This window comes from Oncorhynchus mykiss, chromosome 1 (assembly GCF_013265735.2).
Source record: "Oncorhynchus mykiss isolate Arlee chromosome 1, USDA_OmykA_1.1, whole genome shotgun sequence".
NCBI lineage: Eukaryota > Metazoa > Chordata > Actinopteri > Salmoniformes > Salmonidae > Oncorhynchus > Oncorhynchus mykiss.
Window position 1 is genome coordinate 37,146,879 of NC_048565.1, and position 64,631 is coordinate 37,211,509.

The 64,631-nt window shown below is 43.3% G+C and overlaps 1 protein-coding gene across 2 annotated transcripts; it reads left to right on the forward strand.

Moving 5' to 3' along the window:
* The first annotated feature begins 6,594 nt into the window (after positions 1-6,594).
* On the forward strand, positions 6,595-49,770 carry LOC110522323 (excitatory amino acid transporter 2). 2 transcript variants are annotated; one of them, XM_021600639.2, is made up of 11 exons: positions 6,595-6,861; positions 32,239-32,378; positions 39,507-39,659; positions 39,939-40,189; positions 40,385-40,535; positions 40,847-40,973; positions 41,160-41,393; positions 41,583-41,777; positions 42,156-42,290; positions 43,043-43,280; positions 45,207-49,770. In XM_021600639.2, exons 2-11 carry the CDS (start codon positions 32,249-32,251, stop codon positions 45,291-45,293), a joined length of 1,701 nt encoding a protein of 566 aa, XP_021456314.1. In that variant the 5' UTR covers positions 6,595-6,861; positions 32,239-32,248; the 3' UTR covers positions 45,294-49,770. The 2 variants fall into 2 exon arrangements, with proteins under 2 accessions (XP_021456314.1, XP_021456321.1); XM_021600646.2 differs by having other exon boundaries at positions 6,596-6,861; positions 43,043-43,231.
* Positions 49,771-64,631: the final 14,861 nt, after the last annotated feature.

The window sequence follows — 64,631 nt, forward strand, 5'->3', positions numbered from 1 at the left end:
AGTTTTTTCAGGCTGCGCCATTTATGCCACTCCACAGAGGTCCATCTAGAAAAAGCAGTGGAGATGCGCAATAGGTTTCTAATAAGAGGCTACCGTACAAAATGCTGGATGAAGCTCTTAATATGGCACTAGGGAAAACACGAGATGAACTGATACAAAAGATACCCACTAGAGCTAAAGAATACTCTGTAATGTTCAACATCACATATATTTTGAACTCGAGCAAAGTGGGAGGGAGATGCTGTCAAGAATCACTGGTGTGTTTTATCATCTGATGCAGCTTTGCCAGCTAAATTTAAGAACCCACAATTTACAGTATATAGGAGAGGTCGCAATTTACACGTCGTTGGCCCAAGCTAACCGCCAGCCACAAAATAAAATGTATGCCCTCTTTCGAACAGTAGCTATAAATGCAGAGGCATAGTGCAACAATATGAAGTGTGAACATTTCTGCCACCCACATACAGGAAAACGGTTCCAAATAAATGGCAGTATTACGTCCAACCATGTTATCGACATGATTAAATGTTCATGTGTGCTGTGTTATAAAGGAAAAACCTCTCGTTCTCTCAAACAGAGAATTAGTGAACATAAAAGTTAAATTAGGATAAATGACAGGGATTGTCATGTCGCAGTAGATTTTAATGACCTAAAACATGGCATTTCTACCTTTAGATTTTGTGACATAGAGAAAGTTAAGATATCAGACAGGGGAGGTGATATAAATAGTACACTGAGCAAAAGAGATTATTTTGGGATTTTCACCCTCCAGGCATTATTCCCAAAAGGTCTTAATGATGATGCCCATGCATGTACTGTTCTAAATGTGAACATGAACTAATGTCTTGTCATTAATCATTTCAGCCTACTCTATACCAAATGATTTGATAGGGTGAAGTCCTCATTGTGGTTTTACAAACGTGTTTGATACGTTTTATGTACACACTTTATTAGAATATTTATGAAATGCACATTGTTATAGTTGGTAACACATGTTCATTTTTCCTTGATTGTGGGTGGAGCAATGTCTACATAACGGCGCAAATTAAAAATACCCACAAAAGCTCTGACAACGGCCTTGAGGCCAGTACATGAAGCTTAATAAAGAACAGGGATACATTGCGCCTGCAACAAAGTAAGTTCAGATGTGCAAGTGCAGTTTGAATTCAGTTGCAAATACAGTGATTTTACTGCAAATACAGTGATTTTACTGCAAATACAGTGATTTTAGAAAGTATTCAGACCCCTCAACCAAATGTGGAAAAAGTTATGTTACAGCCTTATTCTAACATTGATTTGTCACGCCCTGACCTGAGATATCTCTGTTTTCTTTATATTTTGGCTAGGTCAGGGTGTGACAAGGGTGGGTACGCTAGTTTTTGTATTGTCTAGGGTTTTTTGAATGTCTAGGGTTTTTGTAGGTCTAAGTGATTTGTATGTCTCTGGTGGCCTGATATGGTTCCCAATCAGATGCAGCTGTTTATCGTTGTCTCTGATTGGGGATCATATTTAGTTAGCCATTTCCCTTTGGTGTTTGTGGGATCTTGTCTATGTGTAGTTGCCTGTCAGCACTTGTTTGTATAGCTTCACGTTTCGTTTTGTTATTTTGTTTGTTCAGTGTTCATTCTTTAAATAAATTAGAATGTACGCATACAACGCTGTGCCTTGGTCCGACCCTTATTACGAATGTGACAGAAGATCCCACCAACAAAGGACCAAGCAGCGTGTTCAGGAGGAATGGACCTGGGAGGAGATTCTGGATGGAGCAGGACCCTGGACGCAGGCTGGGGAGTATCGCCGTCCTAAGGAGGAGATAGAGGCAGCGAAAGCGGAACAGCGATATTACGAGGAGTTGTACCAACGATACAAGCACGAGATTCAGCCCCCAAAAAGTTTTGGGGGGCGGCACACGGAGTGGTCGGCGGAGCCGAGGGCTGAACCAGAGCCAGTCAGGGAGTCGTGTGAGGAGCTCGACGCAAGGTTCCGGAGAGAAGTGCTAGCATTGAGAGGTTATGCAGTGATGCGCACCCGGTGCGCTCTATTCCAGCTCCCCGCATTGGCCGGGCTAGAATGGGCATCCAGCCAGGAAGGATGGTGCCGGGTCAGGGCTCCTGGTCTCCAGTACACCTCCTTGGACCAGGATATCCTACGCCGGTTCTATGCACTGTGTCTCCGGTGCGTCTGCACAGCCCAGTGCGTCCTGTGCCAGCGCCCCGCATTTGCAGGACGAAAATAAACATCCAGCCAGGGCGGGTGGTTCCAGCTCTACGCTCCAGACCTCCAGTGCGCCTCCACAGTCCAGTACATCCTATGCCTCCTCTCCGCACTCGCCCTGAGGTGCGTGTCATCAGCCCGGTATCATCTGTACCGGTCCCACGCATCAGACCTCCAGGGCGCCTCCACAGTCCAGTACGTTCTGTGCCTCCTCTCCGCACTCGCCCTGAGGTGCGTTTCATCAGCCCGGCACCACCAGTACCGGTCCAACGCATCAGGCCTCTAGTGCGCCTCCACAGGCCAGTACGTCCTGTTCGTGCTCCTCGCACTCGCCCTGAGGTGCGTGTCATCAGCCCGGTACCACCAGTGCCGGCACCACGCATCAGACCTCCAGTGCGTCTCCGCAGTCCAGTACGTCCTGTGCCTCCTCCCCGCACTCACCCTGAGGTGCGTGTCATCAGCCCGGTACCACCGGTACCGGTCCCACGCATAAGGCATCCAGTGCGCGTCCACAATCCAGAGTTTCCGGCGACAGTTCCCAGTCCAGACCTTCCAACGACGGTCCACAGTCCGGAACCTCCAACGACCGTCCACAGTCCGGCACCTCCAGCGACGGTTCCCAGTCCAGAGCCTCCGGCGATGATCCACGGTCCGGTTCTACAAAGGCGGAGGGATCAGTGTAAAGAGGGGGGGCTGCGTCCAGAGCCGGAGCCGCCACTGAGGGTAGATGCCCACCCGAACCCTCCCTTATAGGTTCAGGTTTGCGGCCGGAAGTACGCACCTTTGGGGGGGGGGTACTGTCAAGCCCTGACCTGGTTAGGTAAGGGTGTGACTAGGGTGTGTACGCTAGTTTTGTATTGTCTAGGGTTTTTTGTATGTCTAGGTGATTTGTATGTCTATGGTTGCCTGATATGGTTCCCAATCAGAGGCAGCTGTTTATTGTTGTCTCTAATTGGGGATCAAATTTAGGTAGCCATTTCCCTTTGGTGTTTGTGGGATCTTGTCTATGTATAGCTTCACAGTTCGTTTTGTTATTTTGTTAGTTTGTTCAGTGTTCATTCTTTAAATAAATAAGAATGTACGCATACCAGGCTGCACCTTGGTCCGATCCTTATAACGAACGTGACATGATTAAATCGTTTTTTTTCATCAATCTACACACAATACCCCATAATGACAAAACAAAAACAGTTTTTTAAAAACATTTTTAAAAATGTACATAAAAATAAAACTGATATCACATTTACATAAGTATTCAGACCCTTTACTCAGTACTTTGTTGAAGCATATTTTGCAGCGATTTCAGCCTTGACTCTTGGGTGTGACGCTACAAGCTTGTCACACCTGTATTTGGGGAGTTTCTCCCATTCTTCTCTGCAGATCCTCTCAAGCTCTGTCAGAAAAGAAATCTGTCAATGTGCCCTTGAGCAAGGCTGTTAACCCTAATTGCTTCTGGGTTGTGGTTGATAATGGCAGATCCTTAATGTGACCCCATTCTCCAAGGGTATCTCAGGGAGAGTGGGATATGCAAAAATCTCATGTCCAATTAATTAATACACACCTAATTATGATAACTGTCTTTTCATGCTAGGCAAGGATCATATATTCGAACTGTATTTCCAGGTGCACCATTGAAGCCATGTGTAGACTGTTAGACCATAAAACTTCTTATAGCACAAGCGTGTTTATGGTACGCTGTAGTATGCAATTTTGGCTGCTGTCCAGGTGTATTTAGCACATGTCCTTTAGTCCATAGGCACCTGAGCAATGAGAAAACGGAGCAGCTGCATCCCCCTTTCAAAATAGGGGAGCAAACATATGTTTTTGCACCCCCCACTTTTTACCAGAAAATGATCATGAGCCGTTGGGTCATCTGTCATTTTCAATGGTTAGTAATGTTTTGAGCTAGTCTGCATTAAAATATATATGTCCATTTTATTGATGATATAATAATTAACAGATTGCATCAAGATGAATGGTTTTGCTTTGCTCCTGCGCACTGCTGTTATTGTTCCTTGCAGTCAGAATGCACTAGTTGTACCACTGGTGTTTCAAATGAAAAGGCACCTGCAACAGAAAATGGTCTTTTGTCTTTAAGAACCATGATAAGCACGGTTCTAATTACCCTTTGCTGTAGTGCAGACTACAGCCTACCAAAGGATGCACCTTAGCAGAAAACTGCATGTTCCGTAGCTGGCAGGCTGTCAATGAGTAGCTCACAAGTAGATAGTGAGAAATAATCAGTAGGCCACAGGAGGCTGCTGGGGGGAGGATGGCTTGTAATAATGCTGGAACGGCGCGAATGGAATGGCACCAAACATACAGTACCAGTCAAAAGTTTGGACACACCTAGTTATTCAAGGGTTTTTATTTATTTTTACTATTTTCTTCCAGCTACGACCTTTCGGTTACTGGCCCAACGCTCTAACCTCTAGGCTACCTGCCAACCTATAACCTAGGGGCGATCAAACACCCCATTGGGCCCCTAGCACTCACTCTCACATCAATTGATCATGTTTCCTTCATCATACTCCACATTGCTAAAACGACTTTGATAAAGTTTCTTCTGCACTCAACATGTCTGTGCCTATCCCTTTGTCATCAACCCTTTCTTTCTTTCTGTCCATATTCATTACCACCAAACATCACTGTCTCCCCAGAGTCCTTGTAGCACCTATGAGTTATCACATAATCTACATGAGGCCACATTGTGTGTGTCTGGTAAATATGTTGTGGTTCCTGCACTCATGTTTTCCTCTATGGTCATGGGTCAGAGACGGAGGATGTGCCAGAACAATGTCGCAATAGACCATGTGGATGTTGTTGTGCTACAACTGTAATTGAATCCACATGGTAAAATACCAATGAAATCCACCTGTCAGGAATCAGTACTGTGTGTCTGTGTGAGGAACCACCAAACTGTCGTACTATTTATTTATTTATTTTGTCAGTTACGAAAACAAATTCTTATTTTCAAAGACGGCCTAGGATCAGTGGGTTAACTGCCTTGTTCAGGGGCAGAACGGCAGATTTTTACCTTGTCAGCTCAGGGATTCAATCTTGCAACCTTTCGGTTACTAGCCATACTATATGGCTATGATAATGACAAGTGTGACACAGTGAATCCACTGAGCTAAAGCTTTCAGGCAGTAACAAGGTAAGCTAACACGAGTCATCAGGTTTCAGGCAAGGTTACACATCGCATGTGGTTCATCCAACCACCTCTGCTACACGGCAGTCACCTTTGACCTTCTCCATCGCTCCACAATGACCGCAGCTGCTAATACATTAACTGACCGAGTCCCGATAAAGCCACCAATGTGACCGACTGAAATTAGTGACCAGCTGAATTTGAACGCTCAGTCGAATTAGCCTGCAGAGTTAATCTTATTGGCCACCAGTGAGAGCAAATGTAATCCCTGTTCATCATGTTAAATTTCAATTCTGCATTATTTTATGACACATTCTTCTATAATATTAAGATTACCTAGTCAGTTGCACAACTGAATGCATTCAACCGAAATGTGTCTTTAGCATTTAACTCAACCCCTCTGAATCAGATAGTTGTGCGGGCTGCCTTAATCAATGTCATCTGCACCCGGTGAACAGTTGTTGTTGGGGGTTAACTGCCTTGCTCAAGGGAAAAAGGGCAGATTTCAACCACAAAGCTACCTACCACCCCCAAATACATATTGTAATAATGTACACCGCCTTATTGCCTAATAAGGTATACCAACTTATTGTATCCCAACAATGGGATTTACACAGGGTTTTAGGAAACTCATATACTTCTGTAATCATCATTGAAGGTACAAAAATGTAAATAAACAGGAATGACATTTAATCTCATGGGTGGCCAAAAATAACTACCTGAAAGCCACGCCCCTACTAAACTACACCTCCAGTCTTCTGATCTGAACAGCTGGGTCATATCTCGATAACCCAGCCCCAATAACCCATCACCAATAACCCAGCACCAATAACCCAGCATCAATAACCCAGCAGTTTCTAAAGAAAACAAATTAACTAAGTGACCCAACGCCTGCAACTCAGTAGTTGAGTCAACCAAACAACCCAGCATTTTTTAGAGTGCAACTGCCAGTTCATTCCATACCCCCAATATAGCCATTAGTGCTTGCAATAGAGAATAGTGAACTTGTTGTTAACCTGACAACGCTACACCTGACCTCATACTGACACCCCTAGAACAAACACACACGCACACACACACAGAGAGATACACACAGACACAGAGGAGCAAAAGCATGTGTTTTAAGAAGGTAAAAGTGTTTAAACATGAATAAAGATGGGTGGGGGCATCAAGATTGTACCGTCAACCAACGAGGATCGGTATTCAGAGAAGAAAAGGGGTGAACAGGAGGAGGGGAGGTGGGGAAGTGAAAGCGCAAAGGAGCGAAGTAAGGCAGAGCTCATTCAGTGGGATTGTTGAGCACAGAGCTCCACGGATTACTGTGATAGAAATCTGTCTGTTTGATTTCTGGTGCTGCTCTCGCTCATGCCCTGGACGCACTGAAGGCTTGCATTTCAGCAGTCGAACATCTCTGAAGCGGATGCACAAGACTCGGAGAAGGGAGAAGAAGAGAGACTGAAACTTATTTTCCAATAACTCTAAGATTGAATACAAAGGTGAGAGGCAATTATTATTATGTATGCACATTACATGTTTACAGGACATACGCTTTTGGCAAAATAGGGGAGGATAATAAAAATAAAAATAATAATAATTCTTGCAGTAGGCCTAATATTACATGATAAATTATAATCATGATGATCAGCACACGGTAATTAATTATATAGGCTACCTAATTATTCTAATTCTAATTGTTATAATTTTTACAATTATTGTCACTATCATCATTATTAATATTATTATCCATGCTTCTTTACACCAACTTAAAGTGAAGTCGCAATGTGGTTAGCTATCAAAAGGTCAAAATGTTCATATACTGCAATTCTAAGAGCATGGTTAGGATCAAAGTGTTGGAGCTCGCTCCTCCTGAAAACGATAGGCTGCGCTTCACATTACCGGCGTGGGCAAAACAGGTGCATGTGGACACAATTTTAGGCAGCACAGCAATCTGCACTCCCTATAGGCTCCAAAAAACACTTCACAATTGCTACATTGTCTTCATATTGTTTTATATCATAAATTGTTGACCTGCAACTAGTAAAAGGAACAGTAGGGTAACAAAGCCCGCCCCACACCTGTAATTGTCACAAAAATCACATTATGTCACAAAACTACATTTGAACACTTTCCCTGCAGCCACTGCTCTTGCACAACTAAACATGTTCTGCCTCACCTACATTTAAGTCATTAACAAAACAATTCTAAGGTGAATTCTAAGGAAAAAGTTACATGTATAATCTAATTAAATTAGATCTATAAATGTTATATATATATATATATATATATATATATATATATATATATATATATATATATATATATATATATATATATATATACAGTATATACCATTAGGGGAGCAAAAGATAAAGAACCCACTTGTTTAGCGATAAACATTGAATTACATTTTTAATAAAGCAGTACAAATTTAAGGTGAGTAGAAGTCAATAGTACTTAAATTAGCATTGTCCAAATCATTACCCTGGTACTTGGAAAACACACCCCTTTTCCAAAAACAGCATTAGAACAAAAACTTTAGCCACTTATTTCCCTTTATAGTTTGTTTGCCTATGCATGACCATCATCCACATACCACATTTTTACCAAACTTTGCTTGTGTCAGTAACTGGACATTGGTTTTACGGTGAGCTGGTTACCCCACGTTACCCTAAGGGTGAGATTCAAGGTGTACTTCTGTCATGAAACACTTATCTAGTCTACTACTGAGGAGGCAATGTTTGCAAACAGACAATGTGTGGTAATTACATACCGACATATCTTGCATCTGGGTTACTAATGCCGTTAATATAATTTCTCTACCAAACGGCTCCGTGCCTGTGTGCCAAAGCGCACATCTTTCGCGAGCTGCATCATATCTGCTTTGCCGCAAGGCATTCCCACACGCGTGACTCTAGGTATCCTGCCAGGTCTTCTCAACGCAAGCCAGAGAGGACTACGATGAAGAGAGATCATTGTTGTTTTTGTGTTTTAGGTGTTAGCTCTTCTATTGTTCATTCAGTATCTTATCAATAGTTTACAACACAGCCATCCATATCCGTTGCGTAAATCGTAAAAAGAAACGTGTTCGGTAACATAGTTATCTTGTGGTGTCGTGTTATCAAAAGTGGTTTGTTGTGAGCGATGAAGTCATTTTTCTAGTCCCAGGTCTGTTTTTATTTTAGATAGGTGCATGCTCATCAAACCATCATTTGAGTTAAATGTTCACTGTTTTCACTATTGTCAACTTCCTCTAGGAGAGTTTAAAATATTTGTTTTGGAGATATTCTCCAGATATCTAAATTCGCGGTTTGTATTTAACTGATAATCTACTTTCGATAAGGACCCTTATCAGTACTTACCATACTTAATCAAGCAAAAATATATATCAACTACAGTACATGATCAAAAGTATATGGACACCTGCTCATCGAACATCTCATTCCAAAATCATGGGCATTAATATGGAGTTGGTTCCCCCTTTGCTGCTATAACAGCCTCCACTCTTCTGGGAAGGCTTTCCACTTGATGTTGGAACATTGCTGAGGGGACTTGCTCCCATTCAGCCACAAGAGCATTAGTGAGGCCGGGCACTGATTTTGGGCAATTAGGACTGGCTCACGGTGTGGCCTACCACTTCGCAGCTGAGTGGTTGTTGCTCCTAGATTTTTCCACTTGACAATAACAGCACTTAGAGTTGACCGGGGCAGAAATTTGATGAACTGACTTGTTGGAAAGGTGACATCAAATGACAGTGCCACGTTGAAAGTCACTGAGCTCTTCTACTGCCAATGTTTGTCTATGGAGATTGCATGGCTGTGTGCTCGATTTTATACACCTGTCAGCAATGGGTGTGGCTGAAATATGTCCACACCCACATACGTTTGAATATATAGTGTCATTTATTTGCATTCTTCCTTCTACATGTCCTCTTTTTTGGTTATTTTTATTTATTTTATAAGTTAAGGCATGTGCCTTGTTATTTCACTGATGATGTTAGATTGCTCATTCTGTAGCTGACCCTGTCAATATATGTAAAGATAAAGTCACTTTTTGTCTTGACCTATACACTTCATGAATGTTTACCCTAATATTTAGTGGGAATAACATGTGCATTTTCCTTTTGTGCAATTTGCCAAATGTATACATTTTGTGTAGTTGGAAGTGGTATATATTCACCACCCCTTCCTTAAACCAATTACTTCACACCCCATACTCCCCTGCCCCCACTTCCCGTCAATTACGCACGCACAAACACACACACTATCGTCACCATGGAAACACACTGTCTTGGCACTTGATTGCATTCACATTATTTTCACAGCCTGTCATTTGAACAAAACCAGAGGACATGTTTCCAGATGTAACGTCAATCGCTGCTTGATTGATGGTGGTGATCGTCAAAACCGGCAGAGGGGGTTTGTCTGTCAGGACTACAGGGGCTTTGATAAGAAGACTATTAATGAATATTTCATCCTCCAGTGGGAGTCAGTCTGTAAGGACTGTGGGTGTCTGGAGATGTATGTGATAAATGTCCTCAGGCCAGGATCTGGTGAAATGTGGCCTTGTGTAATTGGAAGGAGAATTTGGAGTGGAAAGTGTCCATGCAACTAATATGTTCTGTCCTGAGCCCGGAGGCTGCTCTCCTATACTACAGCACTCGCTGGCTGCTGCCTTACATGAATGAATAAACAGCAGACATTCGGGGAGAGCTTAATGTACTGTCTGCTCAAGTGCACAATGTGCCATTTCATGTGTGTACCTGGACAGGGATTGGTTTGTCAACAGCCATTTACAATAATCTACATGAATGTGTTTCTGTGAGAATGTCTAAAGAAGAGACTCACATTATTGTCATCATGGGAAATAGATTTGATGGAATTCCAAAATCCATGTCTTATATCCTTGTTGTTTAGTATTGACCAACATCGACCCCAAGCCAGGTTGCTAGTGTCATGCACAGACACACACACACACACTAGACACAAAGTTAAACCCTGGAGGGGTGCTGATCTACATATGTCTAAAGCCATATTTATCAGAATCTATTATCTGAAACATCTGCGAAGACATGTTAGTTTAATTATGGTACATGTCACTCAAGGTACAAGGTCTATGTATGTACCCTATGTGTGTGTACAGTATGTGTGTAGAGATGTGTTAACCAAGGCCAGAATAGGGAGTAGCTGCTCAAAATAAACAAAACATACAATCTTATATACTTTGTTTGCCCTAATTGATAGATACACTATATATATACAAAAGTATGTGGACACACACATTTGTGCATTCGGCTATTTCAGCCATACCTGTTGCTGACAGGTGTATAAAATCAAGCACACAGCCATTCAATCTCTATAGACAAACATTGTCAGTGGAATGGCCTTACTGAAGAGCTCAGTGACTTTCAACGTGACACCGCCATAGGATGCCACCTTTCCAACAAGTTAGTTTGTCTGCCCTGCTAGAGCTGCCCTGGTCAACTGTAAGTGCTGCTATTCTGAAGCGGAAACGTCTAGAAGCAACAACGGATCAGCCGCAAAGTGGTAGGCCACACAAGTTTACTGAACAGGACCGCTGAGTGCTGAAGCATGTAGCATGTAAAAACCCTCTGTTCCAAACTGCCTCTGGAAGCAACGTCTGCACAAGAACTGTTCGCCAAGAGCTTCATGAAATGGGTTTCCATGGCCGAGCTGGCAAACACAAGCCTAAGATCACCATGCGCAATGCCAGCCCTCGGCTGGAGGGGTGTAAAGCTCGCCGCCATTGGACTCCGGAGCAGTGGAAACGCGTTCTCTGGAGTGATGAATCACACTTCACCATCTGGCAGTCCGACAGACGAATCTGGGTTTGGCGGATGCCAGGAGAACACTACCTGCCCCAATGCATAGTGCCAACTGTAAAGTTTAGTTCCAGTGAAGTGAAATCTTAACGCTACAGCATACAATGTCATTCTAGACAATCATGTGCTTCCAACTGTGTGGCAACAGTTTGGGGAAGGCCCTTCCTAAACATGAAACAAATCAAATAATTGAAACTGCCTTCACGCTGGTGCAGATGTTTTACTAGAAAGACTGGTAAACATTTACATCAATAATAGGTTATCCACATGGGGTAGACCACAAATAGTATTTCATATATTATTATAACAGCCAGGCTTGATTGCACGGCAAAAATTACTCACATTTGAGTGTGTGTGTGTTTGTGTGTGTGCATGAATGCGTGTGAGGGCTTGAGAGTGAGAAATGATCCTCACAGCATCATTGTTCTGAAATATGATTTGTTCTGACACCTTGCTCTATATTGTCATCCAGATGCTTTACAGTGTAACACAATCCTCACCGGAGAATGGAGTTGAGTTAGAATGGAGGGAAGGGAAACACTTTCATTTTCCGGCAGCGGAGGAGAGAACTTTTCATTTGAGAGAGAGAAAGAGAGTGAGAGAAAGGCCGGGAGAGAGGGAACAGAGAGTGATCTATCAGGTCTTTTCTTTGGAGGAGATAAATGGGTAGAGGGGTAATAGTAGTGGTAATGGTGGTGGGTAGATAGACAGTGGGGCACTGTGTGCTGCTGAGAGGATGAGAGACTGAGCCTATGAGGGGGTCACAGGGCAGTGCCAGCCTCCTGGACATCAGGCATCTGTTATTTGTCACCAGGCAGCCAGGCTAGAGGTAGTCAACCTCTATCTGCTGCTTCTCTGAGACCCAGCCAGCACTGGAGGAGACTGCTACTGAGAAAGAAAGGGAGACGAGAGAGACAGAGAAAAAGAGATAGAGGGTGTAGGGGGCAGGGGTCTGGGAAGAATATAAAAAAAGAGACAGTTAAATATGCAGAATAGGGTCAGAGGAGCGAAGGACGGAAAGTGAAGATGAGAGTGTGTGTGTGTGTGTGTGTGTGTGTGTGTGTGTGTGTGTGTGTGTGTGTGTGTGTGTGTGTGTGTGTGTGTGTGTGCATGCGTGTGTGTTTTTGTGTGGCTCCATTCATAGGGCTTCACTGTGGGCTCGCTGCCATTCTGTAGCATCTAGCACTTGAGTAATCCCCCTGGGAACATACAGAAGCTGCCAAAGTACCATCCAGATCCTTCTCAAACTGTTCACAACCCTCTTCTATCCATCTCTCCCTCTACTATCCCCTGTCTATCTTACTGTCTCTTCCTCTACTTTCCCCTGTCTATTTCTCTGTTTCTTCCAATCCTCTCCCCTGCCTTACTCTCTGTGTCTCCCTTTTCTAGCGCCTGTCTATTGGTCTGTCTTTTCCTCTACTCTCACCTGTTTCTTGTCTCCTGTCTTTTTGCTTCATCTACCCATCTGTTTATGCTCCTCTCGCTCCCTCTCTTCTCATCTCCTTCCATCTCTTTCTCACTCTTTCTCCTGGTCCTTCAATTTCATCAATCAATTGCTTTTTCCTTTTTCTCCCTCCATTTTACTCTCTCTTCCTTTTCCCCTCACTACCACTTTCCTTATCCTTATTTCTAGAACTCTATGCTACTACAGATGTAGGATCTTAATTTGGTCCACCCTGTTGCAAGATACATTTCCAATGCAGGAAATGTAAAACGTGTAGTGTATTTGAGATTTAAAAAGGTTTTGAAATTTGACATTTCAGACTTGATTTTCCCTTTACAAAAAATGTATCACCCCCTACACAAATGTACATTAATTATAATTCACATAATAATTCACATTTCCTGTTGCTGCAGGATAATTTTCCTTCAGAAGCAAACTGGCTCAAATTAAGATCCTACATCTGTATTCCTATCTGCTTCATATGACTCTCCCTTTTCTAAAGGATACTTCCTCTTTTCGCCACTGTAGTCCTCCCTGTAACTCCAGTGTTACAGTCGTCAGTGAGCTGAGAGAGAATGAGAGCCTATTCCCATGAATAGGACAAACAAAAGCCTCCTTCCTTGCTCCCTTCCTTTCTGTTTGACTGCACCAGAACAGACACACAGGCATTCACCAGCCTGCCTACCCGCCTGCCTACCCGCCTGCCTGCCCGCCTGCCTGCCCGCCTGCCTACTCGCCTGCCTGCCCGCTTGCCTACCCGCCTGCCTACCCGCCTGCCTACCCGCCTGCCTGCATTTTTCTCTCATTTAGAATAACCTTTGGGTTCCTGTGTAGTGTAGTTAGTTGCAGTTGCAAGGGAAAATAATATAGTCCTGAGTGTGTTTTCATGACTGTTTGCTGTTTGCCTTTCCTCGCCTTCTCTCGGCAGTTGGAGGCTGCCTTGAATAATCAATTTCCTGAGGCTTGCCATCAAGTGTTTGCTAGATTATTATAAACTGCGCTTCTAGGAAAGATGAATGGCATTACAGCACACAACTCTAAATATATTCTGATAACGTGATCTATCGCATTAACAAGCTATTTGGGTTGTATCTTCCCTGGTCTGGTGCTCAGGAGAGGGCAAAGTACACAGGTGGACAGCTGTCACATGGACATGGTGTATTTCCTTTACTTCGACAGAAAAATACACACATTTTCCTTGGGCATGTACACCGAGAGCACCCCCCCCCCCCCCCCCCCGCCCTCAGATCAGCCTCAATTTGTCGAGGCATGGACTCCACAAGCATTCCACAGCGATGCTGACCTATGTTGACTCCAATGCTTACTACGGTTGTGTCAAGTTGGCTGGATGTCCTTTGGGTGGTGGACCATTCTTGATACACACTGGAAACTGTTGAGCGTGAAAAACTCAGCAGCTTTGCAGACACAAAATGGATGCGTCTGGAACCTACTACCATACCCGTTCAAAGGCACTTATATCTTTTGTCTTACCCATTCACCCTCTGAATGGCACACTAACACAATCCATGCAATTGCGTCAAGGCTTAAAATACCTTCTTTAACCTGTCTCCTCCCCTTCATCTACACTAATTGAAGTGGATTTAACAAATAGCATCAATAAGGGATCATAGCTTTCACCTGGATTCACTTGGTCAGTCTATGTAATGGAAAGAGCAGGTGTTCTTAATGTTTATACACTCAGTGTATTTTACGATAGTCTGCCTTAGCTGAACATGATAGTAATGTTTAGTCAAATTGAAAGGCTGCCCCTTGAATTCAGTCCAACATGCTTTCCTATTTACAGTTTGTAGGATAGCTGATAACGGCCAAAGCCAAACTAAGAGTTCAGTGTCAGTCTGTCATGTCCCGGACAAAAACTGAGATAGCTAGCTAAATTAATCTGTTTATGGAGTTCCAACAAACTCTTTCAGATCAAGCTGTACAAGATGGACAAAATTGATACATTTTCCTTACGTAGATTATTTGCGTCAGACCCAACTTTGTACTGTACCTGTGTATTGGTCAATATTTCTGTTTTAGAGGAATCTCACTGCACTCTAAATGTTTTCAAGATTTCAAGTGTGCTTCTTTTGAAAGGCATCCTGTCGTCTGACTTAGATAACCATCATCTCAACGACGGAAGTCCAAGATTAGTATTTGTATGGAGGGGTGGCGGGGGTGTGCTGGGGGCTAGTACAGGCCAGGGAAGTGTTATGGTGGTCAGCATTCCCCCCACTTTCTCAAGCGCTCTCTCCAAACCCTAAACCACCCACAATCCCCTTGGCACCCGCTCCAGCGGAATTCAGGTCAGCGGGGGGGGGGGGGGAGTCACGAAAGGGCCCACGGAGGGGTTGGTGAAGTGGGGGTGCTGGAATGGGGTAATGGAGGGGAGGGGCACACTTTTTGTTCCCTCTCTTGGCACCAATGCCCATGCCACTGAGAACAGTCCCCCATTGTGGGGCAACAAAAGAATAATCATAATTAAAGCACAATTAAGGAATCATTAAAACAAATGGAAGAACTCATCCAAACAATTGTCCCAATATGCACCACGTCAGACTCCGAGCAGCCATCAGATGTACACAACATTGACAGTGTGCATTGTTTTTGGCACTCATACTCTTTTACACATCAGCATACTCCTAAAGAAATACACAGTCACACACTCACAAACCAAGCATGTCAGCATTTTTGTTGGTGAGTACCAGATGTTGTTGGGAATTACAGAAGATTGGTTGGAGTTTATTAATGTCATAAATCCAAAGCCAAGTATCTGTCTAAAAACGGATACTTTTCTACATTTACATATTTGCATGAGGCCTCCTGGTGATGTTCAGTAGAGTGAGTGGATTTCATTGTAGACAGTAGGAACCCAGTCCCTCTTGGCCATCCTCTCTCTCTCCAGTGAATCCACTCCACTCCTTCGCAGGGAACAATGGCGGTGTCTCCACAGCCACTTGGGAGCTGTAGAAAAATCTGCCAAACAATATCGCTGAGACTTTTCTCCACCGCTGTGGTCCAAGTCGGTAGCAAACGGATAGTGAAAATACACACACTTCTCCTCCTCCATCACCCCTTCTCCATCTCTCCCCTTATTTCTCTTCCTTTCCTCCCTTTTCTCTCCCCCCAAATCCTCAATTTAGAGCCTTAATGGGCCTGTGAGGCAGGTTTGTGTGCTGCTTTGTGCAGCGCAGGGGGATCGGTGGGCATTAATGTCCCTCTTGACTATGTAAATAGCCCGGGCTGTGGGAGCGCAGAGCTGAACTGCCGCTGCTTAATCGCAGAGAGCTCCATCACTTTCAGACACTCCGGGAGCCAAAAGGGGGACATGCATGAGAACTTCAGCACCAAGGACAATGGCCTCACTCTGAAGAGTAACCTCAACGACCTGCGCCCACTTCCCTCTCCTTCCGGAGGACCCCCCTTTCCCTCTTTTCACCCATACCCCTCTCCCCTCGCACCTCGCTCCCCGAACCCCTAATACTCCCCTATCATCCCTACCCCTCAGCCCTCAACCTTCCTCTCCTGCCCCTCCTCCCCTCCCCGCCCCCCGCCCCCCATCCCTCAGCCTATCCTCAAGCCGAGCCGATGGAGCATACAGCCATGTTTTGTTTACCTCACCGCTTGTCCAGTGGAACACACAGCAATCCCCTTCATCGCCTGTTTGTCAGCCCCCCTTTCAGAACTAAAAGAGGAGAGAGAGTGAAAAAAAAATGAAAAAAAGAGGAAACAATTAAAAACCTCTTGTGAACCCTGCAATATAGCGGTTTCCCAGCCCTGGGCCTGTGAACTAACTTGGAGGACTCTAAAGTGGCCCATTATTCCAGCAAGGGTGGCGTGTTCCAAGAGCACCAGGCCTCAATGGCTGACCAACACAGATGGGGTTTTGTTCCTGGCTTCTTGGCTCACCACACCATGCACTGGTTAATTAGGACCTGCATTCATTTATCTATCTATCCATCTATCTGTGTACCTCTCCATCTGTCCACCTTCAGTAGGCCTCGTTACTCCCTCTCTGCCCAAATCGTGCACATTTCACCTGGCATTATTCAATCGATTATTAGACACATTTGGAATTGACAAGTCAATCATTGTGTGCTGCTGTGAGCACATAGCGTCTACTGTACATCAGAGTAGGGAGCGGCAATGGGAGCAGTTAAATGTGTCTCCCTTCTCCCAACAACTGTTGAGTTGTGCGGGGCCCTCCAGGACAAGTATTAGCCATCTGTGATGTATATTCTCCTTTGTTTATGTGTTCCATAGGAGGTGAGAACGGTTGGCTTATGCTGGTACAACAGCAGTTAGTGCTTGATGAGAGGAATGCACAATTTTCTACGGTATAAGCTATTGGCCTTCTTATGATAGTTGGATGGTTTGAGTGTAGATGGGGTGTGAATGGTTCTCTCAGAATCGGCTATAATGTGCAGATGTAAAGGTTATCTTCCTGATCTGTCTGTTATAAGCTCTGAGAGTTGACATGGCAGCAGTAAAAATAGATGCAATCCATGTCATTTTATTGATTGATTGATTGACTAATTTCTTACCAATCCTTTCAAAAGCATGTATGGAGTGTAGTAGCAACCACCAGGCAACCACATACAGTGGGGCAAAAAAGTATTTAGTCAGCCACCAATTGTGCAAGTTCTCCCACTTAAAAAGATGAGGCCTGTAATTTTCATCATAGGTACACTTCAACTATGACAGACAAAATTAGGAATTTTAATGATTTTATTTGCAAATTATGGTGGAAAATAAGTATTTGGTCACCTACAAACAAGCAAAATTTCTGGCTCTCACAGACCTGTAACTTCTTCTTTAAGAGGCTCCTCTGTCCTCCACTCGTTACCTGTATTAATGGCACCTGTTTGAACTTGTTATCAGTATAAAAGACACCTGTCCACAACCTCAAACAGTCACACTCCAAACTCCACTATGGCCAAGACCAAAGAGCTGTCAAAGGACACCAGAAACAAAATTGTAGACCTGCACCAGGCTGGGAAGACTGAATCTGCAATAGGTAAGCAGCCTGGTTCAAATAAATCAACTGTGGGAGCAATTATTAGTAAATGGAAGACATACAACACTGATAATCTCCCTCGATCTGGGGCTCCACGCAAGATCTCACCCCGTGGGGTCAAAATGATCACAAGAACGGTGAGCAAAAATCCCAGAACCATACGGTTCTTAGTGAATTACATGCAGAGAGCTGGGACCAAAGTAACAAAGCCTACCTTCAGTAACACACTACGCCGCCAGGGACTCAAATCCTGCAGTGCCAGACGTGTCCCCCTGCTTAAGCCAGTACATGTCCAGGCCCATCTGAAGTTTGCTAGAAAGCATTTGGATGATCCAGAAGAAGATTGGGAGAATGTCATATGGTCAGATTAAACTAAAATATAACTTTTTAGTAAAAACTCAACTCGTCGTGTTTGGAGGACAAAGAATGCTGAGTTGCATCCAAAAAACAACATACCTACTGTGAAGCATGGGGGTGGAAACATCATGTTTTGGGGCTGTTTTTCTGCAAAGGGACCAGGACGACTGATCCGTGTAAAGGAAAGAATGAATGGGGCCATGTATGAGATTTTGAGTGAAAACCTCCTTCCATCAGCAAGGGAATTGAAGATGAAACGTGGCTGGGTCTTTCAGCATGACAATGATCCCAAACACACCGCCCGGGCAACGAAGGAGTGGCTTCGTAAGAAGCATTTCAAGGTCCTGGAGTGGCCTAGCCAGTCTCCAGATCTCAACCCCATAGAAAATCTTTGGAGGGAGTTGAAAGTCCGTGTTGCCCAGCAACAGCCCCAAAACATCACTGCTCTAGAGGAGATCTGCATGGAGGAATGGGCCAAAATACCAGCAAAAGTGTGAAAACCTTGTGAAGACTTACAGAAAACGTTTGACCTCTGTCATTGCCAACAAAGGGTATATAACAAAGTATTGAGATAAACTTTTGTTATTGACCAAATACTTATTCTCCACCATAATTTGCAAATAAATTCATTAAAAATCCTACAATGTGATTTTCTGGATTTTTTTTCTCATTTTGTCTGTCATAGTTGAAGTGTACCTATAATGAAAATTACCGGTCTCTCATCTTTTTAAATGGGAGAACTTGCACAATTGGTGGCTGACTAAATACTTTTTTGCCCCACTGTACTTGACATGTCTCTCGCAGTTAAGGACCTTTAGAAACTTGTGTGGGTCTGCTGTTTACTGGGTTTTGTGGCTTCTGCAATTAGTGGGAAGCAAATAACGTTGACGTCCTCCGATATTAATCTATTGCAATCATATCGTATTTTGCACCAACTCCCCTCCCTGGGCTTGGGCCTTTACTAATATATCTGTCTGTGTTATTAAAAACACCGAACTAACACTTGTTGAATGCACAAGCAGGCCCGTAATGATGGTGAATGAAGAGCCAAGACCAACTCGTCGGCGGGAAATCACTAGGGTCTTTCTGATTCAGATGTCATAGATGTTGTTAGAAATCAATTACACACTGTTTAGTTGCAGAACAACTCAAACTTTCCATAGAAGGTTGCTGTCTTTAACTCACTGAGAGTCTGGCAGTTGAGAGAACAGCGCAGGGAATCACACAAAAGGGGATTCTTAGGCTGGGGTATTTGGGGGAATTTTTGTTTTGTGGCTCAGACCTCGATTCAAGGATATACCACACCCTTAGAGGATTCCCTGGGCGTGCATTTGGGGATTACATGTGTGAGTATTAGACACTTGATGGGAGAAATACATGTTGGTAAATGTAAGTAATTATGATGGACTCCCACTGGTAGTAGGCTAGTTGACATAAATGAGAGAGAAAAAGCTGTCCACCCCCAGAGTTCCCTCCCTCCCTCCCTCTCTCTCAACAGCATTCCATAACTGTGTGAGGCTGTAGAAATATCTACACAGTTTGACAAAACATGCAGCGAATCATGACGTGGAAAGAAAAACAATGAACCGGGGACCAGCCCCCAAGGGCATTTCACATGTTCAGCAGGCGGCAATAGGCTACCCAGTCTCCATCACAACAACACATTCAATATGCCAGTAGACTGTAGATGATATGCCTATTCCTATACAGTGAGTCTTCGGACCTAGTGCCTACTGTACACTATAAAACCATGTATGGTGTTTGCCATCATTGTTTTTCATGTAAAACTCCTCTGTTTTCACTGAAGGTTTTGTGCAGCCAGAGTCGGATGGGGTTCTGAAAGAACAGCAGGCGGTCGTCCCGCTCAACGTGGTTCTGAAAGGACAGCAAACTTGGCGTGCCAAAGTATGCACTGAAAAAAAGTAGTCATAAAGCACAGGCTTTTAAATGCCAAGCAAATTGTGCTTACCTGCAAGCCCTAGGGTCCTACTTCAAAAGACATTTGGTATATAAATTGTTGTTGAGTTATGTACTGTATGTCCCCAACGTTTGTTTGAATTGAGTGGAAGTCACAGTGCTAGGCTAGTCATTAGGAAAGCTGATCTGGTCCAGCTAGACCTTTTCCCATCAATGCAATAGGTTTATTAGTATGCTCTGCACTTGTTTGCTCAGAATCCAGTCCAGTGTTCCAGATTTTTTGGCAACAGGATCTTGGCTAAGAAATGTATTTCTTACCCAGGGCTATTTGTTCAGACACATCAGCACAAGCAAGGCAATGATCAGCAGCATAACTAGTGCTTATTACAGAGATGCAGATAAAATACATTGAATAAAGAGATAGATTAGAGAATGAGAAAGGAAGGAAGAAAGAGAGGAGATGAGTCTTCTAAGCAAAATCTTCCTACTTCACTGACAACTCTGTCACACTCTCCTGCATCCCTGATACCAGCCCTCCTCTCTCTCCCTCCTCTCCCTCCCTCCTCTCCATCCTCTTCCTCCCTCCTCTCCCTCCCGTCCCTCGCACCTCTCCCTCCATCCTCTCCCTCCCTCCTCTCCCTCCTCTCCCTCCCTCCTCTCCCTCCCTCCTCTCCCTTGCTCCTCTCCCTCCCTCCCCACGGTGCTAGCTGGTATTGCTCTGCATCCTGGTTTAAACGTATTATCCAACACAGACTCAGTGTCACAATTAGAGAGACAAAATACAAAATTAATACTTGATGCCCTCACTGTCAACATCTATTAGCCTGGTTCTATTAGAGTTCCCACGTGTTTACCAAGGATTTAAGTATGTCACAGAACAGTATGAATGTTCAGTGCACTCTTTCCATATAGTGTTGTACAACTACTGTGGTACTTGCTGTTTAGTGAGCTTTACATTTTTTCTTGTCGATAGATGCCATATAGTGCTTCTGTAGGTATGTATCTCTAGAGTAACGGTAGCAGTATGATATGTTGTGTCTTGAGGAATCTATAATAGAGTCTTTGGAAACAGAGCAGCTGGTAGATGACAGAGACTGTCTGCACTAATGAAGCACATTCCATATAAGGTTTGTATAGACATCGCGTGTATAGTGGATATCGCTGGATGTCTCTGGGTTATTGTCAAGCCTGTATTTGAACCTCAGGAGGCTGCTGAGGGGAGGACGGCTCATAATAATGGTTGGAACGGAGCGAATGGAATGGCATCAAACACATGGAAATCCTATGTTTGATGTACTTAAAACCATTCCACTTATACCCTCCAGCCATTATTACGAGCCATCCTCCCCAATTAAGGTGCCACCAACCTTCTGTGATATGAACAGTTCAGCATGGAGCTGGATGTATTGACTGTGCACTAGGTATTAGCATATATGGCTGCCAGTATATGGTGTAATGTGCCTGTCTATGGGTGTGCCTGCACTTACGTGTGTCTGTATGTCAGTGTGGAGGAATGATGTCTGTCTGGGGTGGTGTGAAGACAAGAAAGGAGAGTCACACTCTTAGAAACAAAGGTGCTACAGTATATAGAACCTTAGAGGGTTCTTCAGCTGGCCCCATAGGAGAACCCTTTGAAGAACCCTTTTTGGTTGCAGGTAAAACCCTTTTGGTTCCAGGTAGAACCCTTTTGGGTTCCATGTAGAACCCTTTCTACAGAGGGTTTTACATGGAACCCAAATAGTTTTATCTGGAACCCAAAAGGGTTGTTCAAAGGGTTCTCCTGTGGGGACAGCAAAATAACCCTTTTAGGTTATATATAGCACCTTGTTTTCTAAGAGTGTGACTCTCCTAACAGCTGAAAACCCCTTTTGGAACACTGTTTTCTAAGTGTAGAACGATACCGTGGGGTGAGGAGAGTAGAGGAGAGGAGAGCTATGCTGGGTCTGAAGGGTTGTCCTCAGACTGGAGTTTTTAATTAGTAAAAGCACATTCATCCTCCCTAGTCCTCTTACTGGCTGTGTGTGTGTGTGTGTGTGTGTGTGTGTGTGTGTGTGTGTGTGTGTGTGTGTGTGTGTGTGTGTGTGTGTGTGTGTGTGTGTGTGTGTGTGTGTGTGTGTGTGTGTGTGTGTGTGTGTGTGTGTGTATGTGTGTAGATGTGTGCGTGTGTGTGTGTGCGTGTGTGTGCGTGTGTGTGTGTGTGTGTGTATGTATATACATGTGCATCTGCACACATGTATTTGAGAGTGTGGCCCTAGTGATGTATGAAACCGAATCTAATTTCACAGGGTGAGCCTTCTAACACAGATGTCAGCCTCTCCTGTAACCCTCAGACTGGATCCCTCTCAGATACAAATACACTTACAGTACATACTCCATCTCCACTTCAATTGGTTGCTTTAATCTGGCCTCTCTATGTTACACTTGAACCATCCACTCCCATTTTCCCCTTCACTCTCTTTCCATTATCGCTTACTCTCTCTCTTTCTCACCCCCTTTCTTTGTCTCCCTCCCTCTTCCAACACCCACACCTTCCCTCATTTTCTCCTCCTCCTCCTCCCATCTCTATCTCCTGCCCCCTCTCTTCCTCCATCCATCTATCTATCTATCCCTCCCTCCTTTGCTCCCTCCACCCCCCCCCCCTTCGCTCCCTCCCTCTCACCCTCTCATTCGAATAGATCAGTGCAGTGTAGCGGTGTAGGAGGGGGTGTGGTGGGCCTGCCTTCCGGATTTAATGAGCTCCTGTGGGGATCGGACTGAAGCCATCAAAAGCTGCGCTCCTCTCTTCTGTGCTGTACAGCCAGCTCTGTTAAACAGATGCGCCAGCACTAATGATAGCAGCACTGCCACATGCAAGCGTGAACGCAGGGATGGAGAAAAGTAGAGAAACGAGAGGACAGAGAGAGGCGAGAATAGAGGTGGAGAGACGCTCTAGCGTAGGAACATAGCCCCTCTCTGATTAGGCGGAGGGAACGAGGGATAGATGGAGAGGGAGAAAAGGAAAGTGCGATGAGGGAAATCTCCTAGATTCACTGCTGGCCTTTCATTCTGCAGCATTTTCATCCAAGGGAGGGAGTTGGGGAGAGATGGAGAGAGGTGGAGGGAGGTGGAGAGGTGGAGGGATGTCTGGGAAGAGATGGAGAAAGGTGAGGAAGTGAGGGGTGGTTGGGGGAGAGGTGGAGAGCGGTGGAGGGAGATGGACAGCCCAGAAACCAAATCCCTGGGGTGTCTTTGTGAGAGCCAACAAAACCACAAGCTGACAGCAGCATCAGACCATAAAAGACTGTAAGGGAGAGAAGCGTGAGAGATGGAAATTGAGAGAATGTATTGTTTATTACGATCTATGAGTATGGAAGAGAGAGAAAGAGAGAAATCAGGGGGGGAGCATAGGAAAGAGAGTAAGAGGTGGAGAGAGACTGAATAGCAGTTGGAGGGAGCGAATAGGAAAAGGGATACAAGAATAGAGGAGGAGAGGGACAGAGAGAAAAACTGAGAGATTCATTCATTCACTAATTTATTTACTCTCCCTCTCGCTCACTCATCCACTCACTAACTCATTCACTCTTACTCACCCTTAATCACTGTCTTTGTTTTTCTTACTCACTCTATTAATATGGCACAGATGAATCGGATTCAGCCAGCTCTGCCAGCTCTCTCTCTCTCTCTCGTTAAAAAATGGAAGTGCCATGGCAAAGCTTTTTTACAGGACTTAGACATATCACATTTCACAGGCCATGTCACATGACCTGAAAGAGCCATATTGACTGAAATAACTCAATGTTGAAGTGGCATCCCATGTGTGCAGATCCAGGATAATTACAATGAGGGTGATATGTTTTCTCTAAATAGTGTGTGTGTGTGTGTGTGTGTGTGTGTGTGTGTGTGTGTGTGTGTGTGTGTGTGTGTGTGTGTGTGTGTGTGGCCTTGGCATGAAGGAGGGAGGGAGGGGGAAAGGGGAATATGGGTACAGGGGTCACACCATGCCTGCAGGGGGGAGAGAAGAGGGGGAGGGAGAGGGGTAAGCAGCCATCCCTGTTCTTGGCTGGGATCTTGTGAAGCTCTCTGCTTCCCCTTTTCTCCCTCTGAGGGGCTAAAGTGGACAGTCCTCTTGTTCCAGTGCAGTAGAACAGCTAGACCAACATCGACCCCGAGCCAGGTTGCTAGTGACACGCACACACACACACACACACACACACACACACACACACACACACACACACACACACACACACACACACACACACACAGTCCCGCTCTGGCTCTGTTAATATGAAGAGGCCGGGGGGCACAAACAGGGAGAAATGTTCAGCAGCCGAGTGTGCAATTTGGTCTGATTGGCAACTGGAGACCATTATGTAGGCAATATCAGATATTCTCTACACCACATAGTTATCAGATCTCTCTGAGCACCTCTGACACAACCATTCAGTTGTTTCCTCAACAGTGACAGTGTCTATACATGTCCAACCATCTACATGTCTTGGAATCCATTCACCCTATCCACCCTCGTGGAATAAGTAATTAAGACTTGCTAACAACTTTCCCCTTTCCTTCACTTTGAAGAATGTATCTCCTTCTTTTTACGCATGGCATAACCTTACGTGTTTGCTAAGAGGTTAATTTAAGCATCATCTTTCACAGCCATCCAGGCTAGTGTGTGATCCCATCTCCCACTGCATGGGAAGTGGCTGGGAGGCCCCAAAGGGGTCAACAGATATCCGGGGCCTGCCTGGCCCACCTCCAGCTATCTCTACCTCACAGCCACATTGTGATGCTACAGTCATGAGAACGGGCATGGGGCCCCTCAGAGCCCACTGGGAAACTGCAGGTCATTTACATCTCCCTGGCCCTCCAGCTCTGGCACCACACACATTATAACCAGCACACTGGAGAGTTTCAAGACAAGTGTTCGAAAGCAAAAACTCTGGAGTCACAATGTAGTTAGATTCACACCAGTGCCTTGCCTTACGTGCTATACAGAAATGTCAGTGCATTGTCCTGTGTGGAGTACTGTTGTACTGTATTGTGCTGATTTTAATTGGGATAGTTCTTTGGTATGTGAGCGAGGTGGTGTGGGAAAAGCCTAGTTAAGCTGCTGTGGTTTTAAAGCTGTTGCCATAGTGTCTGGGTGTATTTGATGTTTTTTTTACACACTGTTCCTTGAGGTCTTACTTTCTTTAGTTGAAATGACAATCTAAGGTGCCTGCTACCTCCATTAATCCATCAAGTGTGTCTGTCTGTGTGTGTGTGTGTGTGTGTGTGTGTGTGTGTGTGTGTGTGTGTGTGTGTGTGTGTGTGTGTGTGTGTGTGTGTGTGTATGTGTGTGTGTGCGCGTGTGTGTGTGTGTGTGTGTGAGACAGAGAGAAAGAGACTGCGTGTGCACAGCAGCCATCGAACCTCCTCTCTTCCCTTTCTCTCTGGTGCACGGTGCGTTGCTATGACAACTCCTCTGGGTGCTGACTGCACCACAACGGACCTCTAAAAGCCAGAGCTCGGGGAACCTCCTCGCCCCGGGAAAGCAGCATAAAATTGGGATAAACGCCTTCGATTATGGGACACAATGGCCTGCCGCTCCTGAAAGATTCATTCATTCCGGAAAAAGAGAACTGTGGAGGGAGGGGTAGGGGGGAGAGAAAAGGGCGCCTCACCCCCCTCCACTCCTCTTCTCTGCTCTCCCACGGTGGACATAGGCATGACATCAACGGCCCTCAATGGGACTGGCATTCTTGACATGCCCACTGCCCCCCTCCCACCACTCTTACCCTCCATACCGCCTCCCTCCATCTCTCCCTTTCTCGCCACTGCCAGCTTGGACTCAGCGCTTGGCCGGGCGACTTGGGGCCAACACCACTGTTTGCAGGCGAGACAAAAGCCCCTCAGAGGGAGGAGAGGGGAAGCGGAGAGCTTCACATGGTCCCAGCCAAGAGCAGGGATTGCTGCCTCCCTCCCTCTGCCCTACCCCGTATAGGCCCCAATTTTGGCTTGGTGGTGGTGGTGTGACCCCAGTATCTGCGAATCCCCCTCCCCAAAATGGTCTCTTTCCTCTCCGAGCTAGAAATGTCTGAAAGAGTATGACAAGTCAAGGAATTTGGGATGAGTGATATCTCATGCCACAACCTCTGTTGGCAGTGACGCCATTCCTCTGGCTTTTGTTGGGCTGATGGTAATTTGTCTGTGAGAGGAAATTTCAACTTTCAGTCTGAATGCAGTGATATCTGTTATTTCATAGATTGAGATTGTTTTAGATATTGTTATAACGTTACCTAAATGTATGTATGACTTCTTCGTCACGTATGAAAATGTTGATTCCGCTTTTATGTCAATTGAATGGATATAGCGTTCTTGATATAGGGCAAAAAAAAAAAAAAAGATTACTATTCAGTACTTACTGACACATACAGTACCAGCCAAAAGTTTGAACACACCTACTCATTCAAGGGTTTTTCTTTATTTTATTATTTTCTACATTGTAGAATAATAGTGAAGACAACAAAACTAGGAAATATCACGTGGAATCATTTACTAACCCAAAAAGTGTTAATGTCACGACTTCCGCAGAGGTCGGTCCCTCTCCTTGTTCGGGCGGCATCCGGCGGTCGACGTCACCGGTCTTCTAGCCATCGCCAATCCACATTTCATTTTCCATTTGTTTTGTCGTGTTTTCCCGCACACCTGGTTTCATTCCCTCATTACTCGTGTTGCATATAACCCTCTGTTTCCCCCCATGTCTGTGTGTGGAATTGTGATATGTAAATGTATGTGTACTCCAGGCTGGTTTGCGCCGGGTTATTGTAACCCGTGTGTGTTTAGTTTTCTGAGTGCCGTGTTTTGTTCGTCTCAATAAAGGGCTCCATTTGCTACCTATTTCTGCTCTCCTGCGCCTGACTTCCCTGCAGTCAGTTACGCGCTACTGTACAGTTAAATAAATCAAAATACATTTTATATTTGAGATTCTTCAAAGTAGCCACCCTTTGCCTTGATGACAAATAAAGAAAAACGCTTGAATGAGTAGGTGTGTCAAAATGTTTGACTGGTACTGTACATGGCAACTATTATATTATATTTTAGAAACATACTGACATATGATATGTACATAAATACATGATATATAGGATTAGGATTCCTGATCAGGAACTGTGGTGATGGGACTTAATCCCTCTATGTTGTGTATTGACCCCGATATCCATGCATAAAGTTAACCACTTGTGACCTCCACATTACCAGGAACCAGAGGTTTTCTGATGCAACATTTCACCCTGAACCAGTATCGGGGATGCTGGGTGAAGTATACAGTATATTGTCTGATGACATAGCTGGACACTTCTACACGACAACATTAAACATTCTTTCCATGCATAAAGGGACAGGCTTACAGAAGCACTGACCATCCCGTGCCATAAACTAGCTCATCTCTCCAGCAGAAGGTCTCTCAGACTCTTCTGCTGGCCCATCCAGAGGTTATGAAGCCCAGATTAGAGAGTTCTTCCTGGCTAGGACCATCCAGAGGTTATGAAGCCCAGATTAGAGAGTGCTTCCTGGCTAGGATCATCCAGAGGTTATGAAGCCCAGATTAGAGAGTGCTTCCTGGCTAGGACCATCCAGAGGTTATGAAGCCCAGATTAGAGAGTGCTTCCTGGCTAGGAAGATCCAGTAAGGAATGGATTGAGGAACCCCCTAAGATATTTTTTCTTTGAAACTAGGCTGTTGACTCCTCCCTCTAGCCATCTGTATGGTGTGTGTGTGAATCTGTGTGTTAGAATGTGCATCCTTTGGACACTAGTCTGGTCCACTTCAATGGTAGTGACAGACATCAGGACTGACTGGGCAGCTCTGGTCAGTGTGGCTGGATGCTCTTGTCTTGCTGGCCTACTGTGAACTGTAGCTGAGTTTTTGGGAAGATCCAGTCGTAGCCCTCAGGTTAATGTGCTGGGGTGTTATATCTTCTGACATACATATGACAGTGTCTGATGAAGCAGCAGGGATTCCACCTTGTCTTTCTATTGGCTGTCTGACTCCTTCTATAGAGCCTAGCCTGAGGCTGAAGATTATCTAACTTTGGTCAATGTACACAGCACTCACCTCGACCGCACCAGAGTTGAAGTAAGTGCATTCCTGCAATACTCTGCTCATCTCTTTTAATCTCTGGCACAGTGATCCTATTGTTGATTGATGGAAGAGCATCTGTGGTCTGCTGGTGTCGCTAATGAGCAGAGAAAACCTGCGCTTTTGGAACATGGAGATGTTTGAACGTGTCTAGTGCATTTTCTACAGGCAGCTTATACTCACAGACAGGGTTATTGTCATAACAGTTGATGCTAAGTGGGAAAAAAGTCAAGCCAGGAAACCCAGAGAAATCTTTTTGCATGGGAAGATCAGACCTGTGACGTAGTGTTTTAAATCACTATGCACAATGTGAAGGTACCGTCTGTGCCTAGAAAGAGACTATAGGTCTGAAGGTGTGTTCACATGGCATTAGGCATAAAGTGATATGATCACAGATGGCATGTCTGGCCATGGTGATTTGAAATCAATTTCATTACAGAGGAACTAAACAGAAACAGAAAATGGATGTTCAGGTTTTCTACTATCCCCATGTCACCTCTCAGTTCTCACCTAGTGTGCATCAAGCCTTTGGTGGCCTAGTGAGAAGTGCACCTACCTTTTGTGATATTAGGGAACCCAATGATCTTTCCATGATTAAGAATACATCAAATCAAATCAAGGTTAATTGGTTGCATACACAGTTTAGCAGATGTTTTAGCGGGTGCAGCAAAATGTTACTAGCTCCTAACAATGTAGTAAAATGTCAAACAAGTACACAAATAATAAAAATATAAAAACAAGAATAATAATCAAGAAGGTCGTGACGAATCCAATTAAAATCTCAAATAGCACTGTAACAGTAACCAAAATGAAATCAATACGTCTGTACACTGGAATCATTTACACAAGAAATACAAAGAATGATGTGTACAGCCGTAGATATATTGGAGTGAGCTATGTCAAGAATCCAGTATATAAATAAATATGTGGTGTGTATAAACATTGTAGCTTGATACAAAGTACAGTATTAACATTACAATAAGCTATGCTGTACTATGTAATACAGGACTAATGTATAGTATGTGTGACAATGCACACATATCGTATGTGGCATATACTGTCATATACTGGAATGGCATTTTCTTATCCTATCTGATCTGATGATACAAACTTGAAGATAGATGTGCCAAAAAATATGGATATGTGATATAGACTGGGTGTTTTCAGCTGAAAAATGAAATTGCCACTAATGCAGGAGAATGCATTAGTGGCTTGCTCTAATTTGCTAGTTATTCTGTTGAATCGGAAGGCTCTTGTCTGGACAGATCTTGTATCGGCTAGTACTGTGACAGGAGAACTAATGCGAGTGCCATTCATAGTTAATCATAATGTCACAACCCTCCCCACTCCCCCCTCGCCCTCGGTCTAACTATAATGAAAAGAGAGGGAAAAGGATTCAATTAACAGCAGTCATGCAGTAGATCTCTCCATACTACAAACTGATTGTTTTGTATTTCTAATTAATATGGCTTCTCCTCCGACAACCCAAAGCAATAATAACAGCTGCGATGATAGTGTGATGATGACTGTTGTGTGCCTGTGCATAGTGTTTACATGTCCTTTCTGCTTTTCACACGTATGAAATAGGAAGTGAATAAGTGGGAGTCTTCGCTCCGTCTGTGTGCCTAGGAACAGGCCAGCTGTTCTATCCTATAGCCAAGGCTTAGACACATCGTTATAGAGGCTGAGAACCCCTTTTTTACATCTTCTCCTCAGCAAGTGTGGTTGTGTGTGTATGTGCGTTTGCCTGTGTGTCCAATGAATGGTGTCCCATTGTGCAACACTGAACCTATAAGGTTGTTTAAAAAAATGTGTCAATACTTTGGCTTCTCCCCAAAACAAAATACAGAATCTTAGCTACGTTGCTCTCTAACTGTGTTCTGTACGTGTTTCGCTCTACCACTGTAAAAAAAAAAAAAAGACTTGATGAATGATGACTAGGTGGAAGTCTCTCAATTCCGTTTAGCCATTATTGTCCATGAGGGTAAGGATGTGAGCAACAGAGGTCTATTGAGGAGACTGGGACACCCTCTGTGTATTTGTAACTGTGGTACTGCTACCCCCAAGGGTACGGTCAAAGTTCAGAATCACTGATTCAGTTTATTTCCTCTTCGTCCTTCTCTGTAATCTATTAACTGTCATGCTTCATGAATAGGGTCAGTGTGCGCATGGTGACTAACAAATTAAACAATCATCTCTGTGAGATAATTGACTGATGTTTTAAAGTGAAATTCTAAAGATGTTTTTCAAACACATTGCTTGGACAGTGGATTGTGAATGACATAATAGAGATGTATGAATTGAGAAACAAAGATGTGTCCGTCTCTCTAGTAAACCATTCCCTCTCCTTCCCAACATGTCATCGTCATCTTCCTTCACACTTGTGTGAGTGTTGTATGACAGCCACAGCTGTCCCTCCTCTCATTTCTCCAATTAACACAAATGGTCTCTTATTTAGACTGCTCTAATGAGCAAACACTTCAATTTGTAAAGCTACTTTAAAAGTCTAGTTGACGCCCAACATTTTTCCAGCACTGAGCAAATTTCAGGTCTGCTGAGCACGAACTTGAACTTTGTGAAATACGTTTACTGTGAACACTGAGGTCGTACAGTTTCAGACAGTGGCTATTTGATGATAATGTAGGCCTACCAGAGTGGCCTACCACCAGAAACAATGGAGAAAATGCATCCCATAACCTTTTAACTTGGAAATAGCTGTTGTGTCATTCAGCCTACAGAAGCAGCCAATGTTTGGTGCTCAATGTAGGCCTACTTTCATGAGACATTTGAAAAAAAAACATGTAGGGCTGGACACTAACCTGTTTATCCACTTGTGCTTCAGACAAGGATGTGACTGAAAATGTTGTGTTGTTTGATGCAAGAAACCACTTCACAAAATAAAATATATTATTGTTCCCATACCATTATTACAGACAGATAATTACTGGTCAAAAGCCTTATTTCAGTTCCTGTAGGCCAGCCATACTGAGTGGAACCTCTGGACATACGATAATGGAGAAATTGAGAAAATAAGAGGTAGAGAAGGTAGAAGGAACATGTGAGAAAAAGAAAGGAAGAGAGATATATTGTCCAGATAAGTTCAAACTGTCAGTCAGTCTGTCTGTTACTCTTGTACCATTCCCCATCATCTCCAATAGGCCTTGTTATAGACTGCCTCCTCCACCTCTCTACATCCCCTCTTTCCCTTCTTCCCTCCATCACTCTCTTCCTCTACTTCTCTCAGTGAAGGCTCAGAGAGGGACAGTGGCCCACCCCTAGGGGAACCTGTGTTGTCCTCTAGGCTACTGGATACTTCAGCTGAAATCAGTTCATGGTTAAAGTCCCCCTCCCATTAACTCAGCGGGGACCACGCTGGAGAGATTGTTCTCAAGTTGGTGTTTCCCTGGCTGATTTTGGTTGCGTCTTAGAGTATTTGTCTACATTTGACTGGTTGATGTTTAGGATACATTTTCTTCACACTGAAAGTAGGGGTTCATTTCATAGCTCCTTAGAGACTATTGAAGAAGAGTGAAGGGTGATCCCGTCATCAAGAGTGATGATATAAACCCGTCATTGTTTCTATGATGTTTGTATACAGTGCATTTGATTTTATGACATGGCCATTTTATCGCTGTAAAAATAGGGTTGCATGTGTAACAGTATAACTTTATACCGTCCCCTCGCCCGAACCAGGGACCCTCTGCACACATCAACAACAGTCACTCTCGAAGCATCGTTACCCATCGCTCCACAAAAGCCGTGGCCCTTGCAGAGCAAGGGGAACCACTACTTCAAGGTCTCAGAGCAAGTGACGTCACCAATTGAAACGCTATTTAGCGCGCACCACCGCTAACTAAGCTAGCCGTTTCACATCCGTTACATATGTACAGTAGGTGGTACGCTGGACCAATCGATAGGCAGGTTATTCAACCCTGAACATCCAAAACAAAGGCTGAGTTGGATTGGGGATGGTTCATCTATTTTACTGTGAAGACCCAATCTAACCTCCTTCCTCACGCTCACAATATGAGGATAGTCACAAGGACATGCCTTATGATCATGTGATGTACATCTATAGTTTCGCCAGACATGTATCAAACTGGGGGCCTGTCAAATGCAGATTATGCATGTTTAAATAACTTTCTCTCTCTCTCTGTTCTCTCTTTCTCTCTCTGTCTCCCTCTTTCTCTCTGACACAGTGCCAGCATCATGCCTAAGCAAGTGGAGGTGAGGATGCACGAAAGTCACCTGGAGCCCATCGAGGCCAGGCCCAGGAACAAGTGTATCAGCTGCTTCTCTTCTCTTTTCAAGAACCTGCTGCTCACGCTCACTGTACTCGGTCAGTACAATCATCAGCTGTTTTACCAAGCACAATATCACAATATCTCTCTTTATCTCTTTCCCCTCCTTCCTTTCTCCCAACCTTCTTTCCTGTGTGTGTGAGCATGTGTAATATGTACATCACAGACCACTTGGCAGAACACTCTCATAGCGGCTCCCATTGATCATTAGCGATCACAGAGAGGTTTAGAGGTGTAGGATGCTCCATGCACAGGAAAACAAGTGCCCTCCTCATCCAGCAGGTGTACAGCATCAACGGGGTGATGTTACGTTTCTGAAGCTGTGCTTGAATCTAAAACAGCTTACAGATATCAGTGAGCTTAAAAGGTTTGTATTGCAGACTGTGTTGTGAAACAGCCTCCCAGGGCCTGTGATATTTGGCAGGGATCTAGTAGCAGAGAAAGTTCTGCCTACTAGGGGGGTAGTTTGGGGTCTGGGCCTAGTTTTGTCTGGCCTGAGCAGGACAGAGGGAGACAGAGCCAGGGACAGGAACAGAGACTGACCACAGGGCCAGTGTGCAGACACAGCTACAGGGGGCAGGAGCACTCAGATGCCAGCTCTCTGGAGAATAGGGGTAGGAGGGGTTGGGAGTGGAAGGACATGGCTGGAGAGGTTGGGGTGTTGGGGGCTAGTTTAAGATACACTACCGTTGACAAGTTTGGGGTCACTTAGAAATGTCCTTGTTTTTGAAAGAAACTATATTTTTGTCCATTAAAATAACATGACATTGATCAGAAATACAGTGAGGGTTGCTAATGTTGTAGCTGGAAACGGACGATTTTTTATGGAATATCTAAAAATGCGTACAGCAACCATCACTCCTCTGTTCTAATGGAACATTGTGTTAGCTAATCCAAATGTATAATTTTAAAAGGCTATTTGATCATTAGAAAACCCTTTTGCAATTATGTTAGCACTGCTGAAAACTGTTGTCCTGATTAAAGTAGCAAAAAAACTGTCTTTCTTTAGACTAGTTGAGTATCTGGAGCATAAGCATTTCTGTGTTCGATTACAGGCTCAAAATGGCCAGAAACAAATGAGTTTCTTCTGAAACTCGTCAGTCTATTCTTGTTCTGAGAAATTAAGGCTGTTCCATGCGAGAAATGGCCAAGAAACTGAAGATCTCGTACAACGCTGTGTATTACTCCCTTGACAGAACAGTGCAACTGGCTCTAACCAGAATAGAAAGAGGAATGGGAGGCACTGGTGCACAACTGATCAAGAGGACAAGTACATTAGAGTGTCTAGTTTGAGAAACAGACGCCTCACAAGTCCTCAACTGGCAGCTTCATGAAATAGTACCCGCAAAAACACCAGTCTCTACGTCAACAGTTCTATTTGTCACCAAGATGGCATAGCAGTCAGACGTCTTTTGTCCTCGTCTTGTCGTGTCCCGTATATATATATATGTTTACAACTTTCCTCGCATACATTTTTATATACATTTTTTATTTTCCATAAACTCATCAATACACTCTCCTGCAACCCGCCTCACCAATTTATATTTAAAAAAAAGAAAGTATTATTTACCTCAAATCTGTAATCCTCCATAGAAGCTAGCCAGAAACTAATCCAGAAGCTAGCCTGAAGCTAACCAGAAGCTAATCAGAAGCTAGTTAGCTTCTTTACTGGCTAATTGTTAGTATTCAGCTAACCACGGTTTGTGGTCATCAGCTATCCTTTAGCTCGAAAATCTATCGCCAGTTTTGTATGGCGCGGCTCGGACCGGAACATACCGGACCTATTTTTCTCTCCATGTCCCCGGATTTCAACCGCTAACTCTGGACATTTATACCTGGAACTCGCAGCTAGCTAGCTGCTATCCGTGTGACTATCGGCTTACGTCGATTCCGGAGCAAATATCAATTATTCCGGAGCTAGCCAGCTGAAGAGTTCCATCAGTCACTCCTGGGCTATAATCACCTATACGGACCCGTTTTACTGCCAACGCGGAGCCCCATTGGGCCTTCACAACTGGACTACCAACGTTATCTACCCGAGGGATTTATCAGGCTGGCTCCTCCGTCGCGACAATACCTGAATGCCCATCTGAATGCCCATCTGCGGTCCGCTAATCTGAATAGACCTATCGGACAATTTTTTAAAAATATTTTTTGTTTTTTTCTATAACTATATCTATTGTTTGTTTTTTTTTGCGAATTGGATTGATCCCCTCTACCACACGGAACCCCACTAATCCTACCGACGGAAACGAGGTGCACGAGGTGGCTAAAAACAGACCTCCATCCTATGCAAGCTTGCTACCGATGGCCCGGCTAGCTGTCTGAATCGCCGTGACCCCAACCAACCTCACTACTCATTGGACCCTTTTGATCACTCGACTAAGCATGCCTCTCCTTAATGTCAATATGCCTTGTCCATTGATGTTCTGGTTAGTGTTTATTGGCTTATTTCACAGTAGAGCCTCTAGGCCTGCTCACTATACCTTATCCAACCTATTAGTTCCACCACCCACACATGCGTGACATCTCCTGGTTTCAATGATGTTTCTAGAGACAATATCTCTCTCATCATCTGTCAATACCTAGGTTTACCTCCACTGTATTCACATCCTACCATACCTTTGTCTGTACATTATACCTTGAAGCTATTTTATCGCCCCCAGAAACCTCCTTTTACTCTCTGTTCCAGACGTTCTAGACGACCAATTCTTAGCCGTACCCTTATCCTACTCCTCCTCTGTTCCTCTGGCGATGTAGAGGTGAATCCAGGCCCTGCAGTGCCTAGCTCCACTCCTATTCCCCAGGCGCTCTCTTTTGATGACTTCTGTAACCGTAATAGCCTTGGTTTCATGCATGTTAACATTAGAAGCCTCCTCCCTAAGTTTGTTTTATTCACTGCTTTAGCACACTCTGATAACCCAGATGTTCTAGCTGTGTGTGAATCCTGGCTTAGGAAGACCACCAAAAATTCTGAAATTTTCATCCCAAACTACAACATTTTCAGACAAGATAGAACTGCCAAAGGGGGCGGTGTTGCACTCTACTGCAAAGATAGCCTGCAGAGTTCTGTCCTACTATCCAGGTCTGTACCCAAACAATTTGAACTTCTACTTTTAAAATCCACCTCTCTAAAAACAAGTCTCTCACCGTTGCCGCCTGCTATAGACCACCCTCTGCCCCCAGCTGTGCTCTGGACACCATATGTGAACTGATTGCCCCCCATCTATCAGAGCTCGTGCTGCTAGGCGACCTAAACTGGAACATGCTTAACACCTCAGCCATCCTACAATCTAAGCTTGATGCCCTCAATCTCACACAAATTATCAATGAACAAACCAGGTACCTCCCCAAAGCCTTAAACACGGGCACTCTCATAGATGTCATCCTAACCAACTTGCCCTCTAAATACACCTCTGCTGTCTTCAACCAAGATCTCAGCGATCACTGCCTCATTGCCTATATCCGTAATGGGTCAGCGGTCAAACGACCTCCACTCATCACTGTCAAACGCTCCCTGAAACACTTCAGCGAGCAGGCCTTTCTAATCGACCTTGCCAGAGTATCCTGGAAGGATATTGATCTCATCCCATCAGTAGAGGATGCCTGTTCTTTTTTTAATGCCTTCCTAACCATCTTAAATAAGCATGCCCCATTCAAGAAATTTAGAACCAGGAACAGATATAGCCCTTGGTTCTCCCCAGACCTGACTGCCCTTAACCAATGCAAAAACATCCTATGGCGTTCTGCATCCTACCAATCCTCGACTTCGGCGATGTCATTTACAAAATAGCCTCCAATACCCTACTCAACGAATTGGATGCAGTCTATCACAGTGCAATCCGTTTTGTCACCAAAGCCCAATATACTACCCACCATTGCGACCTGTACGCTCTCGTTGGCTGGCCCTCGCTTCATACTCCTCGCCAAACCCACTGGCTCCATGTCATCTACAAGACCCTGCTAGGTAAAGTCCCCCCTTATCGCAGCTCGCTGGTCACCATAGCATCACCCACCTGTAGCACACGCTCCAGCAGGTATATCTCTCTGGTCACCCCCAAAACCAATTCTTTCTTTGGCCGCCTCTCCTTCCAGTTCTCTGCTGCCAATGACTGGAACGAACTACAAAAATCTCTGAAACTGGAAACACTTATCTCCCTCACTAGCTTTAAGCATCAACTGTCAGAGCAGCTCACAGATTACTTCACCTGTACATAGCCCACCTATAATTTAGCCCAAACAACTACCTCTTTCCCTACTGTATTTATTTATTTAATTTATTTATTTTGCTCCTTTGCACCCCATTATTTCTACTTTGCACATTCTTCCACTGCAAATCTACAATTCCAGTGTTTTCCTTGCTATATTGTATTTACTTTGCCAACATGGCCTTTTTTTGCCTTTACCTCCCTTATCTCACCTCATTTGCTCACATCGTAAATATAGACTTGTTTATACTGTATTATTGACTGTATGTTTGTTTTACTCCATGTGTAACTCCATGTGTCGTTGTATGTGTCGAACTGCTTTGCTTTATCTTGGCCAGGTCGCAATTGTCAATGAGAACTTGTTCTCAACTTGCCTACCTGGTTAAATAAAGGTGAAATAAAAATAAAGAAATAAACAGTGAAGAGGCAACTCCGGGATGCTGGCCTGCTAGGCAGAGTTGTAAAGGTTAAGCCATATCTCAGACTGGCCAATAAGAATAAAATATTAGGATAGACAAAAAAACACAGACACTGAACTGAATATTGGAAAAAAGTGTTATGGACAGACAAATCTAAGTTTGAGGTGTTCGGATCACAATGAAGAACATTCATGAGACACATTAAAAGATGCTGGAGGAGTGCTTGACGCCATCTGTCAAGCATGGTGGAGGCAATGTGATGGTCTGGGGGTACTTTAGTGGTGGTAAAGTGGGAGATTTGTACAGGGTAAAAGGGATCTTGAAGAAGGAAAGCTTTCACTCCATTTTGCAATGCCATGCCATACCCTGTTGACAGAGCTTAATTGGAGCCAATTTCCTCCTACAACAGGACAATACAACCCAAAGCACAGCTCCAAACTATGCAAGAACTATTTAGGGAAGAAGCAGTCAGCTGGTAAAATGTCTATAATGGAGTGGCCAGCACAGTAAACGGATCTCAACCCTATTGAGCTGTGGGAGCAGCTTGACCATATAAGTAGTGTCAAGCCAATCCAACTTGTGGGAGGTGCTTCTGATTACCTCAACAAATTCACAACTAGAATGCAAAAGGTCTGCAAGGCTGTAATTGTTGCAAATGGACGATTCTTTGACAAAAGCTGTCACGCCCTGACCTTAGAGATCCTTTTTATGTCTCTATTTTGGTTTGGTCAGGGTGTGAGTTGGGGTGGGCATTCTATGTTTATGTGTTCTATGTTTTCTATTTCTGTGTGTTTGGCCAGGTGTGGTTCTCAATCAGAGGCAGCTGTCTTTCATTGTCTCTGATTGAGAACCATACTTAGGTAGCCTTTTCCCACCTGTGTCTTGTGTGTAGTTGTTTTCTGTTTTTGTGTCTTCACCAGACAGAACTGTTTCGTGTTGTTACATTTAGTTATTTTGTCTCAGTGTTCAGTTTTTTTTATAAATAATCACAAACACTTCCCACGCTGCGCTTTGGTCCACACCTTCTCCTTCCAACAGCCGTTACAAAAGCAAAGTTTGAATGACAATTATTATTTCAATTAAAAATCATTATTATATAACCTTGTCAACGTCTTGACTATATTTCCTCTTCATTTTGTAACTAATTTCATGTATGTTTTCATGGAAAACAAGGAAATTTCTAAGTGACCCCATCTTTTGAACGGTGGTGTACATGTAGATGGGATTTGGAGAGTGGGTTAGGGATGTTAATCAAGGTTGAGCTATGGAAAGCATTTTGAGGTCAGGTGGGGTTTAGGGCACATAGTTTTATAGTCAGGGCCAGGATAGGATCAGAGGAGAGTGTCATTTTTTCCCTCAGAATTCCCCTTGGTTATAGACCTCTATATACTGGAGTATAGTAAGAGTTACTAACCAACCCTGATGCTAACTGACTGTTTCCTAGAGAATCTGCCATCTCCAGAGGGAATATAGATGCTCTTCCAAGCACTGTAGGAACCTATCTCTGTCTGAAGCGCCTCTCCTTTCAAAGTGATCTCCTCTTAATCCTTGATCAGACTAAATCAACCTCTTTCACACTGAGACTGTTTTATGTCCCCCATCCACCACTACCCAATGGCCCCTATACATGGCATGTAATCCACATCCACTCATAACCAGTTCCAGACTGATGAATTAATATGCAACAAGAAGCAGTGATTTAAGGCAGACCTATTAAAATGAAATATTGTTATGATCTGTCTGTCAAGGTGTGTCTAAAGGCGAAGTCAGGTGCAGAGTATGATAAATAAAGCGCACTTTGTTTAAATCCCAAAACGGGAGCACAACAAAACAAATGCGCTCAAAAACACGGAACAGTAAAGTAAATAAAGTCCGAAAGAAAATTGTATGACATGAAAACAATTACACACAAAACATGATGGGAAACAGAGGGTTAAATACAATTAGATTGATTGGGGAAATGAAAACCAGGTGTGCATGAAAACCAGACAAGACAAATGGATATGTGAAAACTGGAGCGGCTATGGCTAGAAAGCTGGTACCGTAGATCGCCGAACGCCACCCGAACAAGGAGAGGAGCCGACTTCGGTGGAAGTCGTGACACTGTCAATCTTCTTATAGATCGCTTTTTATCATAAGCAAGACCCATTTGGAAATCATTCTTGTCATTTCCAAACTCTCTCCGCACAGAATCACAAAACGTTTTCTAAATGGAAAAAGTCCCCATGTTATCCCAGACCTTCTCACAAAGTAACCAGACAGACCACTCTAGGGTCACTTTCCAATCCCACCTGCTCTCAACTCCTTGTCTGGCCTCTGAGTTAGGGACCTATTGCCTTCCCTGCTCTATGTTTGTTATGAACACTGTGGCACAGGACCTTCTCGCCACTGCTCTCTCACTCTGAACTGCTCTGTCTCTGGTCTCTCTTTAGCATTGGTTCCCCTCTCGTCTTATGGTGTTTCTCTCATTCCCAGACACAGCATTTTTTTCACACCTCTTCATAGCAACTGACCCCCTCTTCCCCCTCTCGTTCTCCAGGTGTGATTCTGGGGGCTGTGTCTGGGATGCTGCTTCGTTATGCCTCTCCCATCCACCCAGACATCGTCATGGTGATTGCGTTCCCTGGAGACATCCTGATGAGGATGCTGAAGATGTTGATCCTGCCTCTCATCATCTCCAGCTTAATCACAGGTACAGTATGGTAGAGTCATGGGTTCAACAGAAGAGAGAGAACTGCTGTTTCTCCTAATATATACAGTAACTATAGACCGATATTTTATTGCCGATATAAAACATTTAGTTTTTTTAAATACAGTTTATTATTTATTAATTGCCACAGTATCAATCATCGTCTTTCACTATTAGCACTTCAAAGTAACTTAGTACACTTATTTCACACTTATATATCAACACATATTAGATACAATAGAGGAAAAATGTAAGGCCTAAAAATGCTTGTTTTGGCTGCAGGTCTGGCTGGGCTAGATGCCAAGTCTAGCGGTCGCCTGGGCACCAGGGCAATGGTCTACTACATGTCCACCACGGTGATTGCTGCAGTGCTGGGAGTCATCCTAGTGCTGGCCATACACCCTGGAAACCCCAAGATGAAGGAGCAGCTGGGAGATGGCCAAAAGCACGATGATGTGTCCAGCCTGGATGCCTTCTTTGACCTCATCAGGAACCTGTTCCCTGAGAACCTGGTGCAGGCCTGCTTCCAACAGGTACAGTACACTAAAACACCCAGAAATATTTAACCAGGCGAGTCAATAATGGCCTGGGTGAGGCACTCCCAGAACGATTCAGTTATATGAAGAACACATTTTATCTTTGCGTCCTTAACCCTAGTTACCAAAAGTTAAGATGGATTGAGATGTAAGATATTAAAGACTTGTCTGTCTTCTCTTGTCCAACCTCAGATCCAAACGGTTACTAAGAAGGTGGAGAAGGTGATTGAGGAAGACATCAATGCCACCACCACCTTGGAGGGCCTCCTGTCCAACGCCACCAAGGAGCCTGAGTTCATCATCAAGAAGTCCCTCCAGTTCAAGAGTGGCATGAACGTGTTAGGTATGGCGGCTTCTCTTTTGGACCAGGTCGCAATTGTTTCTACAACCGCCCAACTGAAAGAAACAGCACTTTTAAACTTTTAAACTTTTTTGTCTTTACCTCTTTGTCTGAGAATAAACCAGTGCATCGCATCATATCACACCTCAACGGAGTGCAGCCCATTCTGCCTCACTAACTGTGTCATATTTTTATTCTTCGTCCTAAAAATAGATTCTCCATTCACTAGGATCCTCTCTCTCCATATCTCTCTGTGAGCCCATTTACTCTACGCATTCCCAGCTGTGATTCTCTCTCCTGATTGTGCGATGCAGGAGTGATTGGCTTCTTCATTGCCTTCGGCATCTGCATGGGGAAGATGGGAGAGAGGGCCAAGCTCATGCTGGAGTTCTTCAACATCCTCAACGAGATTGTTATGAACCTGGTTATCATGATCATGTGGTAAAAGAGCTTTAGCCTTTCAAGCACATTCTGTATGAATTTATGCTAGTCATAGACATGTGCGTCCACTTTAGGAGTTTGTACATCTACATTTGATAATCTGGCATATATTGTAGACGTTGACTGAGATGGATACATATTTCTCATCAGAATGTATACATTGTTAAACCTCTCCTCTGCCCCTAGGTACTCTCCCTTCGGTATCTGCTGCCTGATCTGTGGAAAGATCATCTCCATTGATGACCTGGAGGTGGTTGCTAGGCAGCTGGGGATGTACATGGTGACCGTGATTGTGGGCTTGATCATCCACGGAGCCATCTTCCTGCCTGCCATCTACTTTGCCATTGTCAGGAAAAACCCCTACACCTTCTTCATGGGCATCTTCCAGGCCTGGATCACTGCCTTGGGGACAGCCTCCAGGCAAGGGCCACAAACATGGATGCCTCACTATTTACGCTATCTAACTGCTGTCACTGTAAATGTACAGATAACCTTATATAGAAAAGTATTGAATCTGTCAAATCTGTCATATCTGTGCTGAATGTTGTGGAATATACTGTATGCAACAGCATTAGTCTCTCCTACTGTACCTGTGTTTGTCTCTGTCAGTGCTGGTACACTGCCTGTCACCTTCCGTTGCCTGGAGGAAAACTTGGGCATCGATAAGAGAGTCACCCGTTTCGTGCTCCCTGTCGGCGCTACCATCAACATGGACGGAACCGCCCTCTACGAGGCCGTGGCAGCCATCTTTATCGCCCAGATGAACAACATCTACCTGGATGCTGGTCAGATCGTCACTGTCAGGTAGGGACTGCCATTTAACATATTTTCTGATCAGGGTGGGAGTTTCACTGCCTACCTTCTTAATGTAAGTAATGACATAAACATGACATTACATTTAGCAGACACTATTAGTCAAAGACACGTACATTTAGCATACATAGTTATGTGTTAATGGATCATGCAGGAACTGAGCAGACAATCTGTGATACCAGTCCCATTATCCTAAGTCACTATATTATTATTATAGTCACACCAACTCAGTCTGAAAGTGTTTCATGAAGTAGCTGTACCCATTAGCTCTGTAATTAATTAAGACAGTCCTTGGCCTTTGAACTTAATCTGTAGAGCAATTTTAACCGTTAAGTTGTTTCTCTCTTGCCTCTCTTTCTCCCCATGCAGTCTGACAGCTACCCTGGCCAGTGTTGGTGCGGCCAGTATTCCCAGTGCTGGACTGGTGACTATGCTTCTAATCCTCACTGCAGTCGGCCTGCCAACTCAGGACATCAGTCTGCTGGTTGCTGTTGACTGGCTCCTGTAAGTTGATCTGCATTGCTAGTGACTCAGAACCAAGTGCATGTAGTCATATGCATTCAAGGTCAAATGAGCTTATTGTATACACTGAGTACTGTATACAAAACATCAAGGACATCTGCTCTTTCCATGACATATGACCAGGTGGATCCAGGTGAAAGTTATGATCACTTATTGATGTCACTAAATCCTCTTCAATCAGTGTAGATGAAGGGGAGGAGACAGGTTAAATAATGATTTTTAAGTTTTGAGACAATTAAGACATGGATTGTGTATGTGTGCCATTCAGAGGGTGAATGAGCAAGACACCATATTTAAGTGCCTTTGAATGGGGTATGGTAGTGGGTGCCAGACACACCCGTTTGTGTCAAGAACTGCAATGCTGCTGGGTTTTTCACAGTTTCCCGTGTGTATCAAGAATGTTCCACTACCCAAAGGACATTCAGCCAACTTGACACAACTGTAGGAAGCATTGGAGTCAACATGGGCCAGAATCCCTGTGGACCGCTTCCGACACCTTGAAGAGCACATTCCCCGACAAATTGATGCTGTTCTGAGGGCGAGGGAGGGTTAAAGGGAGGAGGGGGAGCAACACAATACTAGGAAGGTGTCCTTAATGTTTGGTACAGTCAGTGTATGTACACCATGCTTTCAATGATTGTTATTTAAATTTGTTCTACCCCTATCCAAACCATTTTGTTTTTATCTCCACACAACACTGGTGTATTCCCAACCATTCCTATTTCCTATCCCAGGGACCGGTTCCGTACCTCGGTGAATGTGGTGGGAGACTCGTATGGCGCGGGTATCGTGTACCACCTGTCCAAGGCTGAGCTGGATGAGCTGGACGCTACACATGGCAAGTCGGGCGACATCGAGATGATGAACAAGACCTCGTCCTACTACGATGACCTCAAGAACCACCACGAAAACAACTCCAACCAGTGCGTCCAGTATGCCGCTCACAATTCAGTCGTAGTAGATGAGTGCAAGGTACAATTCACGCTTACGCACATAGATGTATATAGACGCCTAACATGCTGCATGCTCGAACTGCACCTTTTCTTTTCTCTCTTTCATTTTTCACGTTTGTTTTTGATGCCACTGTAAATACTCACAGCGTTATTTTAAGAAGAAAATCTGAAAAAGACCCAAAAAAATACAAATGTACTGTATATATTTCAGTGTGCATTCGCTTGGAGTAGCAGCTTTTGTGTCATTTTTCTGACTAAGAATACATTCCAAACTTGCAGAAGGTATTTCTGTCCATGTAAATGCCACAAACACCTCTTGTGAAAAATTGCAAGACAGAAAAAAGGCAACCCACAAAGTGAGACAGCATCACTCACAAGTACAAGTGCAAATCCAAATCCGTGTGCTAACCAAAACTGAACAAATGTAAATGCTTTTTTCATGATGTCAAATAAAAGCAGTGCAATCTGAGAGAGAGGAAAAACAATCTAAGCTAGGACCTCAGGACATTACATGATGAGCCCCAGCAAACCTCCACCCCCTTCACTGCACATGCAGGTTTCACCCCCACATCTCTGTCCCCAAATCCCTTGTCAAATGATGGAGCTTAAGGTCTTTCCCCGGGCTGCTTCAGAGTCTGTGCTGGATTACTCCTGCTGCTTCGGGCCATCATTTATCAATTTGTGATCCAATTAGCTTTTGTGAGGTTTATGAGAAAGATGCTGTAGCAGTGCATTCTCTTCATACTCTGTCATATCCCTTAAAATGACTTCAAGTCCTCTGACTAAATGTGTAATTTTGAAGAGAATGTAATTTGTGTTGGGATATAAATATTCAGAGAATGCGATTTAGTCCTTCATTAGCATTGCATATATTGACTGAGCCCTGGCACCCTCCAGACTGGGACTGAGTGATTCTCAGTCTTTAGAGTTGAGATGCTTTTGCATTTACACACTAGCTATTCTTGCTCGTTGTGAGAAATCTGTCATGCAAAATTGGAAGATGCAAAGTAGCTCATGCAGAATCTGAAACAGTAACACTTTGAATCCACTGTTTGAATAGATCAAGGAAAGTGTTGGCTGCTATTATAATGTGGAGGAATTTGGGCTGCTTGTTTTCTAGTGCAGCAGGCCTTACTATCAAAGGGCCTACTGATGAACCCATTCATTTATTACAGGATCAAAGGTGTTGCTTAGCAACACTGAGGTCCTTGCACTCCAATGGTCAGACCAAGACAATATATTCTGACATTTTTGTATCCATCCATTAAACTAGCGAAACATGGCACAAAGGCTGTTTTCTTCCAATGTGTTCTCTCTTTATTTTCTTGTATGTCTTGGCTGTATATAAATGACCTCAAATAACATTTATCCAAAGACGCAAACCATTGTAGAACGCTTTGCAAAATAATGTGTACAGACTAAAACATAACATTGCACTCATTTTGTTGTATTGTGTACCTTGTTTTCTTTGTATCTTTTTCTTTGTATTTAAGAAATGTTATATATGTCACTGCATGCTAAAGTTGTGATTATATGTTGATTGTTCTCAGGTCAGTAGAAAGGGTTGGTGCTCGTTGTTAAGACTCCCATGCTTCCATTAGCATGATCCTCAGTGGTTGTCCAGGGCTTCCTGATACCTTCAGAATACACGTGTCTTCTATATCATCTTACATGTTATCATTGGAGCACAGAACCAATTTTTTCTAATGATAGTTTATTTCATATTATAAAACCATTGCGAATGATATACCATTTTAAAGTAAAAGGCTTTAAGTATATACTACTGCATGTGCAATCAAATGCAAACCAAAAGATCATAGTTGTTTTACAGTTCTTCTGGTGTCTGTGCTCAAAAGCATTAAGTCCAGAACATGAAGCATGCACTGTGCCCGTTCACGCAAATGTGTGAACCTGCTGTTTAGATCTCCATGGTGATTGCTTTCAGGTAACCTTGGCCACTAACGGCTCTACCGCTGTGGCAGCCGTGGCGGAGCGCACACTTGTTGAGGAGGAACCCCGGAAAAGTGAATAAAGCCAGCACACAGAACCCCAGCTCCACAGGCTTTCTTATCTGGTGAAAAAAAATGTGAACAAAAAAAAGTCATGCGAACAGAACTACTAATTGTTTTTCTTATGTATCTTTATTTTGCATTTGTATTAGTCCCTTTACAGTGTTTCTAACCGTCTATCTGACTGACAGATGAATAATACTAATTAACTTATCAGTGAAACGATAACAGAGGTATGTTTTACCTGTTAGAACACTAATGTGTGCATCATAGCAAACACTTGAACAACGGACATCAAGGCTTGGGAGGGAGGGTGGGAAGAGAAAAACAAACTGTTACTTAAATTATTCCTAGAATTGTTTCTATGAGAGCACTGCATTCAAAACAGGGGGAGGGTCAGTGTGTGGGGGAGTAACACTGGAACAACAGTCCTTCAGAGTGTGATGGTAGCTGTGAGTTTGACACTGGCAATCTGGAAGTCTAACAACAGACTGAGTGTGGGACATGATCATGCTAAACATAAGGTATGCCTGTATCAAACTCCACATTATATTTTTAGCAGCGTGTCATTACTATTATCAATGATACCACAGTAGACAGCTGTTATTTGACCCCTGGCCCGATTTACCTCACCTTTTACCTATACCTGACAGAGCCCCTGTAACCTATCTGAGTGTCTTTGCTACCTGCTATTACCCACAATCCCATGGGGGAACCCCGTTGGTGATAATGTAGAATGTAGAGATAAGGCAGGGTCTGCAGACTGAGCCTTACTCCACAAGCACATGTTCTCTGAAAAGCACAAAGAAACATGGAACCTCTACTCCCTTTTTTATTGTTATACATACATTTTGTTGACTACTGTAAGGGAGAGGGACTTTTTCAATGTCGCCTCTAGTGTGAGATTATTTACTGTATCTGTGTGATTTGTGTGTGGTTGATTTGTGTGTGTGTGTGTGTGTGTGTGTGTGCGTGTGTGCGTGTGTGTGTGTGCGTGTGCGTGCGTGTGCGTGTATGGGATGGGATTGAGAACATGACATATCTCCCCATTACTGATAAGGACCAAACAGGCATATGATAAATCAAGCCAGAAGCCTTCGAAACGCCTCCATGACACGTGTTTTGGGGTTTCTTACTCTGCACACAATCCATTTGTAGCTAACTCCAGGTGGAAAGTGTCTCATCACTCATTTAAACTTCCAAATTAGCTATTAAGAAATTGATAAAGCTCTCTGCCCCGCAATTACTGCAACACATGAAAATCAAAAGTAAAGGTAAAATTTGTCTCCAAATACAAATATATCAATATCTTCAGTTCAGGACTGTATTTCATATTAATTAGTTCAAAGTACTAGGAAGTATTTATTATACCCATCCCAGATATTCTGAAGCTATCAATTTCATGATGTGAGGCCAACAAAAATGAGAACGAAGAGTTAATTGGGAAGTACCTAGAAATATATCTAGAACCATGATTAGAAAATATAAAGTTTTAAAACAGAATACAAAAACAGAATATAAATTGAATACTGAGTCCATATAGCACAATTGCAGCTTAGAGTATAAACTAGTTATGTATGATTTTTTTTAATCCCTTTTTGACACTGATCTCTTTTCACATTCATCATTCATACTTTGAGGAACCCAATAAGGGAAGCTATACTCAGGCTTTAGCACAAACTCCTTGGATTTGAAAGAGACACTTTCACAAAGTCCTCAACACGTTTAGCTGCTCATGAAAGAAAATAGGCCATTGACAATTGCCTTGTATAGCACAAGTTGGATATGAATGCTTGACTTTGAACACGTGGGCTGTTTACCACCTTGATATTTTTTAAAGAGATGTTTTGTATACTTGAACCTATATGACAGAGATAAAGTTTCCCTTTACAACTATTCATAAGTAAGCTACTTTTATTAAGGGATTCTTGTTAGGAACAGCACACAAAAACTTGCCAAATTTTCCAACACTAACATTCCAGTGACTCAAACTTTCTTGGGTTCCCTTTTTGCATGAAAGCACAAACACATATTTGATCAAAGATGGTACAGAACAACCACAGAGCTTAAATTAAAGTGCAAGTTTCAACAGGTTGATAACTCCCTGCACAACTAGTGGCCAGGTGGAGGTATTACATCCTTACTATTTTTTGCCAGACCCTTAGAAGGGTCTTCTTAGTGATTAAACAACTCTAACCTCTTACCACAGATGCTGACGACTGTTCTCAGAAACCCTGAATGCTGCAGCTATGTGTATCATTGGTCTCATATGGTTACTACTGTAGAGCAGTCATCTGGATGCATGGAATGTTCACTGCAGACTTCCCAACTATTAGGTAGGAGAATTCTATCCCCCTAATGGAACCTAAATGTCTAAAAAGAGAAACACACACAAAGTTAGATCACCGGCTGCTAATATTTAATGCGCGTGTGTGATTGTATGAGAGATGTTTTGTGCAGGTGAGGCGTTCTGCAGGTGTGGATGTCATTTCTTTATCCGTGTCGTGTCCTGCTCTCTTGTCTTGTTTTGATCATTTTGCTCAATGACAACCTTGCCTTGAAGATGTTAACTCTAAACTGTGCAGTCAGTTTGACCGTCATGACAATGCTGATTAAAGTAACAGTAGAAAAATGAACACTCACATTCATAGTGCAGTACACAGTCCCTTAGTTACCTTAAACACTTTCTCAGTCAGAAGATCTACGCCATGTTGCTTTTGAGCTTGTATAACTGCCATCACACACAGACACACAGACGCAAATACACACACATGCATGCACACTTGCGCACACACACACACACGCACACACACGCACACACACTGACACACTTAAACCTGGAAGGTCACCACACACATTCTTACATGCAATGAGTGAGCTGAAGAGCACAGCATTGAAACCCCCGATGGCCCTAGGGCCTAACCTTTGACCCTGTGACCTTCAGTAATAAGTCCTCCAGTAGGGAGAGGATGCAGACCAGTGATTCATCAATGGGGATTGAGTGCTGGACCATTATTATGTTCAAACTCACTGTTTGCATGAAGTAAAAAATGAGTATAATTTTTATACACCACTATCTTAAAAGCATGATGTTGAAGTGCCTCCTTGCACTTTGTGTATATATTGTAGGTAACAGATATGTTTTTTGTTTGTTTTATTTGGGGGGGGTGTTGACATGGTATGTAGAAATAGAAATGAATTGCTGTGACATTTTTTGTAATCCTCTAGAAAAATATAATCTATGTTCTGAATAAAAATAGATTAGTCAAAATGTATAGAAAATAATGTGCAAGAAATTGTTTTATTTTTATTTTTTAATAGCTGTTAACTAGTTGTCTCACTTAGCTGTCACACATCTGGGTATAAATATATTGTTTTGTATCTAATGTAAGCGTCTTGAATGTTTGTTCCATGGAGATATGTCGCGTGCATTCCTTTTCACTGTACATAAATATATGTATATATAATTACTCTGTTCAATGGCACTGCAGAACGTTCCAGAGGATACAATGATTTTGAAGCAAACATGTTGAACTGGAAAGACAAAGCGAAAGAGGAAGGAAAGTATCTGATTAAAGAAGGGAGTCCACATGGGGTGGTGGGCTCTTTCTAATTTGGTGAGATGTGGATGTAATCATGACTAGGTTTGCAGAAGAAGAGAAAAAGATCAAATTTACCCTGTACGTACTATTAACTAATGAAACAAGAACAGCCGAGCTGTTAGTTTAGTTCATTACGACTGAAATAGCAAATCTGATCAGAATGTCAGGTGTAGTACCTGCCAAAATATATCTCCTAAGATGATCGCCCAGATCCTGGTCAAAAATTCATTCTAGACTTTCTACCAGAGAACACCAACACACCTTTAGTGTCCACCATCTTGTCTTGTGCAGTATGCACTATGCTGTGGCAATTACAAGACATGGATATCTATACCAAACAGTCAAGGTTCATGTTTAGATTCTGCCTAAGAGTTAAACTGTAACAGTAGTGAGCCCAAGTGTCATATCCATGCACTAGCCTCTGTCGAACCAGCACTTTCAAACCACCAGCACCATTTCAATCAACCCTCCAGGCATATATTGATCAATTTGCCTTTTTGCTTTTCCTAATTGTCATCACAATTGCCTGCATGCACCAACAAATCCAATATATTAAGTAAAGGATGTCAAAATGGAAATTGATTGGCACAGTATTTCTAAGAGTAGCCAGTAGATCTTTATATCTATAAGTCTGTATTCTACAGAAGTCTCTGTCTTTCTGATAGGATCATACTGAGTATCCTGATAACCTATCTATTTGAAATGTTGTTGTTGTAATATTGATGTAAAGGGAGAGCTTATGTGGGGGGAGATAGAATATTAAAAAATAAAGGCAAAACATATATGAATTATTTTCTTTACCAGCTCTGTGGTATAAAAGTATGTTCATATCAATAAGTGTTGTACCTTTGGTGTACATATGATTATGATAACTAATAAATGTTGATTCATAACTAAACGTTGTCTGTCCTTTTATATTTTTTGATGAACACAACTTACAAGACTGAGACAAAAATTGAATATTGTACAGTATATATGCCACCTTTATACATTCTCCCAACTATAAAGTTATGACTTTTCATGGCATACTGTACTGTACTCTGAGGGTTGACTGTCAGTTGATTGACACGCACGCACACACACACACACACACACACACACACACACACACACACACACACACACACACACACACACACACACACACACACACACACACACACACACACACACACACACACACACACAAGTTTTTAACTGACAAGTTATGAATAATTCACTGCAGCCTTTTGCTCTGGCTCTACTGGACTCCTGTCTCTGTGGTGCTTCTCCAATTAAAGCTCAGTAATTATGAGTGTCCTTCCCCCACATCTCCTCTGAGACAGAGAAAGAGACATAGACAGATTCATTTAGAGAAATAACAAAAGCGCAACAAAGGTGATGAATTATTATTGTATTGATGAAAATGAATAAGTAGTATCGACACATTTACTTAATTTACTGTATTGCTCTGCATTTCTAGCATTAAAGACAAGCCAAACATACAACTGGAGGACAAACAGAAAACTGGATACACAGGAGTAACAATATCAACTGAATGATAGGCGAGCACACTTGGTGTAAACTGATTGACACTTCTCTATAATTCAATACACCTGCCTCACACCTAAACCAGGTTAAAGTTTAAACCTAAAACCACAGTGCAAACAACAGAAGACAAACCACCATCATGACGCACATAATACTTACAGTTTAAAGTAGGTGATGCATAGAGAAAATCTCTACAGAGAGAAAATCCCTGCTGTTGTGTATTTAAAAAATATTTAATTTCACCTTTATTTAACGAGGTAGGTTAGTTGAGAACAAGTTCTCATTTACAACTGCGACCTGGCCAAGATGAAGCAAAGCAGTGCGAGACAAACAACAACACAGAGTTACACATGGAATTAACACGCGTACAGTCAATAACATAATAGAAAAAAAGAAAGTCTATATACAGTGTGTGCAAATGGCGTGAGGAGGCAAGGCAATACATAGGCCATATTAGCAAGTAATTACAATTTAGCAAATTAACAATGTAATGATAGATGTGAAGTAGAAATACTGGTGTGCAAAAGAGCAGAAAAGTAAATAAAAACAATATGGGGATGAGGTAGGTAGATTGGGTGGGTTATTTACAGATGGGCTATCTACAGTTGCAGCGAACGGTTAGCTGCTAGGATAGCTAATGTTTAAAGTTAGTGAGGGAAATATAAGTCTTCAGCTTCAGCGATATTTGAAATTCGTTCCAGTCACTGGCAGCAGAGAACTGGAAGGAAAGGCGACCAAAGGAGGTGCTGGCTTTGGGGATGACCAGTGAGATATACCTGCTGGAGCGCATGTTACGGGTGGGTGTTGTTATCGTGACCAGTGAGCTGAGATAAGGCGGACATTTACCTAGCAAAGACTTATAAATGACCTGGAGCCAGTGGGTCTGGCAACGAATATGTAGCGAGGGCCAGGCGATTAGAGCATACAGGTCGCAGTGGTGGGTGGTATATGGGGCTTTGGTGACAAAACAGATGGCACTGTGATAGCCTGCATCCAGTTTGCTGAGTAGAGTGTTGGAGGATATTTTGTAAATGACATCGCCGAAGTTGAGGATCGGTAGGATAGTCAGTTTTACTAGGGTATGTTTGGCGGTGTGAGTGAAGGAGGCTTTGTAGCGGAATAGGAAGCCGATTCAAGATATAATTTTGGATTGGAGATGTTTAAAATGAGTTTACAGTCTACTGTTTACAGTCTAGCCAGACACCTAGGTATTTGTAGTTGTCCACATATTCTAAGTCAGAACCATCCAGAGTCGTAATGCTAGTTGGGCGGGCAGGTGAGGGCAGGGAATGGTTGACAAGCATGCATTTAATTTTACTCGCGTTTAAGAGCAGTTGGAGGCCACGGAAGGAGTGTTGTATGGCATAGAAGCTCGTTTGAAGGTTTGTTAACACAGTGTCCAAAGAACAGACATATGTATACAGAATGGTGTCGTCTGCGTAGATGTGGATCAGGGAATCACCCGCAACAAGAGTAACATCGTTGATATATACAGAGAAAAGAGTGTTGTATGGCATTGAAGCTCGTTTGGAGGTTTGGTACATTATGGTGCGTTATGCCCAGGAATCCACCGGAAAGAGCGGTCACGACAACGCAGACAACGATTCCAAATTATATCCATAATGTCCACAGAAAAATGTCAAACGTTTTTTATAATCAATCCTCAGGGTGTTTTTCAAATATCTATTCGATAATATATCAACCGGGACAGTTGGCTTTTCCCTAGGATCGGGAGTAACAATGGCCGCCTTTCTCTTTTGCGCACAACTCGCTCAGAGAGCCCCCACCTGACCACTTATGCAATGTGGTCGTTCACGCTCATTCTTCAAAATAATAGCCTGAAACTATGTCAAAAGGCTGTTGACACCTTAGGGAAGCAATAGAAAAAGGAATCTGGTTGATATCCCTTTAAATGGGCAATAGGGATGCATAACAAGAGAGAGGTTTCAAAAACAGGGGCACTTCCTGATTGGATTTTCCTCAGGTTTTAGCCAGCAATATCAGTTCTGTTTAACTCACAGACAAAATGTTGACAGTTTTGGAAACTTTAGAGTGTTTTCTATCTTAATCTGTCAATTGTATGCATATTCTAGCATCTGGACCTGATAGGCCGTTTACTTTGGGAACGTTATTTTTCCAAACATAAAAATAGTGCCCCCTGGCTTCAAGAGGTTAACTTGGCTTTCGAAGACTTTAGAAAGGCAGGGCAGGATGGACATAGGTCTATAACTGTTTGGGTCTAGAGCAGGGGTGTCAAAGTCAAATGGACGGAGGGCCAAATAAAAAAATCAGCTACAAGACGAGGGCCGGACTGTTCGAATGTTCATTGAAAAATTTTTAAATGACGCATATAGTCTAGTGAACCTAATTGAACCTACTGAAAACCTAACAAATATATTACAATATGATCAGATAAATAAAGCAATATTTTCTTATGGCTCTGTCAGTAATCTTTAATTTTCAACAGACACAAAAGACAAATTTCCTTTATATAAATATCCCCATAACATGAACATTAAATGAAAGAAACCGGTATTCAAGGCACCATCAGTAGACTATATTTTCTATTTTAGCAAAAGTGGGCTAAATTTACTTCAAAGAAAAAACAATAATAGCAATTTTCTATCATCCACTCAACTGAAATATTTTTAAAATATAATTGGATTGAAATACAAAAAAATAAAGTGCAAAAATCTATTAATCAAAAACAACACTTTGTTTAAGGAGAAGTAACATGCAGTGAAAACAAATATTAAATTTTAACTTTTAAACTTGAACTGAGTAAAAACTCTAAATATGTGATTGCACAGTAATGTTCACTTGTTTGAGGTTGAGGGTGATACTTGGTGGTGTCCCATCTTTTCCACAAGTTCATCAATGTTCGGGGTAAGGCTCTGAGCTGAAGAAATCCTCAGAATTGAGTGGAGGTGTTCAGCAGTAAGTCGACTTCTGTGTGATGTTTTGTTCAGGTTCATCAAAGAAAACAGTTGTTCACACAGGTATGTGCTGCCAAACATAGACAACGTTTGAGCAGCCTGGATGCGCAGCTGGGGCATTGTGCCGGGGAGGAAACGGGCGAACTCCGCAGCACCCACTGCCGCATATTTTGCCCTCAGTGCATCATTGCATTGGAGGTCAATCAACTCCATTTGGAGGTTTGGTGGTGAGCTTTCCACGTCAACAGCAAATGGGTTACCGAGCAGTTCCAACCTGCTTTTTTGTGCTTCAAAGTCAGCAAATCGGCGTCGAAAGTCAGCGGCAAGCATACCTATTTTATCAGCCAACTGTGTGCTCGGGAACGCACTGGTAGAGAGCTTCTCTTTCATGGTCTGGCAGCTGGGAAAGTGGCTCAAATTTTCTTTCCGCATCTGCGTCTCCCACAGAGTCAGTTTGGTTTTAAATGCCTTCACTGTACTGTACATATCAGAGATGACACGATCCCGACCCTGCAGCTGCAAGTTTATTGCATTCAGATGACTCGTAATGTCACACAGAAAAGCCATTTCACACAGAAACATTTCGTCTCGGAGTTGTGTTGTGTCTTTCCCTTTGCTGTCCAAGAACAGACAAATCTCCTCACGAAGCTCGAAACATCTTTGAAGCACCTTTCCCTGGCTTAGCCATCGCACCTCTGTGTGATAAGGCAAATCACCATGCTCCGTTTCTAACTCCGTCAGAAATGCCTTGAACTGGCGGTGATTCAAACCTTTGGCTCTGATAAAGTTAACTGTGCGCGTGATGATGCTCATTACATGCTCCATTTTCAAGGCTTTACCGCACAACGCTTCCTGGTGTATGATACAATGATAAGCTGTCAGCTCACCTGTCGCGTTTTCCTCTTGCATCTTTTCCCGTATCTTCGCCACCAGTCCGCTCCTGTGTCCACACATCGCAGGTGCTCCGTCGGTTGTCAAACCCACGAGTTTTTCCCAAGGCAGCTCCATCTCATTTACACATCTTGACACCTCTTCATACAAATCATGCCCCGTAGTTGTGCCATGCATAGGACGTAAAGCCAAAAACTCCTCTGTCACGCTTAGGTTGGAGTCCACTCCGCGGATGAAAATTGACAACTGGGCAATGTCAGAAATGTCGGTGCTCTCATCCACAGCCAAGGAATATGCAATAAAATCTTTTCCCTTTTTCACAAGCTGCTCTTTTAGATTGATGGACAACTGGTCTACTCTCTCGGCAATGGTGTTTCTGCTCAGACTCACATTTAAAAAGAGTTGCCTTTTTTCTGGGCAAACTTCGTCACAAACTTTAATCATGCAGTTTTTGATGAAATCCCCCTCCGTAAATGGCCGGGCTGATTTAGCGATCTCTTCTGCCAAAATAAAACTGGCCTTGACAGTTGCGTCCGCGTGTGTGTCCGCGTGTTTCGTTTCATAATGTCGTCTCAGATTATACTCTTTCAGTACCGCCACACTTTCTCCACACAGAAGACACACAGGTTTTCCAGCTACCTTCGTGAACATATACTCCGACTCCCACCTTGTTTGAAACCCCCGGTTCTCAGTATCCACCTTCCGTTTTGCCATTTTTGATGGGTATCTGAAAGTTAATTTTACTGTGATGCTGACGACTGCTGTGCCAATAAATATTGAAATGAAGCAGCCTACTGCTCGGTGCGTCACCTTTGCATTGTGGGAAATGTAGTATTGGTGCGTGTAAAAGATCTGCGGGCTGCCGGCTTGCTGCGGGCCGGTTCTAATAATAAATCAAGATCATCCCAGGGGCCGTAAAAAACCTTCTTGCGGGCCGGATGTGGCCCGCGGGCCTTGACTCTGACATATGTGGTCTAGAGTGTCACCTCCTTTGAAGAGGGGGATGCATTCCAATCTTTAGGGATCTTGGACGATACGAAAGAGAGGTTGAACAGACTGGTAATAGGGGTTGCAACAATGGCGGCGGATAACTTTAGAAAGAGAGGGTCCAGATTGGGAAGCAGGGAGGAGGTGCTCTTCTTCTCCATGGACTTTACAGTGTCCAAAAACTTTTGGAGTTAGAGCTACAGGATGCAAATTTCTGTTTGAAAAAGCTAGTCTTTGCTCTGCGTGTACTGGTTCCTGACATCCCTGAACAGTTGTATATCGCGGGGACTATTCGATGCTATTGCAGTCCGCCACAGGATGTTTTGTGCTGGTCGAGGGCAGTCAGGTCTGGAGTGAACCAAGGGCTATATCTGTTCTTAGTTCTACATTTTTTTGAAAGGGGCATGCTTATTTAAGATGGCGAGGAAATTACTTTTAAAGAATGACCAGGCATCCTTGACTGACGGGATGAGGTCAATATCCTTCCAGGATACCTGGGCCAGGTCGATTAGAAAGGTGTGCTCGCAGAAGCGTTTTAGGGAGCGTTTGACAGTGATGAGGGGTGGTCACAGAGTCCCTCCTCAGGGACCTTCTGCAGAAGATAGTGGAGCTCAGCTTCAGAGAGGACTCAGACCCTGAGGAGGGTGAGACGTTCGCCTATGTCTGTCCCAAATATGGGAACAACTTGGTATTTTTGTTCCAGGTATTCTGGATGGCACCAGATTACCTGTGCCTGGATTCCAAACCAGGCACCCTCATCCACGAGGTTTCCCACCTTTCCCACCATGACATCCCCTATGGGCTCCTGACAGTAGAGCTCTATGAGTTCTGTGGAACATTGCTGGGGATGTCCCGTTACATTACAGACGAAGATGGGAAGGGACACCATCGAGAGGTGGTGGCCCAGGTCAATGCCAACTGTCTGGAGCATGAGTTTGAGACCATTATCAACCACGTGAAGAGCAACCAGGTTGGCAGAAAACATGTGCTGTGAGGAGACCAAGAGGAACTCAGTCCATAGATTCAGATCTACAAGGCATTAACTTTAACATCAGCGCATTGGTTAGTATGACACTCTAAGAATGCTCTCTATTTTACCCAGGCATGGACGGTATGGTCTCCTATTCTAAAGAGTGATATAATATACTGTATTTTGCATAAATCACCACCAATACATCATGCCAAGTCATTCCTCTACATTTTCCAGTGACAAATAATAATGTTGATGAAGTGATGAATTCATGAACATGTTTGATGATCATTAGAAAGCAAATTACAGACTTTTCTTTGAATCTGCGTATATCTCCAATGCTCAGTTGTACTGAGTCTGCACAGAACTGCCAGGACCTAGAATCAATAAAGACACTCAAGTTGTTTAATCCCATATGTCTTGACATGTTCATGAAAATAGTAATCGACTCTAAACCTTCAAGTTGCATACTGGACCCTATTCCAACTAAACTACTGAAAGAGCTACTTTCTATGCTTGGCCCTTCTATGTTGAACATAGTAAATGGCTCCCTATTGTTAGGATGTGTACCAAACTCACTAAAAGTGGCAGTAAAAAAGCCTCACTTGAAAAAGCCTAATCTTGTTCCGGAAAATATTTAAAAAACTATATTGAAAATCACATTCCTCTCACATTTTGTTGATAAAGCTGTTGAAGACAAATAATGTATATAAAATGTTTCAGTCTGGTTTTGGACCCCATAATAGCACCGAGACTGCACTCATGAAGGTGGTAAATTACCTTTTAATGGTGTCAGACCAAAGCACTGCATCTGTCCTCGTGCTCCTAGACCTTAGTGCTGCTTTTGACATCATCGACTATCACATTCTTTTGGAGAGATTGGAAACTCAAATTGGTCTACATGTAAGAGTTCTTACCTGGTTTAGATCTTATTTGTCAGAAATATATCAGTTTGTCTCTGTGGATGGTTTAACCTCTGACAAATGAATTGTACGTTTCGGTGCTCCTCAAGGTTCCATTTTAGGACCACTATTGTTTTCACTATATATTCTACTTCTGGGTGATGTCATTCGGAAACACAATGTAAACTTTCACTGCTATGCGGACGACACACAGCTGTACATTTTGATGAAAGATGGTGAATCCCCAAAATTGCCTACCCCACAAGCCTGTGTTTCAGACATAAGGAAGTGGATGGAGGCAAATGCTCTACTTTTAAACCCGGACAAAAAAGATGCTAGATTCTAGGTCCCAAGAAACAAAGAGATCCGTTGCCCCTGCATGAGTTTATTCATGTCAGAATAATCTCACTGTTCCAAAATGTGATTGTTATGCAACAGGACAGTTACCCGCACTGCCCTCAAACCAAAGCACACTACCTGATAATTATCAGTAGGCTATGTTATGTCAGCAGCATACCACCCTGCATCTCACTGCTGGCTTGATTTTGAAGCTAAGCAGGGTTGGTCATGGTCAGTCCATGAATGGGAGACCAGATTCGGCTGGAAGTGGTGTTGGATGACCAGTAGGAAGCACCCTTTCCTCTGGTCCCAAAAAAATATTCCATTTCATATTGGCTGGGATATTAAATGGGTTTCCTGACTCTCTGTGGTCACTAAAAGATCCCATGGCACTTATAGTAAGAGTATGGATGTTAACCCTGGTGTCCTGGCTAAATTCCCAATATGGCTCTCATACAATCATGTTCACTTAATCATCACCAGCTTACAATGGGCTCATTCCTCTCCCCTGTAACTATTCCCCAGGTTGTTGCTGTAAATAAGAATTTGTTCTCCGTCAATTTACCTGGTAAAATTAGGTGATAAATTAAAATGTTTCAAATTATTTTCTAACAACAGTTTGAATTGAGATGTGTTTCGCATAAGAAGTAGCCCATTTCACTCTTGCAGACAATTTATGTTTGAGGCTTTACTGAGCGGACAAACCTCTCTCTTTAACGTGAGCCCTTCCCGAGTGTTTCTCCAGATCAAGTATGACGACATTGCACATCTTTAGTCAGAACAGGTCTTGCACAAACGTTTTCCCCAGCACATTTTCTGGCTGGCGCCCACATGGCCATCATCGTTGTTTGTCTTACAAATTGGAGTAAGTGGCTTATTTTCTGTATATCGTGTTGTCACTGTGCTGTAGCACACCACATGTATGTATGGATTGTATTGTATTTACAGTTTTATTAACAACTTTTCAAGTACTGGTTACAAATAATACATTCTGATTATTGCATAGTTTGTAATAGACACATATGATGTGTTTAAAATACTTGAATGGTGAACTGATAAGTTAATGCTAAGCTATTTGTGGCGCCATGTTTGTTGACAACATACAATGCATTCTGTTTGTCACGTTAGCGTCTGTCAGACCAAAGATGCTATAACAAGGGATAGTTCACTTGACTAACTTATGGTGTTTTCAAAACCACTGTGCACTCTGAAAAATACTGGTTAAAATCATGACGGCAATGATCTTCAGGTCGGAAAGTCAGAGCTCTAGAAAGAGGCCAGAGTTCCCGAGTTAGAATTCCGAATTGGATGACCATTCAAACATTTTTTTAATGAGTTCCCAGTTCTCTTGAATGCGGCATCAGATTGTAACGTTAGTATCTCAGGGTTGCCAGCTCAGACCCCCCTTTCCAGGGGGTTAATTTGTATTATTTGTTCCTTCTCTTGTGTTAGCCCCCCATTTATTGATAAATCCCCAATCATAATAGTATTTCCTGCATCATATCCCCCCAAAGATACCTTCCCCCATTTCTACACCCCACAAACTTTAAAAAAACACAAATTAAATGAACCCCCCCACAGACCCCCTAAAATGGTTTCATCATTGTTTAACTTTTGCGCTTCGGTTAGATTAGGCAGTAGGCTTGTGTTTGATGTGATGAACTGTGAGGTGAAAACATTTTATTTATTTTGTGTTTGTCAAAAACTGTAAACGACTTGTCAAGTCATGTGCTTTGGTTCTTGTATACACTGTAACAAGTATATCCACAATTTGTAATAAGCTGAAAAGTGTCTAAACTAGGTTAATATCTTTCAGACAATGAGCGCAGCCATCTATGACTGTGTTTATTTGTGTTTTATGGTGAATGGCATTCTGGTATTAGGAAGTTTTCGCTTGTCAAACGTCAACAAACATGGCTGCCATCATAAAGAATTTGGCTGAGAGAAGTCTCTTGTGCTCACCAGAGAAGTGGTACATTGTAAACTAGTCTAGCTGTTAGGTGTTTAACTTGTGTTTTGTTTTTTTGTCAGAGCAACCTGTTATTTAGACTGGTTTATGGAATGAGTTTGGCTGTGGATGTGTTCCGTGTGATGCTTGGATGAAGTTCCCATTTATCTTTTACAATAAAAGGTCAATTTGAAAAATAAAGTTTAAGACCTTTATTTTCCATCAGTACCAAAAAATATTTAGATACTGTTCAGACGACAATGGTGTTTAGACACGTTTGTTGCGTAATTCGTTCTGTTGCTACTGTTCCAATCACGTATTTGAAATCGTACGCTGCAGGGACCACTCAACAATGATCACAAATACGTGATTGTACACATCAAAGGGTTAATGGCTATGTACTCTTATATATTCTCAATTTAGCCACCCCTAAGAGCCTGGTTCCTCTCAAGGTTTCTGCCTAAGTTTGTGCCTTTTTTAGGGAGATTCCCTAGCCACAGTGCTTCTACATCTGCATTGCTTGCTGTTTGGGGTTTTAGGCTGGATTTCTGTATAGCACTTTGTGACATCTGCTGATGTAAAAAGGGCTTGAAATACAGTTGATTGACTGATTGATGAATCACAGTTAACCTCTCTTGGGTAGGGGGCAGTATTTTAATTTTGGATGAATGCTGTGCCCATTGTAAACTGCTTGTTATTCAGGCCCAGAAGCTAGGATATGCATATGCATGGTAGTATTGGATAGAAAACTCTCGAAAGTTTCCGAAACTGTTAAAATAATGTCTGTGAGTATAACATAATTGATATGGCAGGCGAAAACCTGAGGAAAATCCATCCAGAAAGTGGCATTCTTATGAATTGAGTGTTTTTCCATTGAAAGACTATCCACAATATAAATGAATGGGACCTAGGTTGCAGTTCCTATGGCTTCCACTAGATGTCAACAGTCTTTAGACATTGTTTCAGGCTTTTATGCTTTATAATGAGTAAGAATGACAACATTATCTGAGTGGTCGGTTGAATGAACCAGAGATTTTTGTTCGCACGACCGGGAGCGAGCCCTCTGTTCTTTTTCCTTTGTATTGAATACGCTATTGTCCGGTTGAAATATTATTGATTATAAAGACAATAGACAATAGAGGATTAATAAAAAAACATGACATGTTTCAACGAACTTTACTGGTACTATTTGGATCTATTCGTCTGCCTGTTGTGACCGCCTTTGAGCCAGTGGATTACTGAACAAAACGATTTACGAATGTTTATTATGAGTATTTCTATACTTTGAATTTCGCACTCTGCAATTTCACTGGATGCTACCATCCCACCTGCCCATAGTTTTAATACTGATGCACAGAAGAATATGAGAAATACTTCAGCTCAGATAACAATGTTTTGATTTTTGTTTTATAATTTCAAAGAGAAAATGGAAAAAAAGCTTCAGAAGTCCAAAGCGGGGTTCTCTGTCCATCGTGCAGATAGGAAGAAAGAACTCCCTTGTTTCATGATTAACAACTCATTTTGTGATTGTGGTAAAGTACAGGAACTCAAGTCCTTTTGACTCACCATAAAATGTCAACCGCATTACCTCCCGAGAGAATTTTCTTCGGTCATCGTCTCTGATGTGTATATCCCCCCACACCCAAGCCGCCACCGTGACAGCTCTCAAGGAACTACAAATCAAATCAAATCAAATTGTATTTGTCACATACACATGGTTAGCAGATGTTAATGCGAGTGTAGTGAAATGCTTTTGCTTCTAGTTCTGACAATGCAGTAATAACCAACGAGTAATCTAACCTAACAATTTCACAACAATTACCTTACCTTACAAGTGTAAAATAATGAAAAAGAATATGTACATTAAAAAATATATGAATGAGTGATGGTATAGAACAGCATAGGCAAGATGCAGTAGATGGTATAGAATGCAGTATATACATATGATATGAGTAATGTAGGGTATGTAAACATATAAAAGTGGCATTGTTTAAAGTGGCTAGTGATACATTACATCAAGATGGCAAGATGCAGTAGATGGTATAGAATACAGTATATACATTTGAGAAGAGTAATGTAGGGTAGGTAAACATTATATGAAGTGGCATTGTTAAAAGTGGCTAGTGATACATTACATCGAGATGGCAAGATGCAGTAGATGGTATAGAGTTCAGTATACATATGAGATGAGTAATGTAGGGTATGTAAACATTATATGAAGTGGCATTGTTTAAAGTGGCAAGTGATACATTTATTACATCAATTCTTCCAATATTAAAGTGGCTGAACTTGAGTCAGTATGTTGGCAGCAGCCACTCAATGTTAGTGATGGCTGTTTTTCAGTCTCTCGGCCCCTGCTTTGATGCACCTGTACTGACCTCACCTTCTGGATGATAGCGGGGTGAACAGGCAGTGGCTCGGGTGGTTGTTGTCCTTGATGCTCTTTTTGGCCTTCCTGTCACATCATTGTGGTGTAGGTGTCCTGGAGGGCAGGTAGTTTTCCACCGGTGATGCGTTGTGCAGACCTCACTACCCTCTGGAGAGCCTTACGTTTATGGGCGGAGCAGTTGCCGTACCAGGCGGTGATACAGCCCGACAGGATGCTCTCGATTGTGCCTCTGTAAAAGTTTGTGAGTGTTTTTGGTGACAAGACAAATTCCTTCAGCCTCCTGAGGTTGAAGAGGCGCTGCTGCGCCTTCTTCACCACGCTGTCTGTGTGGGTGGACCATTACAGTTTGTCCGTGATGTGTACGCTGAGGAACTTAAAACTTTCTACCCTCTCCACTACTGTCCTGTTGATGTGGATAGGGGGGTGCTCCCTCTGCTGTTTCCTGAAGTCCATGATCATCTCCTTTGTTTTGTTGACATTGAGTGTGAGGTTATTTTCCTGACACCACACTCTGAGGGCTCTCACTTCCTCCCTCGTTGTTGTTGGTAATCAAGCTTACCACTGTAGTGTCGTCTGCAAACTTGATGATTGAGTTGGAGGAGTGCATGGCCACGCAGTCGTGGGTGAACAGGGAGTCCAGGAGAGGGCTGAGAACGTGTGGGGCCCCAGTGTTGAAGATCAGCGGGGTGGAGATGTTGTTACCTGCCCTCACCACCTGCGGAAGGAAGTCAAGGACCCAGTTGCACAGGGTAGAGTCGAGACCCAGGGTCTCGAGCTTGATGAAGACGTTGGAGGGTACTATGGTGTTAAATGCTGAGCTGTAGTCGGTGAACAGCATTGTCACATAGGTACTCCTCTTGTCCAGATGGGTTAGGGCAGTGTGCGGTGTATTTGTGATTGCATCGTCTGTGGACCTATTGGGGAAGTAAGCACATTGGAGTGGGCCTAGGGTGTCAGGTTGGATGGAGGTGATATGGTCCTTGACTAGTCTCTCAAGAAACTTCATGATGATGGAAGTGAGTGCTACGGGGCAATAGACATTTAGCTCAGTTACCTTAGCTTTCTTGCGAACAGGAACAATGGTGGCCCTCTTGAAGCATGTGGGGACAGCAGACTGGAGTAAGGATTGATTGAATATGTCCGTAAACACACAAGCCAGCTGGTCTGCACATGCTCTGAGGACGCGGCTGGGGATGACGTCTGGGCCTGCAGCCTTGCGAGGGTTGATACCTTTAAATGTTTTGCTCACGTCGGCTGCAGTGAAGGTTGTACACTGGTTTTGGTAGAGGGCCATGTCAGTGGCAAAGAACCTTCAAGCGAGCAAAGAAGGTTTTTTAGTCCTTCTGGGAGTAAGACATCCTGTTCCGCGACGGGGGTGGTTTTCCTTTTATAGTTTGTGATTGACTGTAGACCCTGCCACATACCTCTCGTGTCTGAGCCGTTGAATTGTGACTCTACGGGGCCTCCCGGGTGGCGCAGTGGTTAAGGGCGCTGTACTGCAGCGCCAGCTGTGCCATCAGAGTCCCTGGGTTCGCGCCCAGGCTCTGTCGTAACCGGCTGTGACCGGGAGGTCCGTGGGGCGACGCACAATTGGCCTAGCGTCGCCCGGGTTAGGGAGGGCTTGGTTGGTAGGGGTGTCCTTGTCTCATAGCGCACCAGCGACTCCTGTGGCGGGCTGGGCGCAGTGTGCGCTAACCAAGGTGGCCAGGTGCACGGTGTTTCCTCCGGCGCATTGGTGCGGCTGGCTTCCGGGTTGGATGCGTGCTGTGTTAAGAAGCAGTGCGGCTTGGTTGGGTTGTGTATCGGAGGACGCATGACTTTCAACCTTCGTCTCTCCCGAGCCCGTACGGGAGTTGTAGCGATGAGACAAGATAGTAGCTACTTCAACAATTGGATACCACGAAATTGGGGAGAAAAAGGGGTAAAATTCAAAAAAAAAATAATAATAATAAGAAATTGTGACTCTACTTTGTCTCTATACTGACGCTTAGCTTGTTTGATTGCCTTGCGGAGGGAATAGCTACACTCTTTGTATTCGGTCATGTTTCCGGTCACCTTGCCCAGATTAAAAGCAGTGGTTCGCGCTTTCAGTTTTGCGCGAATGCTGCCAGGTTCCACTGCCAGGTTCCACATCCACGGTTTCTGGTTTGGGAATGTTTTTAATAGATGCTCTGGGTACGACATCGCCGATCCACTTGCTAATAAACCCGCTCACCGAATCAGCGTATTCATCATCGTTGTTGTTCGCCGCAATGCGGAACATATCCCAGTCCACGTGATCGAAGCAATCTTGAAGCGTGGAATCAGATTGGTCGGACCAGCATTGAACAGACCTGAGCGAGGGAGCTTCCGGTTTTAGTTTATGTCTATAGGCTGGAAGCAACCAAATGGAGTCGTTTGTCAGCTTTTCCGAAAGGAGGGCAGGGGAGGGCCTTATATGCTTCGCGGAATTTAGAATTACAATGATCTAGGGTTTTGCCAGCCCTGGTTGCGCAATTGATATGCTGATAGAATTTAGGGAGCCTTGTTTTCAGATTAGCCTTGTTAAAATCCCCAGCTACAATGAATGCAGCCTCAGGATATGTGGTTTTCAGTTTACATAGAGTTAAATGAAGTTCGTTCAGGGCCATCGATGTGTCTACTTGGGAGGAATATATGCGGCTGTGATTATAGTCAAGGAGATTTCTCTAGGTAGATAATGCTGTAGGCATTTGATTGTGAGGAATTCTAAGTCAGGTGAACAGAAGGACTTGAGTTCCTGTATGTTGTTATGATCACACCACCTCTCGTTAATCATAAGGCATACACCCCCGCCCTTCTTCTTACTAGAAAGATTGTTTCTGTCGGCGCGATGCGTGAAGAAACCA

What these genes read in the sequence shown, in the direction of transcription:
- LOC110522323 (XM_021600639.2), top strand. Translation starts at nt 32,249, where the DNA reads ATGCCTAAGCAAGTGGAGGTGAGGATGCACGAAAGTCACCTGGAGCCC. An exon ending in GAGTGGCATGAACGTGTTAG is followed by an intron (nt 40,536 to 40,846) that starts GTATGGCGGCTT and finishes TGTGCGATGCAG; the next exon opens with GAGTGATTGGCTTCTTCATT. An exon ending in GCCTTGGGGACAGCCTCCAG is followed by an intron (nt 41,394 to 41,582) that starts GCAAGGGCCACA and finishes TGTCTCTGTCAG; the next exon opens with TGCTGGTACACTGCCTGTCA.